Below are 72,089 nucleotides of genomic sequence, written 5' to 3'. Positions count from 1 at the left end.
TAGGGTGATATATGTTGCAGGTATATCACCTGCACGGCTATTCCAACTTCCATTGCTGACATACATCATGCCATTTCTATCTAATCTATGAGCTGATGTCATGTTGAAAATTGAGTATTACATCATTCTGTGCATCAGACTCTCACTTTTAGATTAGTAAAATTCAAGGAGATAAAAACAGTGGAGGAAGGGAGAGCTCTAACCCCATTGTCACACTAACGTCACAGAAGCACTGCAAAGTCTTAGTTAAACTGAGTACATATACCAATTAGGTTTCAGTGGTTTATACGCAGTATGCCACCTCAAAGGAATGAATGTCATATGTAATGAATAAGTCATAGATTCTGTGATATATGCAATATTTGAAAACACTTTATTAAAACAAGACCATTTCTCAATTTAAAATAAGCCACAGATGAACTCAACAGTTGACTATAGGACACTAATATGACAAAAGAACTAATTCAGCAGCAAAATCGGAAAGAATGGTATTCTCATCAATATTCTGATTTACTTAATTATCATGCAGTGATAAAAGATATGAAAATCACATTCTACTTGAGATAAAAAAAAAATAACACCCAATGCACTTATGATATAATTCTGCATGCATACCAGAGATCTATTAAAGTTATTAATGCTTTTAGGTGTATGTTATTATAAAATCTATTTAGGAAGCAATAAAACGTGTGAGTAATGTTGGATATTTCAGAATACATGCAAGCAACATTCAAAGTATAAATGACACTTAATTATGACTTTCAAACCAAGTATCAGTGCCTAGTGCGCTATCAGTAGATCTAAATATTAATATTTCCCATATCAATCAGGTGGTCAAAAAGCCTTCTTTAATTTCCCAATCTGGAAAACTGTTTCTTGAACGCATTCTCCTTATACAATATGCCTTTATTCACTGATACCCTTATCCCTTTACATTTGAAATAAACCAAAGATCTGCTTCTTTAAAATTCTGGACAGCACTTTAGAAAAGAATGCAGGCCCACACAAACCCTCACCTTCTTATTTCACTACTATATTTTCCTATGCTCAGTGTACTTCATTGCTTGATTTAGTGGTATCTATGCACTGTGGCCAAACAGTTATAAAGGTAGGCAAAACACATTGAGGACATTTGGCTTTTTTCTGTATCGGCTTTCCCTTTTACTGACACTTTCCCAAACACTTTTTTCTTGTTTGTTATCTCCCTATCGAATAGGATTCTAAAACTATTTCACCCTTGATTACTTTATTGTATAAGATTCTATACTCTGAACAGTGAAGTACTACAAAAAAGTGATGACTTCAATGTTCCACTCATTGTTAGTTAATTTATGGAATAGTGCAGGCTTAATAATATTTGCTAAATATGAATCTTATTCTCCTTTGAATATACAATTACAAAAATTCATGTTTTTCTCATTGTATATGGTAGGCTATGCCACTATGCAAGCATTTCTTACGGTTGTAATCGACTACAAGCCCTTCTATGGCTCTGAATCTGGCCAAAAACTTAGGGATTCTGCATCTCCCCCTCAAATTTATTATAGCCGCTTTTCATGAGATTGAAGGTCACCCTACCTCCACTGTCACATATCACTGGGATTATCCTAGAGGTCCTGGAAGATGACCCATGGGGCGTGCACCGCTGTGGTCGATCTTGGAGACGACAATGTTCTGACGAGCTTGATTTGCTTGTTTTTAGGCAGATATGGTGTGGTGACTGTCAGCAATGGAAATTCATAATGGCTTTATTACATATCCTGTTTAACAGGAAGCCAAGGGAAATTGAGGCCCAAAGCATCACTCTCAGCATTTTGAAGCAGGAGCTGGTGGGGCATAACACGCAAGGTGAAAACACAAGTAAAGTGATCCTCCGGACATACAAAGCAGGACTACACCACCAGCTTCTCTCTTGTAGACCTTCTGAATTACATAATTTTTTTTTTATTCAATCCTGGATTAAAATTCGAAAGTCATGCTCATTCAGTAATTTAAATAGTTATGAAAGAGTGTTGACCCCAGAGACACATGACAAAACTATTTATTATTGAAGCCATCGATTGGAATGGACAATACCGCCCATAAGGGGCAATTCCTGATGATGCTGGTGGCGGAGTCGCTTTTGTGTTCAGAGTTTCCGATTTATTGTTGAGGAACAATTAAAGAAAGCGCCTCACTTGGATGTGCCTGAAGACTTGGAGCTTGACTACCATCAGTTGCATCTGCAACTAGCTAATGAGACTTGTTTGGAGGTTCTAGAAGGGAGCGCAGTAATTATAATACCCTGGAGACAGACTGGAGCAAATACTTCTTTTCTAGAAGAGCCACCCAAAATGATCAAGAACACAGCTTGATTAAGGGTGCCCATGGAGCAATTAGGGACAAAGAAGGCTTAAATGTGTTAAGCTTTATATCAAAAGGAATGATTTAACCCAATAGGGTGATATATGTTGCAGGTATATCACCTGCACGGCTATTCCAACTTCCATTGCTGACATACATCATGCCATTTCTATCTAATCTATGAGCTGCTGTCATGTTAAAAATTGAGTATTACATCATTCTGTGCATCAGACTCTCACTTTTAGATTAGTAAAATTCAAGGAGATAAAAACAGTGGAGTAAGGGAGAGCTCCAACCCCATTGTCACACTAACGTCACAGAAGCACTGCAATGTCTTAGTTAAACTGAGTACATATACCAATTAGGTTTCAGTGGTTTATACGCAGTATGCCACCTCAAAGGAATGAATGTCATATGTAATGAATAAGTCATAGGTTCTGTGATATATGCAATATTTGAAAACACTTTATTAAAACGACCATTTCTAAATTTAAAATAAGCCACAGCTGAACTCAACAGTTGACTATAGGACACTAATATGACAAAAGAACTAATTCAGCAGCAAAATCGGAAAGAATGGTATTCTCATCAATATTCTGATTTACTTAATTATCATGCAGTGATAAAAGATATGAAAATCACATTCTACTTGAGATAAAAAAAATAACACCCAATGCACTTATGATATAATTCTGCATGCATACCAGAGATCTATTAAAGTTATTAATGCTTTTAGGTGCATGTTATTATGAAATCTTTTTAGGAAGCAATAAAACGTGTGAGTAATGTTGGATATTTCAGAATACATGCAAGCAACATTCAAAGTATAAATGACACTTAATTATGACTTTCAAACCAAGTATCAGTGCCTAGTGCGCTACCAGTAGATCTAAATATTAATATTTTCCATATCAATCAGGTGGTCAAAAAGTCTTCTTTAATTTCCCAATCTGGAAAACTGTTTCTTGAACGCATTCTCCTTACACAATATGCCTTTATTCACTGATACCCTCATCCCTTTACATTTGAAATAAACCAAAGATCTGCTTCTTTAAAATTCTGGAAAGCACTTTAAAAAAGAATGCAGGCCCACACAAACCCTCACCTTCATATTTCACTACTATATTTTCCTATGCTCAGTGTACTTCATTGCTTGATTTAGTGGTATCTATGCACCGTGGCCAAACAGTTATAAAGGTAGGCAAAACACATTGAGGACATTTGGCTTTTTTCTGTATCGGCTTTCCCTTTTACTGACACTTTCCCAAACACTTTTTTCTTGTTTGTTATCTCCTTATCGAATAGGATTCTAAAACAATTTCACCCTTGATTACTTTATTGTATAAGATCCTATGCTCTGAAAAGTGAAGTATTACAAAAAAGTGGTGAATTCAATGTTCCAGTCATTGTTAATTTATGGAAAAGTGCAGGCTTAATAATATTTGCTAAATATGATTCTTATTCTCCTTTGAATATACAATTACAAAAATTCATGTTTTAATCATTGTATATGGTAGGCTATGCCACTATGCAAGCATTTCTTACGGTTGTAATCGACAACAAGCCCTTCTATGGCTCAGAATCTGGCCAAAAACTTAGTGATTCTGCATCTCCACCTCAAATTTATTATAGCCGCAATTCATGAGATTGAAGGTCACCCTACCTCCACTGTCACATATCACTGGGATTATCCTAGAGGTCCTGGAAGATGACCCATGGGGCATGCACCGCTGTGGTCGATCTTGGAGACGACAATGTTCTGACGAGCTTGATTTGCTTGTTTTTAGGCAGATATGGTGTGGTGACTGTCAGCAATGGAAATTCATAATGGCTTTATTACATATCCTGTTTAACAGGAAGCCAAGGAAAATTGAGGCCCAAAGCATCACTCTCAGCATTTTGAAGCAGGAGCTGGTGGGGCATAACACGCAAGGTGAAAACCCAAGTAAAGAGATCCTCCGAACATACAAAGCAGGACTACACCACCAGCTTCTCTCTTGTAGACCTTTTGAATTACATCAATTTTTTTTTATTCAATCCTGGATGAAAATTCGAAAGTCATGCTCATTCAGTAATTTAAATAGTTATGAAAGAGTGTTGACCCCAGAGACACATGACAAAACTATTTATTATTGAAGCCATCGATTGGAATGGACAATACCGCCCATAAGGGGCAATTCCTGATGATGCTGGTGGCGGAGTCGCTTTTGTGTTCAGAGTTTCCGATTTATTGTTGAGGAACAATTAAAGAAAGCACCTCACTTGGATGTGCCTGAAGACTTGGAGCTGGACTACCATCAGTTGCATCTGCAACTAGCTAATGAGACTTGTTTGGAGGTTCTAGAAGGGAGCGCAGCAATTATAATACCCTGGAGACAGACTGCCGCAAATACTTCTTTTCTAGAAGAGCCACCCAAAATGATCAAGAACACAGCTTGATTAAGGGTGCACATGGAGCAATTAGGGACAAAGAAGGCTTAAATGTGTTAAGCTTTATATCCAAAGGAATGATTTAACCCAATAGGGTGATATATGTTGCATGTATATCACCTGCACGGCTATTCCAACTTCCATTGCTGACATACATCATGCCATTTCTACCTAATCTATGAGCTGCTGTCATGTTGAAAATTGAGTATTACATCGTTCTGTGCATCAGACTCTCACTTTTAGATTAATAAATTTCAAGGAGATAAAAACAGTGGAGGAAGGGAGAGCTCCAACCCCATTGTCACACTAACGTCACAGAAGCACTGCAAAGTCTTAGTTAAACTGAGTACATATACCAATTAGGTTTCAGTGGTTTATACGCAGTATGCCACCTCAAAGGAATGAATGTCATCTGTAATGAATAAGTCGTAGATTTTGTGATAAATGCAATATTTGAAAACACTTTATTAAAACAAGACCATTTCTCAATTTAAAATAAGCCAGAGATGAACTCAACAGTTGACTATAGGACACTAATATGACAAAATAACTAATTCAGCAGCAAAATCAGAAAGAATGGTATTCTCATCAATGTTCTGATTTACTTAATTATCATGCAGTGATAAAAGATATGAAAATCACATTCTACTTGAGATAAAAAAAAATAACACCCAATGCACTTATGATATAATTCTGCATGCATACCAGAGATCTATTAAAGTTATTAATGCTTTTAGGTGTATGTTATTATGAAATCTATATAGGAAGCAATAAAACGTGTGAGTAATGTTGGATATATCAGAATACATGCAAGCAACATTCAAAGTATAAACGACACTTAATTATGACTTTCAAACCAAGTATCAGTGCCTAGTGCGCTACCATGGGATCTAAATATTAATATTTCCCATATCAATCAGGTGGTCAAAAAGCCTTCTTTAATTTCCCAATCTGGAAAACTGTTTCTTGAACGCATTCTCCTTACACAATATGCCTTTATTCACTGATACCCTCATCCCTTTACATTTGAAATAAACCAAAGATCTGCTTCTTTAAAATTCTGGAAAGAACTTTAGAAAAGAATGCATGCCCACACAAACCCTCACCTTCATATTTCACTAATATATTTTCCTATGCTCAGTGTACTTCATTGCTTGATTTAGTGGTATCTATGCACCGTGGCCAAACAGTTATAAAGGTAGGCAAAACACATTGAGGATATTTTGCTTTTTTCTGTATCGGCTTTCCCTTTTACTGACACTTTCCCAAACACTTTTTTCTTGTTTGTTATCTCCTTATCGAATAGGATTCTAAAACAATTTCACCGTTGATTACTTTATCGTATAAGATCCTATACTCTGAAAAGTGACGTATTACAAAAAAGTGGTGAATTCAATGTTCCAGTCATTGTTAATTTATGGAATAGTGCAGGCTTAATAATATTTGCTAAATATGATTCTTTTTCTCCTTTGAATATACAATTACAAAAATTCATGTTTTTCTCATTGTATATGGTAGGCTATGCCACTATGCAAGCATTTCTTACGGTTGTAATCGACAACAAGCCCTTCTATGGCTCAGAATCTGCCCAAAAACTTAGTGATTCTGCATCTCCCCCTCAAATTTATTATAGCCGCAATTCATGAGATTGAAGGTCACCCTACCTCCACTGTCACATATCACTGGGATTATCCTAGAGGTCCTGGAAGATGACCCATGGGGCGTGCACCGCTGTGGTCGATCTTGGAGACGACAATGTTCTGACGAGCTTGATTTGCTTGTTTTTAGGCAGATATGGTGTGGTGACTGTCAGCAATGGAAATTCATAATGGCTTTATTACATATCCTGTATAACAGGAAGCCAATGGAAATTGAGGCCCATAGCATCACTCCCAGCATTTTGAAGCAGGAGCTGGTGGGGCATAACACGCAAGGTGAAAACCCAAGTAAAGAGATCCTCCTGACATACAAAGCAGGACTACACCACCAGCTTCTCTCTTGTAGACCTTTTGAATTACATCAATTTTTTTTATTCAATCCTGGATGAAAATTCAAAAGTCATGCTCATTCAGTAATTTAAATAGTTATGAAAGAGTGTTGACCCCAGAGACACATGACAAAACTATTTATTATTGAAGCCATCGATTGGAATGGACAATACCGCCCATAAGGCGCAATTCCTGATGATGCTGGTGGCGGAGTCGCTTTTGTGTTCAGAGTTTTCGATTTATTGTTGAGGAACAATTAAAGAAAGCGCCTCACTTGGATGTGCCTGAAGACTTGGAGCTTGACTACCATCAGTTGCATCTGCAACTAGCTAATGAGACTTGTTTGGAGGTTCTAGAAGGGAGCGCAGCAATTATAATACCCTGGAGACAGACTGGAGCAAATACTTCTTTTCTAGAAGAGCCACCCAAAATGATCAAGAACACAGCTTGATTAAGGGTGCACATGGAGCAATTAGGGACAAAGAAGGCTTAAATGTGTTAAGCTTTATATCCAAAGGAATGATTTAACCCAATAGGTTGATATATGTTGCAGGTATATCACCTGTACGGTTATTTCAACTTCCATTGCTGACATACATCATGCCATTTCTATCTAATCTATGAGCTGCTCTCATGTTGAAAATTGAGTATTACATCGTTCTGTGCATCAGACTCTCACTTTTAGATTAGTAAAATTCAAGGAGATAAAAACAGTGGAGGAAGGGAGAGCTCCAACCCCATTGTCACACTAACGTCACAGAAGCACTGCAAAGTCTTAGTTAAACTGAGTACATATACCAATTATGTTTCAGTGGTTTATACACAGTATGCCACCTCAAAGGAATGAATGTCATATGTAATGAATAAGTCGTAGATTCTGTAAAAAATGCAATAATTGAAAACACTTTATTAAAAAAAGACAATTTCTCAATTTAAAATAAGTCACAGATGAACTCAACAGTTGACTATAGGACACTAATATGACAAAAGAACTAATTCAGCAGCAAAATCGGAAAGAATGGTATTCTCATCAATATTCTGATTTACTTAATTATCATGCAGTGATAAAAGATATGAAAATCACATTCTACTTGAGATAAAAAAAAATAACACCCAATGCACTTATGATATAATTCTGCATGCATACCAGAGATCTATTAAAGTTATTAATGCTTTTAGGTGTATGTTATTATGAAATCTATTTAGGAAGCAATAAAACGTGTGAGTAATGTGGGATATTTCAGAATACATGCAAGCAACATTCAAAGTATAAATGACACTTAATTATGACTTTCAAACCAAGTATCAGTGCCTAGTGCGCTACCAGTAGATCTAAATATTAATATTTCCCATATCAATCAGGTGGTCAAAAAGCCTTCTTTAATTTCCCAATCTGGAAAACTGTTTCTTGAACGCATTCTCCTTACACATTATGCCTTTATTCACTGATACCCTCATCCCTTTACATTTGAAATAAACCAAAGATCTGCTTCTTTAAAATTCTGGAAAGCACTTTAGAAAAGAATAAAGGCCCACACAAACCCTCACCTTCATATTTCACTACTATATTTTCCTATGCTCAGTGTACTTCATTGCTTGATTTAGTGGTATGTATGCACCGTGGCCAAACAGTTATAAAGGTAGGCAAAACACATTGAGGACATTTGGCTTTTTTCTGTATCGGCTTTCCCTTTTACTGACACTTTCCCAAACACTTTTTTCTTGTTTGTTATCTCTTTATCGAATAGGATTCTAAAACAATTTAACCCTTGATTACTTTATTGTATAAGATCCTATACTCTGAAAAGTGAAGTATTACAAAAAAGTGGTGAATTCAATGTTCCAGTCATTGTTAATTTATGGAATAGTGCAGGCTTAATAATATTTGCTAAATATGATTCTTATTCTCCTTTGAATATACAATTACAAAAATTCATGTTTTTCTCATTGTATATGGTAGGCTATGCCACTATGCAAGCATTTCTTACGGTTGTAATCGACAACAAGCCCTTCTATGGCTCAGAATCTGGCCAAAAACTTAGTGATTCTGCATCTCCCCCACAAATTTATTATAGCCGTAATTCATGAGATTGAAGGTCACCCTGCCTCCAATGTCACATATCACTGGGATTATCCTAGAGGTCATGGAAGATGACCCATGGGACGTGCACCGCTGTGGTCGATCTTGGAGACGACATTGTTCTGACGAGCTTGATTTGCTTGTTTTTAGGCAGATATGGTGTGGTGACTGTCAGCAATGGAAATTCATAATGGCTTTATTACATATCCTGTTTAACAGGAAGCCAAGGGAAATTGAGGCCCAAAGCATCACTCTCAGCATTTTGAAGCAGGAGCTGGTGGGGCATAACACGCAAGGTGAAAACCCAAGTAAAGAGATCTTCAGGACATACAAAGCAGGACTACACCACCAGCTTCTCTCTTGTAGACCTTTTGAATTACATCCATTTTTTTTTATTCAATCCTGGATGAAAATTCGAAAGTCATGCTCATTCAGTAATTTAAATAGTTATGAAAGAGTGTTGACCCCAGAGACACATGACAAAACTATTTATTATTGAAGCCATCGATTGGAATGGACAATAACGCCCATAAGGGGCAATTTTGATGCTGGTGGCGGAGTCGCTTTTGTGTTCAGAGTTTCCGATTTATTGTTGAGGAACAATTAAAGAAAGCGCCTCACTTGGATGTGCCTGAAGACTTGGAGCTTGACTACCATCAGTTGCATCTGCAACTAGCTAATGAGACTTGTTTGGAGGTTCTAGAAGGGAGCGCAGCAATTATAATACCCTGGAGACAGACTGGAGCAAATACTTCTTTTCTAGAAGAGCCACCCAAAATGATCAAGAACACAGCTTGATTAAGGGTGCACATGGAGCAATTAGGGACAAAGAAGGCTTAAATGTGTTAAGCTTTATATCCAAAGGAATGATTTAACCCAATAGGGTGATATATGTTGCAGGTATATCACTGCACGGCTACTCCAACTTCCATTGCTGACATACATCATGCCATTTCTATCTAATCTATGAGCTGCTCTCATGTTGAAAATTAAGTATTACATCGTTCTGTGCATCAGACTCTCACTTTTAGATTAGTAAAATTCAAGGAGATAAAAACAGTGGAGGAAGGGAGAGCTCCAACCCCATTGTTACACTAACGTCACAGAAGCACTGCAAAGTCTTAGTTAAACTGAGTACCTATACCTATTAGGTTTCAGTGGTTTATACACAGTATGCCACCTCAAAGGAATGAATGTCATATGTAATGAATAAGTCGTAGATTCTGTGATAAATGCAATATTTGAAAACACTTTATTAAAACAAGACCATTTCTCAATTTAAAATAGGTCACAGATGAACTCAACAGTTGACTATAGGACACTAATATGACAAAAGAACTAATTCAGCAGCAAAATCGGAAAGAATGGTATTCTCATCAATATTCTGATTTACTTAATTATCATGCAGTGATAAAAGATATGAAAATCACATTCTACTTGAGATTAAAAAAAATAACACCCAATGCACTTATGATATAATTCTGCATGCATACCAGAGATCTATTAAAGTTATTAATGCTTTTAGGTGTATGTTATTATGAAATCTATTTAGGAAGCAATAAAACGTGTGAGTAATGTTGAATATTTCAGAATACATGCAAGCAACATTCAAAGTATAAATGACACTTAATTATGACTTTCAAACCAAGTATCAGTGCCTAGTGCGCTACCAGTAGATCTAAATATTAATATTTCCCATATCAATCAGGTGGTCAAAAAGCCTTCGTTAATTTCCCAATCTGGAAAACTGTTTCTTGAACGCATTCCCCTTACACAATATGCCTTTATTCACTGATACCCTCATCCCTTTACATTTGAAATAAACCAAAGATCTGCTTCTTTAAAATTCTGGAAAGCACTTTAGAAAAGAATGCAGGCCCACACAAACCCTCACCTTCATATTTCACTACTATATTTTCCTATGCTCAGTGTACTTCATTGCTTGCTTTAGTGGTATCTATGCACCGTGGCCAAACAGTTTTAAAGGTAGGCAAAACACATTGAGGACATTTGGCTTTTTTTTGTATCGCTTTCCCTTTTACTGACACTTTTGCAAACACTTTTTTCTTGTTTGTTATCTCCTTATCGAGTGGATTCTAAAACAATTTCACCCTTGATTACTTTATTGTATAAGATCCTATACTCTGAGAGGTGAAGTATTACAAAAAAGGGGTGAATTCAATGTTCCAGTCATAGGTAATTTATGGAATAGTACAGGCTTAATAATATTTTCTAAATATGATTCTTATTCTCCTTTGAATATACAATTACAAAAATTCATGTTTTTCTCATTGTATATGGTAGGCTATGCCACTATGCAAGCATTTCTTACGGTTGTAATCAACAACAAGCCCTTCTATGGCTCTGAATCTGGCCAAAAACTTAGTGATTCTGCATCTCCCCCTCAAATTTATTATAGCCGCACTTCATGAGATTGAAGGTCACCCTACCTCCACTGTCACATATCACTGGGATAGAGGTCCACCCATGGGGCGTGCACCGCTGTGGTCGATCTTGGAGACGACAATGTTCTGACAAGCTTGATTTGCTTGTTTTTAGGCAGATATGGTGTGGTGACTGTCATCAATGGAAATTCATAATGGCTTTATTACATATCCTGTATAACAGGAAGCCAAGGGAAATTGAGGCCCATAGCATCACTCCCAGCATTTTGAAGCAGGAGCTGGTGGGGCATAACACCCAAGGTGAAAACCCTAGTAAAGAGATCCTCCGGACAGACAAAGCAGGACTACACCACTAGCTTCTCTCTTGTAGACCTTTTGAATTACATCAATTTTGTAAAATTCAATCCTAGATGATAATTCGAAAGTCATGCTCATTCAGTAATTTAAATAGTTATGAAAAAGTTTTGACCCCAGAGACACATGACAAAACTATTTATTATTGAAGCCATCGATTGGAATGGACAATACCGCCCATAAGGGGCAATTCCTGGTGATGCTGGTGGCGGAGTCGCTTTTGTGTTCAGAGTTTCCGATTTATTGTTGAGGAACAATTAAAGAAAGTGCCTCACTTGGATGTGCCTGAAGACTTGGAGCTTGACTACCATCAGTTGCATCTGCAACTAGCTAATGAGACTTGTTTGGAGGTTCTAGAAGGGAGCGCAGCAATTATGATACCCTGGAGACAGACTGGAGCAAATACTTCTTTTCTAGAAGAGCCACCCAAAATGATCAAGAACACAGTTTGATTAAGGGTGCACATGGAGCACTTAGGGACAAAGAAGGCTTAAATGTGTTAAGATTTATATCCAAAGGAATGATTTAACCCAATAGGGTGATATATGGTGCAGGTATATCACCTGTACGGTTATTTCAACTTCCATTGCTGACATACATCATGCCATTTCTATCTAATCTATGAGCTGCTCTCATGTTGAAAATTAAGTATTACATCGTCCTGTGCATCAGACTCTCACTTTTAGATTAGTAAAATTCAAGGAGATAAAAACAGTGGAGGAAGGGAGAGCTCCAACCCCATTGTCACACTAACGTCACAGAAGCACTGCAAAGTCTTAGTTAAACTGAGTACATATACCAATTAGGTTTCAGTGGTTTATACACAGTATGCCACCTCAAAGGAATGAATGTCATATGTAATGAATAAGTCGTAGATTCTGTGATAAATGCAATAATTGAAAACACTTTATTAAAACAAGACCATTTCTCAATTTAAAATAAGTCACAGATGAACTCAACAGTTGACTATAGGACACTAATATGACAAAAGAACTAATTCAGCAGCAAAATCGGAAAGAATGGTATTCTCATCAATATTCTGATTTACTTAATTATCATGCAGTGATAAAAGATATGAAAATCACATTCTACTTGAGATAAAAAAAATAACACCCAATGCACTTATGATATAATTCTGTATGCATACCAGAGATCTATTAAAGTTATTAATGCTTTTAGGTGTATGTTATTATGAAATCTTTTTAGGAAGCAATAAAACGTGTGAGTAATGTTGAATATTTCAGAATACATGCAAGCAACATTCAAAGTATAAATGACACTTAATTATGACTTTCAAACCAAGTATCAGTGCCTAGTGCGCTACCAGTAGATCTAAATATTAATATTTCCCATATCAATCAGGTGCTCAAAAAGCCTTCTTTAATTTCCCAATCTGGAAAACTGTTTCTTGAACGCATTCTCCTTACACAATATGCCTTTATTCACTGATACCCTCATCCCTTTACATTTGAAATAAACCAAAGATCTGCTTCTTTAAAATTCTGGAAAGCACTTTAGAAAAGAATGCAGGCCCACACAAACCCTCACCTTCATATTTCACTACTATATTTTCCTATGCTCAGTGTACTTCATTGCTTGATTTAGTGGTATCTATGCACCGTGGCCAAACAGTTATAAAGGTAGGCAAAACACATTGAGGACATTTGGCTTTTTTCTGTATCGGCTTTCCCTTTTACAGACACTTTCCCAAACACTTTTTTCTTGTTTGTTATCTCCTTATCGAATAGGATTCTAAAACAATTTCACCCTTGATTACTTTATTGTATAAGATCCTATACTCTGAAAAGTGAAGTATTACAAAAAAGTGGTGAATTCAATGTTCCAGTCTTAGTTAATTTATGGAATAGTACAGGCTTAATAATATTTGCTAAATATGATTCTTATTCTCCTTTGAATATACAATTACAAAAATTCATGTTTTTCTCATTGTATATGGTAGGCTATGCCACTATGCAAGCATTTCTTACGGTTGTAATCGACAACAAGCCCTTCTATGGCTCTGAATCTGGCCAAAAAGTTAGTGATTCTGCATCTCCCCCTCAAATTTATTATAGCCGCAATTCATGAGATTGAAGGTCACCCTACCTCCACTGTCACATATCACTGGGATAGAGGTCCTGGAAGATGACCCATGGGGCGTGCACCGCTGTGGTCGATCTTGGAGACGACAATGTTCTGACGAGCTTGATTTGCTTGTTTTTAGGCAGATATGGTGTGGTGACTGTCATCAATGGAAATTCATAATGGCTTTATTACATATCCTGTATAACAGGAAGCCAAGGAAAATTGAGGCCCATAGCATCACTCCCACCATTTTGAAGCAGGAGCTGGTGGGGCATAACACGCAAGGTGAAAACCCTAGTAAAGAGATCCTCCGGACATACAAAGCAGGACTACACCACTAGCTTCTCTCTTGTAGACCTTTTGAATTACATCAATTTTTTTAAATTCAATCCTAGATGATAATTCGAAAGTCATGCTCATTCAGTAATTTAAATAGTTATGAAAAAGTGTTGACCCCAGAGACACATGACAAAACTATTTATTATTGAAGCCATCGATTGGAATGGACAATACCGCCCATAAGGGGCAATTCCTGATGATGCTGGTGGCGGAGTCGCTTTTGTGTTCAGAGTTTCCAATTTATTGTTGAGGAACAATTAAAGAAAGCGCCTCACTTGGATGTGCCTGAAGACTTGGAGCTTGACTACCATCAGTTGCATCTGCAACTAGCTAATGAGACTTGTTTGGAGGTTCTAGAAGGGAGCGCAGCAATTATAATACCCTGGAGACAGACTGGAGCAAATACTTCTTTTCTAGAAGAGCCACCCAAAATGATCAAGAACACAGTTTGATTAAGGGTGCACATGGAGCAATAAGGGACAAAGAAGGCTTAAATGTGTTAAGCTTTATATCCAAAGGAATGATTTAACCTAATAGGGTGATATAAGTTGCAGGTATATCACCTGCACGGCTATTCCAACTTCCATTGCTGACATACATCATGCCATTTCTATCTAATCTATGAGCTGCTCTCATGTTGAAAATTGAGTATTACATCGTTCTGTGCATCAGACTCTCACTTTTAGATTAGTAAAATTCAAGGAGATAAAAACAGTGGAGGAAGGGAGAGCTCCAACCCCATTGTCACACTAACGTCACAGAAGCACTGCAAAGTATTAGTTAAACTGAGTACATATACCAATTAGGTTTCAGTGGTTTATACGCAGTATGCCACCTCAAAGGAATGAATGTCATATGTAATGAATAAGTCGTAGATTCTGTGATAAATGCAATATTTGAAAACACCTCAATAAAACAAGACCATTTCTCAATTTAAAATAAGCCACAGATGAACTCAACAGTTGACTATAGGACACTAATATGACAAAAGAACTAATTCAGCAGCAAAATCGGAAAGAATGGTATTCTCATCAATATTCTGATTTACTTAATTATCATGCAGTGATAAAAGATATGAAAATCACACTCTACTTGAGATAAAAAAAATAACACCCAATGCACTTATGATATAATTTTGCATGCATACCAGAGATCTATTAAAGTTATTAATGCTTTTAGGTGTATGTTATTATGAAATCTATTTAGGAAGCAATAAAACGTGTGAGTAATGTTGGATATTTCAGAATACATGCAAGCAACATTCAAAGTATAAATGACACTTAATTATGACTTTCAAACCAAGTATCAGTGCCTCGTGCGCTACCAGTAGATCTAAATATAAATATTTCCCAGATCAATCAGGTGGTCAAAAAGCCTTGTTTAATTTCCCAATCTGGAAAACTGTTTCTTGAACGCATTCCCCTTACACAATATGCCTTTATTCACTGATACCCTCATCCCTTTACATTTGAAATAAACCAAAGATCTGCTTCTTTAAAATTCTGGAAAGCACTTTAGAAAATAATGCAGGCCCACACAAACCCTCACCTTCATATTTCACTACTATATTTTCCTATGCTCAGTGTACTTCATTGCTTGATTTAGTGGTATCTATGCACCGTGGCCAAACAGTTATAAAGGTAGGCAAAACACATTGAGGACATTTGGCTTTTTTCTGTATCGGCTTTCCCTTTTACTGACACTTTCCCAAACACTTTTTTCTTGTTTGTTATCTCCTTATCGAATAGGATTCTAAAACAATTTCACCCTTGATTACTTTATTGTATAAGATCCTATACTCTGAAAAGTGAAGTATTACAAAAAAGTGGTGAATTCAATGTTCCAGTCATAGTTAATTTATGGAATAGTGCAGGCTTAATAATATTTGCTAAATATGATTCTTATTCTCCTTTGAATATACAATTACAAAAATTCATATTTTTCTCAATATATATGGTAGGCTATGCCACTATGCAAGCATTTCTTACGGTTGTAATCGACAACAAGCCCTTCTATGGCTCAGAATCTGGCCAAAAACTTAGTGATTCTGCATCTCCCCCTCAAATTTATTATAGCCGCAATTCATAAGATTGAAGGTCACCCTACCTCCACTGTCACATATCACTGGGATTATCCTAGAGGTCCTGGAAGATGACCCATGGGGCGTGCACCGCTGTGGTCGATCTTGGAGACGACAATGTTCTCACGAGCTTGATTTGCTTGTTTTTAGGCAGATATGGTGTGGTGACTGTCAGCAATGGAAATTCATAATGGCTTTATTACATATCCTGTTTAACAGGAAGCCAAGGGAAATTGAGGCCCAAAGCATCACTCTCAGCATTTTGAAGCAGGAGCTGGTGGGGCATAACACGCAAGGTGAAAACCCAAGTAAAGAGAACCTCCGGACATACAAAGCAGGACTACACCACCAGCTTCTCTCTTGTAGACCTTTTGAATTACATAATTTTTTTTTATTCAATCCTGGATTAAAATTCGAAAGTCATGCTCATTCAGTAATTTAAATAGTTATGAAAGAGTGTTGACCCCAGAGACACATGACAAAACTATTTATTATTGAAGCCATCGATTGGAATGGACAATACCGCCCATAAGGGGCAATTCCTGATGATGCTGGTGGCGGAGTCGCTTTTGTGTTCAGAGTTTCCGATTTATTGTTGAGGAACAATTAAAGAAAGCGCCTCACTTGGATGTGCCTGAAGACTTGGAGCTTGACTACCATCAGTTGCATCTGCAACTAGCTAATGAGACTTGTTTGGAGGTTCTAGAAGGGAGCGCAGCAATTATAATACCCTGGAGACAGACTGGAGCAAATACTTCTTTTCTAGAAGAGCCACCCAAAATGATCAAGAACACAGCTTGATTAAGGGTGCACATGGAGCAATTAGGGACAAAGAAGGCTTAAATGTGTTAAGCTTTATATACAAAGGAATGATTTAACCCAATAGGGTGAAATATGTTGCAGGTATATCACCTGCACGGCTATTCCAACTTCCATTGCTGACATACATCATGCCATTTCTATCTAATCTATGAGCTGCTGTCATGTTGAAAATTGAGTATTACATCGTTCTGTGCATCAGACTCTCACTTTTAGATTAATAAATTTCAAGGAGATAAAAACAGTGGAGGAAGGGAGAGCTCCAACCCCATTGTCACACTAACGTCACAGAAGCACTGCAAAGTCTTAGTTAAACTGAGTACATATACCAATTAGGTTTCAGTGGTTTATACGCAGTATGCCACCTCAAAGGAATGAATGTCATATGTAATGAATAAGTCGTAGATTCTGTGATAAATGCAATATTTGAAAACACTTTATTAAAACAAGACCATTTCTCAATTTAAAATAAGCCACAGATGAACTCAACAGTTGACTATAGGACACTAATATGACAAAAGAACTAATTCAGCAGCAAAATCGGAAAGAATGGTATTCTCATCAATATTCTGATTTACTTAATTATCATGCAGTGATAAAAGATATGAAAATCACATTCTACTTGAGATAAATAAAAGTAACACCCAATGCACTTATGATATAATTCTGCATGCATACCAGAGATCTATTAAAGTTATTAATGTTTTTAGGTGTATGTTATTATGAAATCTATTTAGGAAGCAATAAAACGTGTGAGTAATGTTGGATATTTCAGAATACATGCAAGCAACATTCAAAGTATAAATGACACTTAATTATGACTTTCAAACCAAGTATCAGTGCCTAGTGCGCTATCAGTAGATCTAAATATTAATATTTCCCATATCAATCAGGTGGTTAAAAAGCCTTCTTTAATTTCCCAATCTGGAAAACTGTTTCTTGAACGCATTCTCCTTATACAATATGCCTTTATTCACTGATACCCTCATCCCTTTACATTTGAAATAAACCAAAGATCTGCTTCTTTAAAATTCTGGAAAGCACTTTAGAAAAGAATGCAGGCCCACACAAACCCTCACCTTCATATTTCACTACTATATTTTCCTATGCTCAGTGTACTTCATTGCTTGATTTAGTTTTATCTATGCACCGTGGCCACACACAGTTATAAAGGTAGGCAAAACACATTGAGGACATTTGGCTTTTTTCTGTATCGGCTTTCCCTTTTACTGACACTTTCTCAAACACCTTTTTCTTGTTTGTTATCTCCTTATCGAATAGGATTCTAAAACAATTTCACCCTTGATTACTTTATTGTATAAGATCCTATACTCTGAAAAGTGAAGTATTACAAAAAAGTGGTGAATTCAATGTTCCAGTCATTGTTAATTTATGGAATAGTGCAGGCTTAATAATATTTGCTAAATATGATTCTTATTCTCCTTTGAATATACAGTTACAAAAATTCATGTTTTAATCATTGTATATGGTAGGCTATGCCACTATGCAAGCATTTCTTACGGTTGTAATCGACAACAAGCCCTTCTATGGCTCAGAATCTGGCCCAAAACTTAGTGATTCTGCATCTCCCCCTCAAATTTATTATAGCCGCAATTCATGAGATTGAAGGTCACCCTACCTCCACTGTCACATGTCACTGGGATAGAGGTCCTGGAAGATGACCCATGGGGCGTGCACCGCTGTGGTCGATCTTGGAGACGACAATGTTCTGACAAGCTTGATTTGCTTGTTTTTAGGCAGATATGGTGTGGTGACTGTCAGCAATGGAAATTCATAATGGCTTTATTACATATCCTGTTTAACAGGAAGCCAAGGGAAATTGAGGCCCAAAGCATCACTCTCAGCATTTTGAAGCAGGAGCTGGTGGGGCATAACACGCAAGGTGAAAACCCAAGTAAAGAGATCCTCCGGACATACAAAGCAGGACTACACCACCAGCTTCTCTCTTGTAGACCTTTTGAATTACATCAATTTTTTTTATTCAATCCTGGATGAAAATTCGAAAGTCATGCTCATTCAGTAATTTAAATAGTTATGAAAGAGTGTTGACCCCAGAGACACATGACAAAACTATTTATTATTGCAGCCATCGATTGGAATGGACAATACCGCCCATAAGGGGCAATTCCTGATGATGCTGGTGGCGGAGTCGCTTTTGTGTTCAGAGTTTCCGATTTATTGTTGAGGAACAATTAAAGAAAGCACCTCACTTGGATGTGCCTGAAGACTTGGAGCTTGACTACCATCAGTTGCATCTGCAACTAGCTAATGAGACTTGTTTGGAGGTTCTAGAAGGGAGCGCAGCAATTATAATACCCTGGAGACAGACGGGAGCAAATACTTCTTTTCTAGAAGAGCCACCCAAAATGATCAAGAACACAGCTTGATTAAGGGTGCACATGGAGCAATTAGGGACAAAGAAGGCTTAAATGTGTTAAGCTTTATATCAAAAGGAATGATTTAACCCAATAGGGTGATATATATTGCAGGTATATCACCTGCACGGCTATTCCAACTTCCATTGCTGACATACATCATGCCATTTCTATCTAATCTATGAGCTGCTGTCATGTTGAAAATTGAGTATTACATCATTCTGTGCATCAGACTCTCACTTTTAGATTAGTAAAATTCAAGGAGATAAAAACAGTGGAGGAAGGGAGAGCTCCAACCCCATTGTCACACTAACGTCACAGAAGCACTGCAAAGTCTTAGTTAAACTGAGTACATATACCAATTAGGTTTCAGTGGTTTATACGCAGTATGCCACCTCAAAGGAATGAATGTCATATGTAATGAATAAGTCATAGATTCTGTGATATATGCAATATTTGAAAACACTTTATTAAAACAAGATCATTTCTCAATTTAAAATAAGCCACAGATGAACTCAACAGTTGACTATAGGACACTTATATGACAAAAGAACTAATTCAGCAGCAAAATCGGAAAGAATGGTATTCTCATCAATATTCTGATTTACTTAATTATCATGCAGTGATAAAAGATATGAAAATCACATTCTACTTGAGATAAAAAAAAATAACACCCGATGCACTTATGATATAATTCTGCATGCATACCATAGATCTATTAAAGTTATTAATGCTTTTAGGTGTATGTTATTATGAAATCTATTTAGGAAGCAATAAAACGTGTGAGTAATGTTGGATATTTCAGAATACATGCAAGCAACATTCAAAGTATAAATGACACTTAATTATGACTTTCAAACCAAGTATCATTGCCTAGTGCGCTACCAGTAGATCTAAATATTGATATTTCCCATATCAATCAGGTGGTCAAAAAGCCTTCTTTAATATCCCAATCTGGAAAACTGTTTCTTGAACGCATTCTCCTTACACAATATGCCTTTATTCACTGATACCCTCATCCCTTTACATTTGAAATAAACCAAAGATCTGCTTCTTTAAAATTCTGGAAAGCACTTTAGAAAAGAATGCAGGCCCACACAAACCCTCACCTTCTTATTTCACTACTATATTTTCCTATGCTCAGTGTACTTCATTGCTTGATTTAGTGGTATCTATGCACTGTGGCCAAACAGTTATAAAGCTAGGCAAAACACATTGAGGACATTTGGCTTTTTTCTGTATCGGCTTTCCCTTTTACTGACACTTTCCCAAACACTTTTTTCTTGTTTGTTATCTCCTTATCGAATAGGATTCTAAAACAATTTCACCCTTGATTACTTTATTGTATAAGATTCTATACTCTGAAAAGTGAAGTACTACAAAAAAGTGGTGACTTCAATGTTCCACTCATTGTTAGTTAATTTATGGAATAGTGCAGGCTTAATAATATTTGCTAAATATGAATCTTATTCTCCTTTGAATATACAATTACAAAAATTCATGTTTTTCTCATTGTATATGGTAGGCTATGCCACTATGCAAGCATTTCTTACGGTTATAATCGACAACAATCCCTTCTATGGCTCTGAATCTGGCCAAAAACTTAGGGATTCTGCATCTCCCCCTCAAATTTATTATAGCCGCAATTCATGAGATTGAAGGTCACCCTACCTCCACTGTCACATATCACTGGGATTATCCTAGAGGTCCTGGAAGATGACCCATGGGGCGTGCACCGCTGTGGTCGATCTTGGAGACGACACTGTTCTGACGAGCTTGATTTGCTTGTTTTTAGGCAGATATGGTGTGGTGACTGTCAGCAATGGAAATTCATAATGGCTTTATTACATATCCTGTTTAACAGGAAGCCAAGGGAAATTGAGGCCCAAAGCATCACTCTCAGCATTTTGAAGCAGGAGCTGGTGGGCATAACACGCAAGGTGAAAACCCAAGTAAAGAGATCCTCCGGACATACAAAGCAGGACTACACCACCAGCTTCTCTCTTGTAGACCTTTTGAATTACATACATTTTTTTTTATTCAATCCTGGATTAAAATTCGAAAGTCATGCTCATTCAGTAATTTAAATAGTTATGAAAGAGTGTTGACCCCAGAGACACATGACAAAACTATTTATTATTGAAGCCATCGATTGGAATGGACAATACCGCCCATAAGGGGCAATTCCTAATGATGCTGGTGGCGGAGTCACTTTTGTGTTCAGAGTTTCCAATTTATTGTTGAGGAACAATTAAAGAAAGCGCCTCACTTGGATGTGCCTGAAGACTTGGAGCTTGACTACCATCAGTTGCATCTGCAACTAGCTAATGAGACTTGTTTGGAGGTTCTAGAAGGGAGCGCAGCAATTATAATACCCTGGAGACAGACTGGAGCAAATACTTCTTTTCTAGAAGAGCCACCCAAAATGATCAAGAAAACAGCTTGATTAAGGGTGCACATGGAGCAATTAGGGACAAAGAAGGCTTAAATGTGTTAAGCTTTATATCAAAAGGAATGATTTAACCCAATAGGGTGATATATGTTGCAGGTATATCACCTGCACGGCTATTCCAACTTCCATTGCTGATATACATCATGCCATTTCTATCTAATCTATGAGCTGCTGTCATGTTGAAAATTGAGTATTACATCATTCTGTGCATCAGACTCTCACCTTTAGATTAGTAAAATTCAAGGAGATAAAAACAGTGGAGGAAGGGAGAGCTCCAACCCCATTGTCACACTAACGTCACAGAAGCACTGCAAAGTCTTAGTTAAACTGAGTACATATACCAAATAGGTTTCAGTGGTTTATACGCAGTATGCCACCTCAAAGGAATGAATGTCATATGTAATGAATAAGTCATAGATTCTGTGATATATGCAATATTTGAAAACACTTTATTAAAACAAGACCATTTCTCAATTTAAAATAAGCCACAGATGAACTCAACAGTTGACTATAGGACACTAATATGACAAAAGAACTAATTCAGCAGCAAAATCGGAAAGAATGGTATTCTCATCAATGTTCTAATTTACTTAATTATCATGCAGTGATAAAAGATATGAAAATCACATTCTACTTGAGATAAAAAAAAATAACACCCAATGCACTTATGATTAATTCTGCATGCATACCAGAGATCTATTAAAGTTATTAATGCTTTTAGGTGTATGTTATTATGAAATCTATTTAGGAAGCAATAAAACGTGTGAGTAATGTTGGATATTTCAGAATACATGCAAGCAACATTCAAAGTATAAATGACACTTAATTATGACTTTCAAACCAAGTATCAGTGCCTAGTGCGCTACCAGTAGATCTAAATATTGATATTTCCCATATCAATCAGGTGGTCAAAAAGCCTTCTTTAATTTCCCAATCTGGAAAACTGTTTCTTGAACGCATTCTCCTTATACAATATGCCTTTATTCACTGATACCCTCATCCCTTTACATTTGAAATAAACCAAAGATCTGCTTCTTTAAAATTCTGGAAAGCACTTTAGAAAAGAATGCAGGCCCACACAAACCCTCACCTTCATGTTTCACTACTATATTTTCCTATGCTCAGTGTACTTCATTGCTTGATTTAGTTTTATCTATGCACCGTGGCCACACACAGTTATAGAGGTAGGCAAAACACATTGAGGACATTTGGCTTTTTTCTGTATCGGCTTTCCCTTTTACTGACACTTTCCCAAACACTTTTTTCTTGTTTGTTATCTCCTTATCGAATAGGATTCTAAAACAATTTCACCCTTGATTACTTTATTGTATAAGATTCTATACTCTGAAAAGTGAAGTACTACAAAAAAGTGGTGACTTCAATGTTCCACTCATTGTTAGTTAATTTATGGAATAGTGCAGGCTTAATAATATTTGCTAAATATGAATCTTATTCTCCTTTGAATATACAATTACAAAAATTCATGTTTTTCTCATTGTATATGGTAGGCTATGCCACTATGCAAGCATTTCTTACGGTTATAATCGACAACAATCCCTTCTATGGCTCTGAATCTGGCCAAAAACTTAGGGATTCTGCATCTCCCCCTCAAATTTATTATAGCCGCAATTCATGAGATTGAAGGTCACCCTACCTCCACTGTCACATATCACTGGGATTATCCTAGAGGTCCTGGAAGATGACCCATGGGGCGTGCACCGCTGTGGTCGATCTTGGAGGCGACACTGTTCTGACGAGCTTGATTTGCTTGTTTTTAGGCAGATATGGTGTGGTGAATGTCAGCAATGGAAATTCATAATGGCTTTATTACATATCCTGTTTAACAGGAAGCCAAGGGAAATTGAGGCCCAAAGCATCACTCTCAGCATTTTGAAGCAGGAGCTGGTGGGCATAACACGCAAGGTGAAAACCCAAGTAAAGAGATCCTCCGGACATACAAAGCAGGACTACACCACCAGCTTCTCTCTTGTAGACCTTTTGAATTACATACATTTTTTTTTATTCAATCCTGGATTAAAATTCGAAAGTCATGCTCATTCAGTAATTTAAATAGTTATGAAAGAGTGTTGACCCCAGAGACACATGACAAAACTATTTATTATTGAAGCCATCGATTGGAATGGACAATACCGCCCATAAGGGGCAATTCCTGATGATGCTGGTGGCGGAGTCACTTTTGTGTTCAGAGTTTCCAATTTATTGTTGAGGAACAATTAAAGAAAGCGCCTCACTTGGATGTGCCTGAAGACTTGGAGCTTGACTACCATCAGTTGCATCTGCAACTAGCTAATGAGACTTGTTTGGAGGTTCTAGAAGGGAGCGCAGCAATTATAATACCCTGGAGACAGACTGGAGCAAATACTTCTTTTCTAGAGGAGCCACCCAAAATGATCAAGAAAACAGCTTGATTAAGGGTGCACATGGAGCAATTAGGGACAAAGAAGGCTTAAATGTGTTAAGCTTTATATCAAAAGGAATGATTTAACCCAATAGGGTGATATATGTTGCAGGTATATCACCTGCACGGCTATTCCAACTTCCATTGCTGATATACATCATGCCATTTCTATCTAATCTATGAGCTGCTGTCATGTTGAAAATTGAGTATTACATCATTCTGTGCATTAGACTCTCACCTTTAGATTAGTAAAATTCAAGGAGATAAAAACAGTGGAGGAAGGGAGAGCTCCAACCCCATTGTCACACTAACGTCACAGAAGCACTGCAAAGTCTTAGTTAAACTGAGTACATATACCAAATAGGTTTCAGTGGTTTATACGCAGTATGCCACCTCAAAGGAATGAATGTCATATGTAATGAATAAGTCATAGATTCTGTGATATATGCAATATTTGAAAACACTTTATTAAAACAAGACCATTTCTCAATTTAAAATAAGCCACAGATGAACTCAACAGTTGACTATAGGACACTAATATGACAAAAGAACTAATTCAGCAGCAAAATCGGAAAGAATGGTATTCTCATCAATGTTCTAATTTACTTAATTATCATGCAGTGAAAAAAGATATGAAAATCACATTCTACTTGAGATAAAAAAAAAATAACACCCAATGCACTTATGATATAATTCTGCATGCATACCAGAGATCTATTAAAGTTATTAATGCTTTTAGGTGTATGTTATTATGAAATCTATTTAGGAAGCAATAAAACGTGTGAGTAATGTTGGATATTTCAGAATACATGCAAGCAACATTCAAAGTATAAATGACACTTAATTATGACTTTCAAACCAAGTATCAGTGCCTAGTGCGCTACCAGTAGATCTAAATATTGATATTTCCCATATCAATCAGGTGGTCAAAAAGCCTTCTTTAATTTCCCAATCTGGAAAACTGTTTCTTGAACGCATTCTCCTTATACAATATGCCTTTATTCACTGATACCCTCATCCCTTTACATTTGAAATAAACCAAAGATCTGCTTCTTTAAAATTCTGGAAAGCACTTTAGAAAAGAATGCAGGCCCACACAAACCCTCACCTTCATGTTTCACTACTATATTTTCCTATGCTCAGTGTACTTCATTGCTTGATTTAGTTTTATCTATGCACCGTGGCCACACACAGTTATAAAGGTAGGCAAAACACATTGAGGACATTTGGCTTTTTTCTGTATCGGCTTTCCCTTTTACTGACACTTTCCCAAACACCTTTTTCTTGTTTGTTATCTCCTTATCGAATAGGATTCTAAAACAATTTCACCCTTGATTACTTTATTGGATAAGATCCTATACTCTGAAAAGTGAAGTATTACAAAAAAGTGGTGAATTCAATGTTCCAGACATTGTTAATTTATGGAATACTGCAGGCTTAATAATATTTGCTAAATATGATTCTTATTCTCCTTTGAATATACAATTACAAAAATTCATGTTTTAATCATTGTATATGGTAGGCTATGCCACTATGCAAGCATTTCTTACGGTTGTAATCGACAACAAGCCCTTCTGTGGCTCAGAATCTGGCCCAAAACTTAGTGATTCTGCATCTCCCCCTCAAATTTATTATAGCCGCAATTCATGAGATTGAAGGTCACCCTACCTCCACTGTCACATATCACTGGGATTATCCTAGAGGTCCTGGAAGATGACCCATGGGGCGTGCACCGCTGTGGTCGATCTTGGAGACGACAATGTTCTGACAAGCTTGATTTGCTTGTTTTTAGGCAGATATGGTGTGGTGACTGTCAGCAATGGAAATTCATAATGGCTTTATTACATATCCTGTTTAACAGGAAGCCAAGGGAAATTGAGGCCCAAAGCATCACTCTCAGCATTTTGAAGCAGGAGCTGGTGGGGCATAACACGCAAGGTGAAAACCCAAGTAAAGAGATCCTCCGGACATACAAAGCAGGACTACACCACCAGCTTCTCTCTTGTAGACCTTTTGAATTACATCAATTTTTTTTATTCAATCCTGGATGAAAATTCGAAAGTCATGCTCATTCAGTAATTTAAATAGTTATGAAAGAGTGTTGACCCCAGAGACACATGACAAAACTATTTATTATTGAAGCCATCGATTGGAATGGACAATACCGCCCATAAGGGGCAATTCCTGATGATGCTGGTGGCGGAGTCGCTTTTGTGTTCAGAGTTTCCGATTTATTGTTGAGGAACAATTAAAGAAAGCGCCTCACTTGGATGTGCCTGAAGACTTGGAGCTTGACTACCATCAGTTGCATCTGCAACTAGCTAATGAGACTTGTTTGGAGGTTCTAGAAGGGAGCGCAGCAATTATAATACCCTGGAGACAGACTGGAGCAAATACTTCTTTTCTAGAAGAGCCACCCAAAATGATCAAGAACACAGCTTGATTAAGGGTGCACATGGAGCAATTAGGGACAAAGAAGGCTTAAATGTGTTAAGCTTTATATCAAAAGGAATGATTTAACCCAATAGGGTGATATATATTGCAGGTATATCACCTGCACGGCTATTCCAACTTCCATTGCTGACATACGTCATGCCATTTCTATCTAATCTATGAGCTGCTGTCATGTTGAAAATTGAGTATTACATCATTCTGTGCATCAGACTCTCACTTTTAGATTAGTAAAATTCAAGGAGATAAAAACAGTGGAGGAAGGGAGAGCTCCAACCCCATTGTCACACTAACGTCACAGAAGCACTGCAAAGTCTTAGTTAAACTGAGTACATATACCAATTAGGTTTCAGTGGTTTATACGCAGTATGCCACCTCAAAGGAATGAATGTCATATGTAATGAGTAAGTCGTAGATTCTGTGATAAATGCAATATTTGAAAACACTTTATTAAAACAAGACCATTTCTCAATTTAAAATAAGCCACAGATGAACTCAACAGTTGACTATAGGACACTTATATGACAAAAGAACTAATTCAGCAGCAAAATCGGAAAGAATGGTATTCTCATCAATATTCTGATTTACTTAATTATCATGCAGTGATAAAAGATATGAAAATCACATTCTACTTGAGATAAAAAAAAATAACACCCAATGCACTTATGATATAATTCTGCATGCATACCATAGATCTATTAAAGTTATTAATGCTTTTAGGTGTATGTTATTATGAAATCTATTTAGGAAGCAATAAAACGTGTGAGTAATGTTGGATATTTCAGAATACATGCAAGCAACATTCAAAGTATAAATGACACTTAATTATGACTTTCAAACCAAGTATCATTGCCTAGTGCGCTACCAGTAGATCTAAATATTGATATTTCCCATATCAATCAGGTGGTCAAAAAGCCTTCTTTAATATCCCAATCTGGAAAACTGTTTCTTGAACGCATTCTCCTTACACAATATGCCTTTATTCACTGATACCCTCATCCCTTTACATTTGAAATAAACCAAAGATCTGCTTCTTTAAAATTCTGGAAAGCACTTTAGAAAAGAATGCAGGCCCACACAAACCCTCACCTTCTTATTTCACTACTATATTTTCCTATGCTCAGTGTACTTCATTGCTTGATTTAGTGGTATCTATGCACTGTGGCCAAACAGTTATAAAGGTAGGCAAAACACATTGAGGACATTTGGCTTTTTTCTGTATCGGCTTTCCCTTTTACTGACACTTTCCCAAACACTTTTTTCTTGTTTGTTATCTCCTTATCGAATAGGATTCTAAAACAATTTCACCCTTGATTACTTTATTGTATAAGATTCTATACTCTGAAAAGTGAAGTACTACAAAAAAGTGGTGACTTCAATGTTCCACTCATTGTTAGTTAATTTATGGAATAGTGCAGGCTTAATAATATTTGCTAAATATGAATCTTATTCTCCTTTGAATATACAATTACAAAAATTCATGTTTTTCTCATTGTATATGGTAGGCTATGCCACTATGCAAGCATTTCTTACGGTTATAATCGACAACAATCCCTTCTATGGCTCTGAATCTGGCCAAAAACTTAGGGATTCTGCATCTCCCCCTCAAATTTATTATAGCCGCAATTCATGAGATTGAAGGTCACCCTACCTCCACTGTCACATATCACTGGGATTATCCTAGAGGTCCTGGAAGATGACCCATGGGGCGTGCACCGCTGTGGTCGATCTTGGAGACGACACTGTTCTGACGAGCTTGATTTGCTTGTTTTTAGGCAGATATGGTGTGGTGACTGTCAGCAATGGAAATTCATAATGGCTTTATTACATATCCTGTTTAACAGGAAGCCAAGGGAAATTGAGGCCCAAAGCATCACTCTCAGCATTTTGAAGCAGGAGCTGGTGGGCATAACACGCAAGGTGAAAACTTAAGTAAAGAGATCCTCCGGACATACAAAGCAGGACTACACCACCAGCTTCTCTCTTGTAGACCTTTTGAATTACATACATTTTTTTTTATTCAATCCTGGATTAAAATTCGAAAGTCATGCTCATTCAGTAATTTAAATAGTTATGAAAGAGTGTTGACCCCAGAGACACATGACAAAACTATTTATTATTGAAGCCATCGATTGGAATGGACAATACCGCCCATAAGGGGCAATTCCTGATGATGCTGGTGGCGGAGTCACTTTTGTGTTCAGAGTTTCCAATTTATTGTTGAGGAACAATTAAAGAAAGCGCCTCACTTGGATGTGCCTGAAGACTTGGAGCTTGACTACCATCAGTTGCATCTGCAACTAGCTAATGAGACTTGTTTGGAGGTTCTAGAAGGGAGCGCAGCAATTATAATACCCTGGAGACAGACTGGAGCAAATACTTCTTTTCTAGAAGAGCCACCCAAAATGATCAAGAAAACAGCTTGATTAAGGGTGCACATGGAGCAATTAGGGACAAAGAAGGCTTAAATGTGTTAAGCTTTATATCAAAAGGAATGATTTAACCCAATAGGGTGATATATGTTGCAGGTATATCACCTGCACGGCTATTCCAACTTCCATTGCTGATATACATCATGCCATTTCTATCTAATCTATGAGCTGCTGTCATGTTGAAAATTGAGTATTACATCATTCTGTGCATCAGACTCTCACCTTTAGATTAGTAAAATTCAAGGAGATAAAAACAGTGGAGGAAGGGAGAGCTCCAACCCCATTGTCACACTAACGTCACAGAAGCACTGCAAAGTCTTAGTTAAACTGAGTACATATACCAAATAGGTTTCAGTGGTTTATACGCAGTATGCCACCTCAAAGGAATGAATGTCATATGTAATGAATAAGTCATAGATTCTGTGATATATGCAATATTTGAAAACACTTTATTAAAACAAGACCATTTCTCAATTTAAAATAAGCCACAGATGAACTCAACAGTTGACTATAGGACACTAATATGACAAAAGAACTAATTCAGCAGCAAAATCGGAAAGAATGGTATTCTCATCAATGTTCTAATTTACTTAATTATCATGCAGTGATAAAAGATATGAAAATCACATTCTACTTGAGATAAAAAAAAAATAACACCCAATGCACTTATGATATAATTCTGCATGCATACCAGAGATCTATTAAAGTTATTAATGCTTTTAGGTGTATGTTATTATGAAATCTATTTAGGAAGCAATAAAACGTGTGAGTAATGTTGGATATTTCAGAATACATGCAAGCAACATTCAAAGTATAAATGACACTTAATTATGACTTTCAAACCAAGTATCAGTGCCTAGTGCGCTACCAGTAGATCTAAATATTGATATTTCCCATATCAATCAGGTGGTCAAAAAGCCTTCTTTAATTTCCCAATCTGGAAAACTGTTTCTTGAACGCATTCTCCTTATACAATATGCCTTTATTCACTGATACCCTCATCCCTTTACATTTGAAATAAACCAAAGATCTGCTTCTTTAAAATTCTGGAAAGCACTTTAGAAAAGAATGCAGGCCCACACAAACCCTCACCTTCATGTTTCACTACTATATTTTCCTATGCTCAGTGTACTTCATTGCTTGATTTAGTTTTATCTATGCACCGTGGCCACACACAGTTATAAAGGTAGGCAAAACACATTGAGGACATTTGGCTTTTTTCTGTATCGGCTTTCCCTTTTACTGACACTTTCCCAAACACTTTTTTCTTGTTTGTTATCTCCTTATCGAATAGGATTCTAAAACAATTTCACCCTTGATTACTTTATTGTATAAGATTCTATACTCTGAAAAGTGAAGTACTACAAAAAAGTGGTGACTTCAATGTTCCACTCATTGTTAGTTAATTTATGGAATAGTGCAGGCTTAATAATATTTGCTAAATATGAATCTTATTCTCCTTTGAATATACAATTACAAAAATTCATGTTTTTCTCATTGTATATGGTAGGCTATGCCACTATGCAAGCATTTCTTACGGTTATAATCGACAAAAATCCCTTCTATGGCTCTGAATCTGGCCAAAAACTTAGGGATTCTGCATCTCCCCCTCAAATTTATTATAGCCGCAATTCATGAGATTGAAGGTCACCCTACCTCCACTGTCACATATCACTGGGATTATCCTAGAGGTCCTGGAAGATGACCCATGGGGCGTGCACCGCTGTGGTCGATCTTGGAGACGACACTGTTCTGACGAGCTTGATTTGCTTGTTTTTAGGCAGATATGGTGTGGTGACTGTCAGCAATGGAAATTCATAATGGCTTTATTACATATCCTGTTTAACAGGAAGCCAAGGGAAATTGAGGCCCAAAGCATCACTCTCAGCATTTTGAAGCAGGAGCTGGTGGGCATAACACACAAGGTGAAAACCCAAGTAAAGAGATCCTCCGGACATACAAAGCAGGACTACACCACCAGCTTCTCTCTTGTAGACCTTTTGAATTACATACATTTTTTTTTATTCAATCCTGGATTAAAATTCGAAAGTCATGCTCATTCAGTAATTTAAATAGTTATGAAAGAGTGTTGACCCCAGAGACACATGACAAAACTATTTATTATTGAAGCCATCGATTGGAATGGACAATACCGCCCATAAGGGGCAATTCCTGATGATGCTGGTGGCGGAGTCACTTTTGTGTTCAGAGTTTCCAATTTATTGTTGAGGAACAATTAAAGAAAGCGCCTCACTTGGATGTGCCTGAAGACTTGGAGCTTGACTACCATCAGTTGCATCTGCAACTAGCTAATGAGACTTGTTTGGAGGTTCTAGAAGGGAGCGCAGCAATTATAATACCCTGGAGACAGACTGGAGCAAATACTTCTTTTCTAGAAGAGCCACCCAAAATGATCAAGAAAACAGCTTGATTAAGGGTGCACATGGAGCAATTAGGGACAAAGAAGGCTTAAATGTGTTAAGCTTTATATCAAAAGGAATGATTTAACCCAATAGGGTGATATATGTTGCAGGTATATCACCTGCACGGCTATTCCAACTTCCATTGCTGATATACATCATGCCATTTCTATCTAATCTATGAGCTGCTGTCATGTTGAAAATTGAGTATTACATCATTCTGTGCATCAGACTCTCACCTTTAGATTAGTAAAATTCAAGGAGATAAAAACAGTGGAGGAAGGGAGAGCTCCAACCCCATTGTCACACTAACGTCACAGAAGCACTGCAAAGTCTTAGTTAAACTGAGTACATATACCAAATAGGTTTCAGTGGTTTATACGCAGTATGCCACCTCAAAGGAATGAATGTCATATGTAATGAATAAGTCATAGATTCTGTGATATATGCAATATTTGAAAACACTTTATTAAAACAAGACCATTTCTCAATTTAAAATAAGCCACAGATGAACTCAACAGTTGACTATAGGACACTAATATGACAAAAGAACTAATTCAGCAGCAAAATCGGAAAGAATGGTATTCTCATCAATGTTCTAATTTACTTAATTATCATGCAGTGATAAAAGATATGAAAATCACATTCTACTTGAGATAAAAAAAAAATAACACCCAATGCACTTATGATATAATTCTGCATGCATACCAGAGATCTATTAAAGTTATTAATGCTTTTAGGTGTATGTTATTATGAAATCTATTTAGGAAGCAATAAAACGTGTGAGTAATGTTGGATATTTCAGAATACATGCAAGCAACATTCAAAGTATAAATGACACTTAATTATGACTTTCAAACCAAGTATCAGTGCCTAGTGCGCTACCAGTAGATCTAAATATTGATATTTCCCATATCAATCAGGTGGTCAAAAAGCCTTCTTTAATTTCCCAATCTGGAAAACTGTTTCTTGAACGCATTCTCCTTATACAATATGCCTTTATTCACTGATACCCTCATCCCTTTACATTTGAAATAAACCAAAGATCTGCTTCTTTAAAATTCTGGAAAGCACTTTAGAAAAGAATGCAGGCCCACACAAACCCTCACCTTCATGTTTCACTACTATATTTTCCTATGCTCAGTGTACTTCATTGCTTGATTTAGTTTTATCTATGCACAGTGGCCACACACAGTTATAAAGGTAGGCAAAACACATTGAGGACATTTGGCTTTTTTCTGTATCGGCTTTCCCTTTTACTGACACTTTCCCAAACACCTTTTTCTTGTTTGTTATCTCCTTATCGAATAGGATTCTAAAACAATTTCACCCTTAATTACTTTATTGGATAAGATCCTATACTCTGAAAAGTGAAGTATTACAAAAAAGTGGTGAATTCAATGTTCCAGACATTGTTAATTTATGGAATACTGCAGGCTTAATAATATTTGCTAAATATGATTCTTATTCTCCTTTGAATATACAATTACAAAAATTCATGTTTTAATCATTGTATATGGTAGGCTATGCCACTATGCAAGCATTTCTTACGGTTGTAATCGACAACAAGCCCTTCTGTGGCTCAGAATCTGGCCCAAAACTTAGTGATTCTGCATCTCCCCCTCAAATTTATTATAGCCGCAATTCATGAGATTGAAGGTCACCCTACCTCCACTGTCACATATCACTGGGATTATCCTAGAGGTCCTGGAAGATGACCCATGGGGCGTGCACCGCTGTGGTCGATCTTGGAGACGACAATGTTCTGACAAGCTTGATTTGCTTGTTTTTAGGCAGATATGGTGTGGTGACTGTCAGCAATGGAAATTCATAATGGCTTTATTACATATCCTGTTTAACAGGAAGCCAAGGGAAATTGAGGCCCAAAGCATCACTCTCAGCATTTTGAAGCAGGAGCTGGTGGGGCATAACACGCAAGGTGAAAACCCAAGTAAAGAGATCCTCCGGACATACAAAGCAGGACTACACCACCAGCTTCTCTCTTGTAGACCTTTTGAATTACATCAATTTTTTTTATTCAATCCTGGATGAAAATTCGAAAGTCATGCTCATTCAGTAATTTAAATAGTTATGAAAGAGTGTTGACCCCAGAGACACATGACAAAACTATTTATTATTGAAGCCATCGATTGGAATGGACAATACCGCCCATAAGGGGCAATTCCTGATGATGCTGGTGGCGGAGTCGCTTTTGTGTTCAGAGTTTCCGATTTATTGTTGAGGAACAATTAAAGAAAGCGCCTCACTTGGATGTGCCTGAAGACTTGGAGCTTGACTACCATCAGTTGCATCTGCAACTAGCTAATGAGACTTGTTTGGAGGTTCTAGAAGGGAGCGCAGCAATTATAATACCCTGGAGACAGACTGGAGCAAATACTTCTTTTCTAGAAGAGCCACCCAAAATGATCAAGAACACAGCTTGATTAAGGGTGCACATGGAGCAATTAGGGACAAAGAAGGCTTAAATGTGTTAAGCTTTATATCAAAAGGAATGATTTAACCCAATAGGGTGATATATATTGCAGGTATATCACCTGCACGGCTATTCCAACTTCCATTGCTGACATACATCATGCCATTTCTATCTAATCTATGAGCTGCTGTCATGTTGAAAATTGAGTATTACATCATTCTGTGCATCAGACTCTCACTTTTAGATTAGTAAAATTCAAGGAGATAAAAACAGTGGAGGAAGGGAGAGCTCCAACCCCATTGTCACACTAACGTCACAGAAGCACTGCAAAGTCTTAGTTAAACTGAGTACATATACCAATTAGGTTTCAGTGGTTTATACGCAGTATGCCACCTCAAAGGAATGAATGTCATATGTAATGAGTAAGTCGTAGATTCTGTGATAAATGCAATATTTGAAAACACTTTATTAAAACAAGACCATTTCTCAATTTAAAATAAGCCACAGATGAACTCAACAGTTGACTATAGGACACTTATATGACAAAAGAACTAATTCAGCAGCAAAATCGGAAAGAATGGTATTCTCATCAATATTCTGATTTACTTAATTATCATGCAGTGATGAAAGATATGAAAATCACATTCTACTTGAGATAAAAAAAAATAACACCCAATGCACTTATGATATAATTCTGCATGCATACCGGAGATCTATTAAAGTTATTAATGCTTTTAGGTGTATGTTATTATGAAATCTATTTAGGAAGCAATAAAACGTGTGAGTAATGTTGGATATTTCAGAATACATGCAAGCAACATTCAAAGTATAAATGACACTTAATTATGACTTTCAAACCAAGTCTCAGTGCCTAGTGCGCTACCAGTAGATCTAAATATTGATATTTCCCATATCAATCAGGTGGTCAAAAAGCCTTCTTTAATATCCCAATCTGGAAAACTGTTTCTTGAACGCATTCTCCTTACACAATATGCCTTTATTCACTGATACCCTCATCCCTTTACATTTGAAATAAACCAAAGATCTGCTTCTTTAAAATTCTGGAAAGCACTTTAGAAAAGAAAGCAGGCCCTCACAAACCCTCACCTTCTTATTTCACTACTATATTTTCCTATGCTCAGTGTACTTCATTGCTTGATTTAGTGGTATCTATGCACTGTGGCCAAACAGTTATAAAGGTAGGCAAAACACATTGAGGACATTTGGCTTTTTTCTGTATCGGCTTTCCCTTTTACTGACACTTTCCCAAACACTTTTTTCTTGTTTGTTATCTCCTTATCGAATAGGATTCTAAAACAATTTCACCCTTGATTACTTTATTGTATAAGATCCTATACTCTGAAAAGTGAAGTACTACAAAAAAGTGGTGACTTCAATGTTCCACTCATTGTTAGTTAATTTATGGAATAGTGCAGGCTTAATAATATTTGCTAAATATGAATCTTATTCTCCTTTGAATATACAATTACAAAAATTCATGTTTTTTTCATTGTATATGGTAGGCTATGCCACTATGCAAGCATTTCTTACGGTTGTAATCGACAACAAGCCCTTCTATGGCTCTGAATCTGGCCAAAAACTTAGTGATTCTGCATCTCCCCCTCAAATATATTATAGCCGCAATTCATGAGATTGAAGGTCACCCTACCTCCACTGTCACATATCACTGGGATTATCCTAGAGGTCCTGGAAGATGACCCATGGGGCGTGCACCGCTGTGGTCGATCTTGGAGACGACACTGTTCTGACGAGCTTGATTTTCTTGTTTTTAGGCAGATATGGTGTGGTGACTGTCAGCAATGGAAATTCATAATGGCTTTATTACATATCCTGTTTAACAGGAAGCCAAGGGAAATTGAGGCCCAAAGCATCACTCTCAGCATTTTGAAGCAGGAGCTGGTGGGGCATAACACGCAAGGTGAAAACCCAAGTAAAGAGATCCTCCGGACATACAAAGCAGGACTACACCACCAGCTTCTCTCTTGTAGACCTTTTGAATTACATAATTTTTTGTTTATTCAATCCTGGATTAAAATTCGAAAGTCATGCTCATTCAGTAATTTAAATAGTTATGAAAGAGTGTTGACCCCAGAGACACATGACAAAACTATTTATTATTGATGCCATCGATTGGAATGGACAATACCGCCCATAAGGGGCAATTCCTGATGATGCTGGTGGCGGAGTCGCTTTTGTGTTCAGAGCTTCCGATTTATTGTTGAGGAACAATTAAAGAAAGCGCCTCACTTGGATGTGCCTGAAGACTTGGAGCTTGACTACCATCAGTTGCATCTGCAACTAGCTAATGAGACTTGTTTGGAGGTTCTAGAAGGGAGCGCAGCAATTATAATACCCTGGAGACAGACTGGAGCAAATACTTCTTTTCTAGAAGAGCCACCCAAAATGATCAAGAACACAGCTTGATTAAGGGTGCACATGGAGCAATTAGGGACAAAGAAGGCTTAAATGTGTTAAGCTTTATATCCAAAGGAATGATTTAACCCAATAGGGTGAAATATGTTGCAGGTATATCACCTGCACGGCTATTCCAACTTCCATTGCTGACATACATCATGCCATTTCTATCTAATCTATGAGCTGCTGTCATGTTGAAAATTGAGTATTACATCGTTCTGTGCATCAGACTCTCACTTTTAGATTAATAAATTTCAAGGAGATAAAAACAGTGGAGGAAGGGAGAGCTCCAACCCCATTGTCACACTAACGTCACAGAAGCACTGCAAAGTCTTAGTTAAACTGAGTACATATACCAATTAGGTTTCAGTGGTTTATACGCAGCATGCCACCTCAAAGGAATGAATGTCATATGTAATGAATAAGTCGTAGATTCTGTGATAAATGCAATATTTGAAAACACTTTATTAAAACAAGACCATTTCTCAATTTAAAATAAGCCACAGATGAACTCAACAGTTGACTATAGGACACTTATATGACAAAAGAACTAATTCAGCAGCAAAATCGGAAAGAATGGTATTCTCATCAATATTCTGATTTACTTAATTATCATGCAGTGATGAAAGATATGAAAATCACATTCTACTTGAGATAAAAAAAAATAACACCCAATGCACTTATGATATAATTCTGCATGCATACCGGAGATCTATTAAAGTTATTAATGCTTTTAGGTGTATGTTATTATGAAATCTATTTAGGAAGCAATAAAACGTGTGAGTAATGTTGGATATTTCAGAATACATGCAAGCAACATTCAAAGTATAAATGACACTTAATTATGACTTTCAAACCAAGTCTCAGTGCCTAGTGCGCTACCAGTAGATCTAAATATTGATATTTCCCATATCAATCAGGTGGTCAAAAAGCCTTCTTTAATATCCCAATCTGGAAAACTGTTTCTTGAACGCATTCTCCTTACACAATATGCCTTTATTCACTGATACCCTCATCCCTTTACATTTGAAATAAACCAAAGATCTGCTTCTTTAAAATTCTGGAAAGCACTTTAGAAAAGAATGCAGGCCCACACAAACCCTCACCTTCTTATTTCACTACTATATTTTCCTATGCTCAGTGTACTTCATTGCTTGATTTAGTGGTATCTATGCACTGTGGCCAAACAGTTATAAAGGTAGGCAAAACACATTGAGGACATTTGGCTTTTTTCTGTATCGGCTTTCCCTTTTACTGACACTTTCCCAAACACTTTTTTCTTGTTTGTTATCTCCTTATCGAATAGGATTCTAAAACAATTTCACCCTTGATTACTTTATTGTATAAGATCCTATACTCTGAAAAGTGAAGTACTACAAAAAAGTGGTGACTTCAATGTTCCACTCATTGTTAGTTAATTTATGGAATAGTGCAGGCTTAATAATATTTGCTAAATATGAATCTTATTCTCCTTTGAATATACAGTTACAAAAATTCATGTTTTTCTCATTGTATATGGTAGGCTATGCCACTATGCAAGCATTTCTTACGGTTGTAATCGACAACAAGCCCTTCTATGGCTCTGAATCTGGCCAAAAACTTAGTGATTCTGCATCTCCCCCTCAAATTTATTATAGCCGCAATTCATGAGATTGAAGGTCACCCTACCTCCACTGTCACATATCACTGGGCTTATCCTAGAGGTCCTGGAAGATGACCCATGGGGCGTGCACCGCTGTGGTCGATCTTGGAGACGACACTGTTCTGACGAGCTTGATTTGCTTGTTTTTAGGCAGATATGGTGTGGTGACTGTCAGCAATGGAAATTCATAATGGCTTTATTACATATCCTGTTTAAAAGGAAGCCAAGGGAAATTGAGGCCCAAAGCATCACTCTCAGCATTTTGAAGCAGGAGCTGGTGGGGCATAACACGCAAGGTGAAAACCCAAGTAAAGAGATCCTCCGGACATACAAAGCAGGACTACACAACCAGCTTCTCTCTTGTAGACCTTTTGAATTACATATATTTTTTTTATTCAATCCTGGATTAAAATTCGAAAGTCATGCTCATTCAGTAATTTAAATAGTTATGAAAGAGTGTTGACCCCAGAGACACATGATAAAACTATTTATTATTGAAGCCATCGATTGGAATGGACAATACCGCCCATAAGGGGCAATTCCTGATGATGCTGGTGGCGGAGTCGCTTTTGTGTTCAGAGTTTCCAATTTATTGTTGAGGAACAATTAAAGAAAGCGCCTCACTTGGATGTGCCTGAAGACTTGGAGCTAGACTACCATCAGTTGCATCTGCAACTAGCTAATGAGACTTGTTTGGAGGTTCTAGAAGGAAGCGCAGCAATTATAATACCCTGGAGACAGACTGGAGCAAATACTTCTTTTCTAGAAGAGCCACCCAAAATGATCAAGAACACAGCTTGATTAAGGGTGCACATGGAGCAATTAGGGACAAAGAAGGCTTAAATGTGTTAAGCTTTATATCAAAAGGAATGATTTAACCCAATAGGGTGATATATGTTGCAGGTATATCACCTGCACGGCTATTCCAACTTCCATTGCTGACATACATCATGCCATTTCTATCTAATCTATGAGCTGCTGTCATGTTGAAAATTGAGTATTACATCATTCTGTGCATCAGAGTCTCACTTTTAGATTAGTAAAATTCAAGGAGATAAAAACAGTGGAGGAAGGGAGAGCTCCAACCCCATTGTCACACTAATGTCACAGAAGCACTGCAAAGTCTTAGTTAAACTGAGTACATATACCAAATAGGTTTCAGTGGTTTATACGCAGTATGCCACCTCAAAGGAATGAATGTCATATGTAATGAATAAGTCATAGATTCTGTGATATATGCAATATTTGAAAACACTTTATTAAAACAAGACCATTTCTCAATTTAAAATAAGCCACAGATGAACTCAACAGTTGACTATAGGACACTAATATGACAAAAGAACTAATTCAGCAGCAAAATCGGAAAGAATGGTATTCTCATCAATATTCTGATTTACTTAATTATCATGCAGTGATAAAAGATATGAAAATCACATTCTACTTGAGATAAAAAAATAACACCAAATGCACTTATGATATAATTCTGCATGCATACCAGAGATCTATTAAAGTTATTAATGCTTTTAGGTGTATGTTATTATGAAATCTATTTAGGAAGCAATAAAACGTGTGAGTAATGTTGGATATTTCAGAATACATGCAAGCAACATTCAAAGTATAAATGACACTTAATTATGACTTTCAAACCAAGTATCAGTGCCTAGTGCGCTACCAGTAGATCTTAATATTGATATTTCCCATATCAATCAGGTGGTCAAAAAGCCTTCTTTAATTTCCCAATCTGGAAAACTGTTTCTTGAACGCATTCTCCTTACACAATATGCCTTTATTCACTGATACCCTCATCCCTTTACATTTGAAATAAACCAAAGATCTGCTTCTTTAAAATTCTGGAAAGCACTTTAGAAAAGAATGCAGGCCCACACAAACCCTCACCTTCTTATTTCACTACTATATTTTCCTATGCTCAGTGTACTTCATTGCTTGATTTAGTGGTATCTATGCACTGTGGCCAAACAGTTATAAAGGTAGGCAAAACACATTGAGGACATTTGGCTTTTTTCTGTATCGGCTTTCCCTTTTACTGACACTTTCCCAAACACTTTTTTCTTGTTTGTTATCTCCTTATCGAATAGGATTCTAAAACAATTTCACCCTTGATTACTTTATTGTATAAGATTCTACACTCTGTAAAGTGAAGTACTACAAAAAAGTGGTGACTTCAATGTTCCACTCATTGTTAGTTAATTTATGGAATAGTGCAGGCTTAATAATATTTGCTAAATATGAATCTTATTCTCCTTTGAATATACAATTACAAAAATTCATGTTTTTCTCATTGTATATGGTAGGCTATGCCACTATGCAAGCATTTCTTACGGTTGTAATCGACAACAAGCCCTTCTATGGCTCTGAATCTGGCCAAAAACTTAGTGATTCTGCATCTCCCCCTCAAATTTATTATAGCCGCAATTCATGAGATTGAAGGTCACCCTACCTCCACTGTCACATATCACTGGGCTTATCCTAGAGGTCCTGGAAGATGACCCATGGGGCGTGCACCGCTGTGGTCGATCTTGGAGACGACACTGTTCTGACGAGCTTGATTTTCTTGTTTTTAGGCAGATATGGTGTGGTGACTGTCAGCAATGGAAATTCATAATGGCTTTATTACATATCCTGTTTAACAGGAAGCCAAGGGAAATTGAGGCCCAAAGCATCACTCTCAGCATTTTGAAGCAGGAGCTGGTGGGGCATAACACGCAAGGTGAAAACCCAAGTAAAGAGATCCTCCGGACATACAAAGCAGGACTACACCACCAGCTTCTCTCTTGTAGACCTTTTGAATTACATAATTTTTTGTTTATTCAATCCTGGATTAAAATTCGAAAGTCATGCTCATTCAGTAATTTAAATAGTTATGAAAGAGTGTTGACCCCAGAGACACATGACAAAACTATTTATTATTGATGCCATCGATTGGAATGGACAATACCGCCCATAAGGGGCAATTCCTGATGATGCTGGTGGCGGAGTCGCTTTTGTGTTCAGAGCTTCCGATTTATTGTTGAGGAACAATTAAAGAAAGCGCCTCACTTGGATGTGCCTGAAGACTTGGAGCTTGACTACCATCAGTTGCATCTGCAACTAGCTAATGAGACTTGTTTGGAGGTTCTAGAAGGGAGCGCAGCAATTATAATACCCTGGAGACAGACTGGAGCAAATACTTCTTTTCTAGAAGAGCCACCCAAAATGATCAAGAACACAGCTTGATTAAGGGTGCACATGGAGCAATTAGGGACAAAGAAGGCTTAAATGTGTTAAGCTTTATATCCAAAGGAATGATTTAACCCAATAGGGTGAAATATGTTGCAGGTATATCACCTGCACGGCTATTCCAACTTCCATTGCTGACATACATCATGCCATTTCTATCTAATCTATGAGCTGCTGTCATGTTGAAAATTGAGTATTACATCGTTCTGTGCATCAGACTCTCACTTTTAGATTAATAAATTTCAAGGAGATAAAAACAGTGGAGGAAGGGAGAGCTCCAACCCCATTGTCACACTAACGTCACAGAAGCACTGCAAAGTCTTAGTTAAACTGAGTACATATACCAATTAGGTTTCAGTGGTTTATACGCAGCATGCCACCTCAAAGGAATGAATGTCATATGTAATGAATAAGTCGTAGATTCTGTGATAAATGCAATATTTGAAAACACTTTATTAAAACAAGACCATTTCTCAATTTAAAATAAGCCACAGATGAACTCAACAGTTGACTATAGGACACTTATATGACAAAAGAACTAATTCAGCAGCAAAATCGGAAAGAATGGTATTCTCATCAATATTCTGATTTACTTAATTATCATGCAGTGATGAAAGATATGAAAATCACATTCTACTTGAGATAAAAAAAAATAACACCCAATGCACTTATGATATAATTCTGCATGCATACCGGAGATCTATTAAAGTTATTAATGCTTTTAGGTGTATGTTATTATGAAATCTATTTAGGAAGCAATAAAACGTGTGAGTAATGTTGGATATTTCAGAATACATGCAAGCAACATTCAAAGTATAAATGACACTTAATTATGACTTTCAAACCAAGTCTCAGTGCCTAGTGCGCTACCAGTAGATCTAAATATTGATATTTCCCATATCAATCAGGTGGTCAAAAAGCCTTCTTTAATATCCCAATCTGGAAAACTGTTTCTTGAACGCATTCTCCTTACACAATATGCCTTTATTCACTGATACCCTCATCCCTTTACATTTGAAATAAACCAAAGATCTGCTTCTTTAAAATTCTGGAAAGCACTTTAGAAAAGAATGCAGGCCCACACAAACCCTCACCTTCTTATTTCACTACTATATTTTCCTATGCTCAGTGTACTTCATTGCTTGATTTAGTGGTATCTATGCACTGTGGCCAAACAGTTATAAAGGTAGGCAAAACACATTGAGGACATTTGGCTTTTTTCTGTATCGGCTTTCCCTTTTACTGACACTTTCCCAAACACTTTTTTCTTGTTTGTTATCTCCTTATCGAATAGGATTCTAAAACAATTTCACCCTTGATTACTTTATTGTATAAGATCCTATACTCTGAAAAGTGAAGTACTACAAAAAAGTGGTGACTTCAATGTTCCACTCATTGTTAGTTAATTTATGGAATAGTGCAGGCTTAATAATATTTGCTAAATATGAATCTTATTCTCCTTTGAATATACAGTTACAAAAATTCATGTTTTTCTCATTGTATATGGTAGGCTATGCCACTATGCAAGCATTTCTTACGGTTGTAATCGACAACAAGCCCTTCTATGGCTCTGAATCTGGCCAAAAACTTAGTGATTCTGCATCTCCCCCTCAAATTTATTATAGCCGCAATTCATGAGATTGAAGGTCACCCTACCTCCACTGTCACATATCACTGGGCTTATCCTAGAGGTCCTGGAAGATGACCCATGGGGCGTGCACCGCTGTGGTCGATCTTGGAGACGACACTGTTCTGACGAGCTTGATTTGCTTGTTTTTAGGCAGATATGGTGTGGTGACTGTCAGCAATGGAAATTCATAATGGCTTTATTACATATCCTGTTTAAAAGGAAGCCAAGGGAAATTGAGGCCCAAAGCATCACTCTCAGCATTTTGAAGCAGGAGCTGGTGGGGCATAACACGCAAGGTGAAAACCCAAGTAAAGAGATCCTCCGGACATACAAAGCAGGACTACACAACCAGCTTCTCTCTTGTAGACCTTTTGAATTACATATATTTTTTTTATTCAATCCTGGATTAAAATTCGAAAGTCATGCTCATTCAGTAATTTAAATAGTTATGAAAGAGTGTTGACCCCAGAGACACATGATAAAACTATTTATTATTGAAGCCATCGATTGGAATGGACAATACCGCCCATAAGGGGCAATTCCTGATGATGCTGGTGGCGGAGTCGCTTTTGTGTTCAGAGTTTCCAATTTATTGTTGAGGAACAATTAAAGAAAGCGCCTCACTTGGATGTGCCTGAAGACTTGGAGCTAGACTACCATCAGTTGCATCTGCAACTAGCTAATGAGACTTGTTTGGAGGTTCTAGAAGGAAGCGCAGCAATTATAATACCCTGGAGACAGACTGGAGCAAATACTTCTTTTCTAGAAGAGCCACCCAAAATGATCAAGAACACAGCTTGATTAAGGGTGCACATGGAGCAATTAGGGACAAAGAAGGCTTAAATGTGTTAAGCTTTATATCAAAAGGAATGATTTAACCCAATAGGGTGATATATGTTGCAGGTATATCACCTGCACGGCTATTCCAACTTCCATTGCTGACATACATCATGCCATTTCTATCTAATCTATGAGCTGCTGTCATGTTGAAAATTGAGTATTACATCATTCTGTGCATCAGAGTCTCACTTTTAGATTAGTAAAATTCAAGGAGATAAAAACAGTGGAGGAAGGGAGAGCTCCAACCCCATTGTCACACTAATGTCACAGAAGCACTGCAAAGTCTTAGTTAAACTGAGTACATATACCAAATAGGTTTCAGTGGTTTATACGCAGTATGCCACCTCAAAGGAATGAATGTCATATGTAATGAATAAGTCATAGATTCTGTGATATATGCAATATTTGAAAACACTTTATTAAAACAAGACCATTTCTCAATTTAAAATAAGCCACAGATGAACTCAACAGTTGACTATAGGACACTAATATGACAAAAGAACTAATTCAGCAGCAAAATCGGAAAGAATGGTATTCTCATCAATATTCTGATTTACTTAATTATCATGCAGTGATAAAAGATATGAAAATCACATTCTACTTGAGATAAAAAAATAACACCAAATGCACTTATGATATAATTCTGCATGCATACCAGAGATCTATTAAAGTTATTAATGCTTTTAGGTGTATGTTATTATGAAATCTATTTAGGAAGCAATAAAACGTGTGAGTAATGTTGGATATTTCAGAATACATGCAAGCAACATTCAAAGTATAAATGACACTTAATTATGACTTTCAAACCAAGTATCAGTGCCTAGTGCGCTACCAGTAGATCTTAATATTGATATTTCCCATATCAATCAGGTGGTCAAAAAGCCTTCTTTAATTTCCCAATCTGGAAAACTGTTTCTTGAACGCATTCTCCTTACACAATATGCCTTTATTCACTGATACCCTCATCCCTTTACATTTGAAATAAACCAAAGATCTGCTTCTTTAAAATTCTGGAAAGCACTTTAGAAAAGAATGCAGGCCCACACAAACCCTCACCTTCTTATTTCACTACTATATTTTCCTATGCTCAGTGTACTTCATTGCTTGATTTAGTGGTATCTATGCACTGTGGCCAAACAGTTATAAAGGTAGGCAAAACACATTGAGGACATTTGGCTTTTTTCTGTATCGGCTTTCCCTTTTACTGACACTTTCCCAAACACTTTTTTCTTGTTTGTTATCTCCTTATCGAATAGGATTCTAAAACAATTTCACCCTTGATTACTTTATTGTATAAGATTCTACACTCTGTAAAGTGAAGTACTACAAAAAAGTGGTGACTTCAATGTTCCACTCATTGTTAGTTAATTTATGGAATAGTGCAGGCTTAATAATATTTGCTAAATATGAATCTTATTCTCCTTTGAATATACAATTACAAAAATTCATGTTTTTCTCATTGTATATGGTAGGCTATGCCACTATGCAAGCATTTCTTACGGTTGTAATCGACAACAAGCCCTTCTATGGCTCTGAATCTGGCCAAAAACTTAGTGATTCTGCATCTCCCCCTCAAATTTATTATAGCCGCAATTCATGAGATTGAAGGTCACCCTACCTCCACTGTCACATATCACTGGGCTTATCCTAGAGGTCCTGGAAGATGACCCATGGGGCGTGCACCGCTGTGGTCGATCTTGGAGACGACACTGTTCTGACGAGCTTGATTTGCTTGTTTTTAGGCAGATATGGTGTGGTGACTGTCAGCAATGGAAATTCATAATGGCTTTATTACATATCCTGTTTAAAAGGAAGCCAAGGGAAATTGAGGCCCAAAGCATCACTCTCAGCATTTTGAAGCAGGAGCTGGTGGGGCATAACACGCAAGGTGAAAACCCAAGTAAAGAGATCCTCCGGACATACAAAGCAGGACTACACAACCAGCTTCTCTCTTGTAGACCTTTTGAATTACATATTTTTTTTTATTCAATCCTGGATTAAAATTCGAAAGTCATGCTCATTCAGTAATTTAAATAGTTATGAAAGAGTGTTGACCCCAGAGACACATGATAAAACTATTTATTATTGAAGCCATCGATTGGAATGGACAATACCGCCCATAAGGGGCAATTCCTGATGATGCTGGTGGCGGAGTCGCTTTTGTGTTCAGAGTTTCCAATTTATTGTTGAGGAACAATTAAAGAAAGCGCCTCACTTGGATGTGCCTGAAGACTTGGAGCTTGACTACCATCAGTTGCATCTGCAACTAGCTAATGAGACTTGTTTGGAGGTTCTAGAAGGAAGCGCAGCAATTATAATACCCTGGAGACAGACTGGAGCAAATACTTCTTTTCTAGAAGAGCCACCCAAAATGATCAAGAACACAGCTTGATTAAGGGTGCACATGGAGCAATTAGGGACAAAGAAGGCTTAAATGTGTTAAGCTTTATATCAAAAGGAATGATTTAACCCAATAGGGTGATATATGTTGCAGGTATATCACCTGCACGGCTATTCCAACTTCCATTGCTGACATACATCATGCCATTTCTATCTAATCTATGAGCTGCTGTCATGTTGAACATTGAGTATTACATCATTCTGTGCATCAGAGTCTCACTTTTAGATTAGTAAAATTCAAGGAGATAAAAACAGTGGAGGAAGGGAGAGCTCCAACCCCATTGTCACACTAATGTCACAGAAGCACTGCAAAGTCTTAGTTAAACTGAGTACATATACCAAATAGGTTTCAGTGGTTTATACGCAGTATGCCACCTCAAAGGAATGAATGTCATATGTAATGAATAAGTCATAGATTCTGTGATATATGCAATATTTGAAAACACTTTATTAAAACAAGTCCATTTCTCAATTTAAAATAAGCCACAGATGAACTCAACAGTTGACTATAGGACACTAATATGACAAAAGAACTAATTCAGCAGCAAAATCGGAAAGAATGGTATTCTCATCAATATTCTGATTTACTTAATTATCATGCAGTGATAAAAGATATGAAAATCACATTCTACTTGAGATAAAAAAATAACACCGAATGCACTTATGATATAATTCTGCATGCATACCAGAGATCTATTAAAGTTATTAATGCATTTAGGTGTATGTTATTATGAAATCTATTTAGGAAGCAATAAAACGTGTGAGTAATGTTGGATATTTCAGAATACTTGCAAGCAACATTCAAAGTATAAATGACACTTAATTATGACTTTCAAACCAAGTATCAGTGCCTAGTCCGCTATCAGTAGATCTAAATATTGATATTTCCCATATCAATCAGGTGGTCAAAAAGCCTTCTTTAATATCCCAATCTGGAAAACTGTTTCTTGAACGCATTCTCCTTACACAATATGCCTTTATTCACTGATACCCTCATCCCTTTACATTTGAAATAAACCAAAGATCTGCTTCTTTAAAATTCTGGAAAGCACTTTAGAAGAGAATGCAGGCCCACACAAACCCTCACCTTCAAATTTCACTACTATATTTTCCTATGCTCAGTGTACTTCATTGCTTGATTTAGTGGTATCTATGCACTGTGGCCAAACAGTTATAAAGGTAGGCAAAACACATTGAGGACATTTGGCTTTTTTCTGTATCGGCTTTCCCTTTTACTGACACTTTCCCAAACACTTTTTTCTTGTTTGTTATCTCCTTATCGAATAGGATTCTAAAACAATTTCACCCTTGATTACTTTATTGTATAAGATTCTATACTCTGAAAAGTGAAGTACTACAAAAAAGTGGTGACTTCAATGTTCCACTCATTGTTAGTTAATTTATGGAATAGTGCAGGCTTAATAATATTTGCTAAATATGAATCTTATTCTCCTTTGAATATACAATTACAAAAATTCATGTTTTTCTCATTGTATATGGTAGGCTATGCCACTATGCAAGCATTTCTTACCGTTGTAATCGACAACAAGCCCTTCTATGGCTCTGAATCTGGCCAAAAACTTAGTGATTCTGCATCTCCCCCTCAAATATATTATAGCCGCAATTCATGAGATTGAAGGTCACCCTACCTCCACTGTCACATATCACTGGGATTATCCTAGAGGTCCTGGAAGATGACCCATGGGGCGTGCACCGCTGTGGTCGATCTTGGAGACGACACTGTTCTGACGAGCTTGATTTGCTTGTTTTTAGGCAGATATGGTGTGGTGACTGTCAGCAATGGAAATTCATAATGGCTTTATTACATATCCTGTTTAACAGGAAGCCAAGGGAAATTGAGGCCCAAAGCATCACTCTCAGCATTTTGAAGCAGGAGCTGGTGGGGCATAACACGCAAGGTGAAAACCCAAGTAAAGAGATCCTCCGGACATACAAAGCAGGACTACACCACCAGCTTCTCTCTTGTAGACCTTTTGAATTACATATTTTTTTTTTATTCAATCCTGGATTAAAATTCGAAAGTCATGCTCATTCAGTAATTTAAATAGTTATGAAAGAGTGTTGACCCCAGAGACACATGACAAAACTATTTATTATTGAAGCCATCGATTGGAATGGACAATACCGCCCATAAGGGGCAATTCCTGATGATGCTGGTGGCGGAGTCGCTTTTGTGTTCAGAGTTTCCGATTTATTGTTGAGGAACAATTAAAGAAAGCGCCTCACTTGGATGTGCCTGAAGACTTGGAGCTTGACTACCATCAGTTGCATCTGCAACTAGCTAAGGAGACTTGTTTGGAGGTTCTAGAAGGGAGCGCAGCAATTATAATACCCTGGAGACAGACTGGAGCAAATACTTCTTTTCTAGAAGAGCCACCCAAAATGATCAAGAACACAGCTTGATTAAGGGTGCACATGGAGCAATTAGGGACAAAGAAGGCTTAAATGTGTTAAGCTTTATATCCAAAGGAATGATTTAACCCAATAGGGTGAAATATGTTGCAGGTATATCACCTGCACGGCTATTCCAACTTCCATTGCTGACATACATCATGCCATTTCTATCTAATCTATGAGCTGCTGTCATGCTGAAAATTGAGTATTACATCGTTCTGTGCATCAGACTCTCACTTTTAGATTAATAAATTTCAAGGAGATAAAAACAGTGGAGGAAGGGAGAGCTCCAACCCCATTGTCACACTAACGTCACAGAAGCACTGCAAAGTCTTAGTTAAACTGAGTACATATACCAATTAGGTTTCAGTGGTTTATACGCAGTATGCCACCTCAAAGGAATGAATGTCATATGTAATGAATAAGTCGTAGATTCTGTGATAAATGCAATATTTGAAAACACTTTATTAAAACAAGACCATTTCTCAATTTAAAATAAGCCACAGATGAACTCAACAGTTGACTATAGGACACTAATATGACAAAAGAACTAATTCAGCAGCAAAATCGGAAAGAATGGTATTCTCATCAATATTCTGATTTACTTAATTATCATGCAGTGATAAAAGATATGAAAATCACATTCTACTTGAGATAAAAAAAAATAACACCCAATGCACTTATGATATAATTCTGCATGCATACCAGAGATCTATTAAAGTTATTAATGCTTTTAGGTGTATGTTATTATGAAATCTATTTAGGAAGCAATAAAACGTGTGAGTAATGTTGGATATTTCAGAATACATGCAAGCAACATTCAAAGTATAAATGACACTTAATTATGACTTTCAAACCAAGTATCATTGCCTAGTGTGCTACCAGTAGATCTAAATATTGATATTTCCCATATCAATCAGGTGGTCAAAAAGCCTTCTTTAATATCCCAATCTGGAAAACTGTTTCTTGAACGCATTCTCCTTACACAATATGCCTTTATTCACTGATACCCTCATCCCTTTACATTTGAAATAAACCAAAGATCTGCTTCTTTAAAATTCTGGAAAGCACTTTAGAAAAGAATGCAGGCCCACACAAACCCTCACCTTCTTATTTCACTACTATATTTTCCTATGCTCAGTGTACTTCATTGCTTGATTTAGTGGTATCTATGCACTGTGGCCAAACAGTTATAAAGGTAGGCAAAACACATTGAGGACATTTGGCTTTTTTCTGTATTGGCTTTCCCTTTTACTGACACTTTCCCAAACACTTTTTTCTTGTTTGTTATCTCCTTATCGAATAGGATTCTAAAACAATTTCACCCTTGATTACTTTATTGTATAAGATGCTACACTCTGTAAAGTGAAGTACTACAAAAAAGTGGTGACTTCAATGTTCCACTCATTGTTAGTTAATTTATGGAATAGTGCAGGCTTAATAATATTTGCTAAATATGAATCTTATTCTCCTTTGAATATACAATTAAAAAAATTCATGTTTTTCTCATTGTATATGGTAGGCTATGCCACTATGCAAGCATTTCTTACGGTTGTAATCGACAACAAGCCCTTCTATGGCTCTGAATCTGGCCAAAAACTTAGTGATTCTGCATCTCCCCCTCAAATTTATTATAGCCGCAATTCATGAGATTGAAGGTCACCCTACCTCCACTGTCACATATCACTGGGATTATCCTAGAGGTCCTGGAAGATGACCCATGGGGCGTGCACCGCTGTGGTCGATCTTGGAGACGACACTGTTCTGACGAGCTTGATTTGCTTGTTTTTAGGCAGATATGGTGTGGTGACTGTCAGCAATGGAAATTCATAATAGCTTTATTACATATCCTGTTTAAAAGGAAGCCAAGGGAAATTGAGGCCCAAAGCATCACTCTCAGCATTTTGAAGCAGGAGCTGGTGGGGCATAACACACAAGGTGAAAACCTAAGTAAAGAGATCCTCCGGACATACAAAGCAGGACTACACCACCAGCTTCTCTCTTGTAGACCTTTTGAATTACATATATTTTTTTTATTCAATCCTGGATTAAAATTCGAAAGTCATGCTCATTCAGTAATTTAAATAGTTATGAAAGAGTGTTGACCCCAGAGACACATGACAAAACTATTTATTATTGAAGCCATCGATTGGAATGGACAATACCGCCCATAAGGGGCAATTCCTGATGATGCTGGTGGCGGAGTCGCTTTTGTGTTCAGAGTTTCCGATTTATTGTTGAGGAACAATTAAAGAAAGCGCCTCACTTGGATGTGCCTGAAGACTTGGAGCTTGACTACCATCAGTTGCATCTGCAACTAGCTAATGAGACTTGTTTGGAGGTTCTAGAAGGGAGCGCAGCAATTATAATACCCTGTAGACAGACTGGAGCAAATACTTCTTTTCTAGAAGAGCCACCCAAAATGATCAAGAACACAGCTTGATTAAGGGTGCACATGGAGCAATTAGGGACAAAGAAGGCTTAAATGTGTTAAACTTTAGATCAAAAGGAATGATTTAACCCAATAGGGTGATATATGTTGCAGGTATATCACCTGCACGGCTATTCCAACTTCCATTGCTGACATACATCATGCCATTTCTATCTAATCTATGAGCTGCTGTCATGTTGAAAATTGAGTATTACATCATTCTGTGCATCAGACTCTCACTTTTAGATTAGTAAAATTCAAGGAGATAAAAACAGTGGAGGAAGGGAGAGCTCCAACCCCATTGTCACACTAACGTCACAGAAGCACTGCAAAGTCTTAGTTAAACTGAGTACATATACCAATTAGGTTTCAGTGGTTTATACGCAGTATGGCACCTCAAAGGAATGAATGTCATATGTAATGAATAAGTCATAGATTCTGTGATATATGCAATATTTGAAAACACTTTATTAAAACAAGACCATTTCTCAATTTAAAATAAGCCACAGATGAACTCAACAGTTGACTATAGGACACTAATATGACAAAAGAACTAATTCAGCAGCAAAATCGGAAAGAATGGTATTCTCATCAATGTTCTAATTTACTTAATTATCATGCAGTGATAAAAGATATGAAAATCACAATCACTTGAGATAAAAAAAAATAACACCCAATGCACTTATGATATGATTCTGCATGCATACCAGAGATCTATTAAAGTTATTAATGTTTTTAGGTGTATGTTATTATGAAATCTATTTAGGAAGCAATAAAACGTGTGAGTAATGTTGGATATTTCAGAATACTTGCAAGCAACATTCAAAGTATAAATGACACTTAATTATGACTTTCAAACCAAGTATCAGTGCCTAGTGCGCTATCAGTAGATCTAAATATTAATATTTCCCATATCAATCAGGTGGTCAAAAAGCCTTCTTTAATTTCCCAATCTGGAAAACTGTTTCTTGAACGCATTCTCCTTATACAATATGCCTTTATTCACTGATACCCTCATCCCTTTACATTTGAAATAAACCAAAGATCTGCTTCTTTAAAATTCTGGAAAGCACTTTAGAAAAGAATGCAGGCCCACACAAACCCTCACCTTCATATTTCACTACTATATTTTCCTATGCTCAGTGTACTTCATTGCTTGATTTAGTTTTATCTATGCACCGTGGCCACACACAGTTATAAAGGTAGGCAAAACACATTGAGGACATTTGGCTTTTTTCTGTATCGGCTTTCCCTTTTACTGACACTTTCTCAAACACCTTTTTCTTGTTTGTTATCTCCTTATCGAATAGGATTCTAAAACAATTTCACCCTTGATTACTTTATTGTATAAGATCCTATACTCTGAAAAGTGAAGTATTACAAAAAAGTGGTGAATTCAATGTTCCAGTCATTGTTAATTTATGGAATAGTGCAGGCTTAATAATATTTGCTAAATATGATTCTTATTCTCCTTTGAATATACAGTTACAAAAATTCATGTTTTAATCATTGTATATGGTAGGCTATGCCACTATGCAAGCATTTCTTACGGTTGTAATCGACAACAAGCCCTTCTATGGCTCAGAATCTGGCCCAAAACTTAGTGATTCTGCATCTCCCCCTCAAATTTATTATAGCCGCAATTCATGAGATTGAAGGTCACCCTACCTCCACTGTCACATATCACTGGGATTATCCTAGAGGTCCTGGAAGATGACCCATGGGGCGTGCACCGCTGTGGTCGATCTTGGAGACGACAATGTTCTGACAAGCTTGATTTGCTTGTTTTTAGGCAGATATGGTGTGGTGACTGTCAGCAATGGAAATTCATAATGGCTTTATTACATATCCTGTTTAACAGGAAGCCAAGGGAAATTGAGGCCCAAAGCATCACTCTCAGCATTTTGAAGCAGGAGCTGGTGGGGCATAACACGCAAGGTGAAAACCCAAGTAAAGAGATCCTCCGGACATACAAAGCAGGACTACACCACCAGCTTCTCTCTTGTAGACCTTTTGAATTACATCAATTTTTTTTATTCAATCCTGGATGAAAATTCGAAAGTCATGCTCATTCAGTAATTTAAATAGTTATGAAAGAGTGTTGACCCCAGAGACACATGACAAAACTATTTATTATTGCAGCCATCGATTGGAATGGACAATACCGCCCATAAGGGGCAATTCCTGATGATGCTGGTGGCGGAGTCGCTTTTGTGTTCAGAGTTTCCGATTTATTGTTGAGGAACAATTAAAGAAAGCACCTCACTTGGATGTGCCTGAAGACTTGGAGCTTGACTACCATCAGTTGCATCTGCAACTAGCTAATGAGACTTGTTTGGAGGTTCTAGAAGGGAGCGCAGCAATTATAATACCCTGGAGACAGACTGGAGCAAATACTTCTTTTCTAGAAGAGCCACCCAAAATGATCAAGAACACAGCTTGATTAAGGGTGCACATGGAGCAATTAGGGACAAAGAAGGCTTAAATGTGTTAAGCTTTATATCAAAAGGAATGATTTAACCCAATAGGGTGATATATATTGCAGGTATATCACCTGCACGGCTATTCCAACTTCCATTGCTGACATACATCATGCCATTTCTATCTAATCTATGAGCTGCTGTCATGTTGAAAATTGAGTATTACATCATTCTGTGCATCAGACTCTCACTTTTAGATTAGTAAAATTCAAGGAGATAAAAACAGTGGAGGAAGGGAGAGCTCCAACCCCATTGTCACACTAACGTCACAGAAGCACTGCAAAGTCTTAGTTAAACTGAGTACATATACCAATTAGGTTTCAGTGGTTTATACGCAGTATGCCAGCTCAAAGGAATGAATGTCATATGTAATGAATAAGTCATAGATTCTGTGATATATGCAATATTTGAAAACACTTTATTAAAACAAGATCATTTCTCAATTTAAAATAAGCCACAGATGAACTCAACAGTTGACTATAGGACACTTATATGACAAAAGAACTAATTCAGCAGCAAAATCGGAAAGAATGGTATTCTCATCAATATTCTGATTTACTTAATTATCATGCAGTGATGAAAGATATGAAAATCACATTCTACTTGAGATAAAAAAAATAACACCCAATGCACTTATGATATAATTCTGCATGCATACCAGAGATCTATTAAAGTTATTAATGCTTTTAGGTGTATGTTATTATGAAATCTATTTAGGAAGCAATAAAACGTGTGAGTAATGTTGGATATTTCAGAATACATGCAAGCAACATTCAAAGTATAAATGACACTTAATTATGACTTTCAAACCAAGTATCAGTGCCTAGTGCGCTACCAGTAGATCTAAATATTGATATTTCCCATATCAATCAGGTGGTCAAAAAGCCTTCTTTAATATCCCAATCTGGAAAACTGTTTCTTGAACGCATTCTCCTTACACAATATGCCTTTATTCACTGATACCCTCATCCCTTTACATTTGAAATAAACCAAAGATCTGCTTCTTTAAAATTCTGGAAAGCACTTTAGAAAAGAATGCAGGCCCACACAAACCCTCACCTTCTTATTTCACTACTATATTTTCCTATGCTCAGTGTACTTCATTGCTTGATTTAGTGGTATCTATGCACTGTGGCCAAACAGTTATAAAGGTAGGCAAAACACATTGAGGACATTTGGCTTTTTTCTGTATCGGCTTTCCCTTTTACTGACACTTTCCCAAACACTTTTTTCTTGTTTGTTATCTCCTTATCGAATAGGATTCTAAAACAATTTCACCCTTGATTACTTTATTGTATAAGATTCTATACTCTGAAAAGTGAAGTACTACAAAAAAGTGGTGACTTCAATGTTCCACTCATTGTTAGTTAATTTATGGAATAGTGCAGGCTTAATAATATTTGCTAAATATGAATCTTATTCTCCTTTGAATATACAATTACAAAAATTCATGTTTTTCTCATTGTATATGGTAGGCTATGCCACTATGCAAGCATTTCTTACCGTTGTAATCGACAACAAGCCCTTCTATGGCTCTGAATCTGGCCAAAAACTTAGTGATTCTGCATCTCCCCCTCAAATATATTATAGCCGCAATTCATGAGATTGAAGGTCACCCTACCTCCACTGTCACATATCACTGGGATTATCCTAGAGGTCCTGAAAGATGACCCATGGGGCGTGCACCGCTGTGGTCGATCTTGGAGACGACACTATTCTGACGAGCTTGATTTGCTTGTTTTTAGGCAGATATGGTGTGGTGACTGTTAGCAATGGAAATTCATAATGGCTTTATTACATATCCTGTTTAACAGGAAGCCAAGGGAAATTGAGGCCCAAAGCATCACTCTCAGCATTTTGAAGCAGGAGCTGGTGGGGCATAACACGCAAGGTGAAAACCCAAGTAAAGAGATCCTCCGGACATACAAAGCAGGACTACACCACCAGCTTCTCTCTTGTAGACCTTTTGAATTACATAATTTTTTTTTATTCAATCCTGGATTAAAATTCGAAAGTCATGCTCATTCAGTAATTTAAATAGTTATGAAAGAGTGTTGACCCCAGAGACACATGACAAAACTATTTATTATTGAAGCCATCGATTGGAATGGACAATACCGCCCATAAGGGGCAATTCCTGATGATGCTGGTGGCGGAGTCGCTTTTGTGTTCAGAGCTTCCGATTTATTGTTGAGGAACAATTAAAGAAAGCGCCTCACTTGGATGTGCCTGAAGACTTGGAGCTTGACTACCATCAGTTGCATCTGCAACTAGCTAATGAGACTTGTTTGGAGGTTCTAGAAGGGAGCGCAGCAATTATAATACCCTGGAGACAGACTGGAGCAAATACTTCTTTTCTAGAAGAGCCACCCAAAATGATCAAGAACACAGCTTGATTAAGGGTGCACATGGAGCAATTAGGGACAAAGAAGGCTTAAATGTGTTAAGCTTTATATCCAAAGGAATGATTTAACCCAATAGGGTGAAATATGTTGCAGGTATATCACCTGCACGGCTATTCCAACTTCCATTGCTGACATACATCATGCCATTTCTATCTAATCTATGAGCTGCTGTCATGTTGAAAATTGAATATTACATCGTTCTGTGCATCAGACTCTCACTTTTAGATTAATAAATTTCAAGGAAATAAAAACAGTGGAGGAAGGGAGAGCTCCAACCCCATTGTCACACTAACGTCACAGAAGCACTGCAAAGTCTTAGTTAAACTGAGTACATATACCAATTAGGTTTCAGTGGTTTATACGCAGTATGCCACCTCAAAGGAATGAATGTCATATGTAATGAGTAAGTCGTAGATTCTGTGATAAATGCAATATTTGAAAACACTTTATTAAAACAAGACCATTTCTTAATTTAAAATAAGCCACAGATGAACTCAACAGTTGACTATAGGACACTAATATGACAAAAGAACTAATTCAGCAGCAAAATCGGAAAGAATGGTATTCTCATCAATATTCTGATTTACTTAATTATCATGCAGTGATAAAAGATATGAAAATCACATTCTACTTGAGATAAATAAAAATAACACCCAGTGCACTTATGATATAATTCTGCATGCATACCAGAGATCTATTAAAGTTATTAATGCTTTTAGGTGTATGTTATTAAGAAATCTATTTAGGAAGCAATAAAACGTGTGAGTAATGTTGGATATTTCAGAATACATGCAAGCAACATTCAAAGTATAAATGACACTTAATTATGACTTTCAAACCAAGTATCAGTGCCTAGTGCGCTACCAGTAGATCTAAATATTGATATTTCCCATATCAATCAGGTGGTCAAAAAGCCTTCTTTAATATCCCAATCTGGAAAACTGTTTCTTGAACGCATTCTCCTTACACAATATGCCTTTATTCACTGATACCCTCATCCCTTTACATTTGAAATAAACCAAAGATCTGCTTCTTTAAAATTCTGGAAAGCACTTTAGAAAAGAATGCAGGCCCACACAAACCCTCACCTTCTTATTTCACTACTATATTTTCCTATGCTCAGTGTACTTCATTGCTTGATTTAGTGGTATCTATGCACTGTGGCCAAACAGTTATAAAGGTAGGCAAAACACATTGAGGACATTTGGCTTTTTTCTGTATCGGCTTTCCCTTTTACTGACACTTTCCCAAATACTTTTTTCTTGTTTGTTATCTCCTTATCGAATAGGATTCTAAAACAATTTCACCCTTGATTACTTTATTGTATAAGATTCTACACTCTGTAAAGTGAAGTACTACAAAAAAGTGGTGACTTCAATGTTCCACTCATTGTTAGTTAATTTATGGAATAGTGCAGGCTTAATAATATTTGCTAAATATGAATCTTATTCTCCTTTGAATATACAATTACAAAAATTCATGTTTTTCTCATTGTATATGGTAGGCTATGCCACTATGCAAGCATTTCTTACGGTTGTAATCGACAACAAGCCCTTCTATGGCTCTGAATCTGGCCAAAAACTTAGTGATTCTGCATCTCCCCCTCAAATTTATTATAGCTGCAATTCATGAGATTGAAGGTCACCCTTCCTCCACTGTCACCTATCACTGGGCTTATCCTAGAGGTCCTGGAAGATGACCCATGGGGCGTGCACCGCTGTGGTCGAACTTGGAGACGACACTGTTCTGACGAGCTTGATTTGCTTGTTTTTAGGCAGATATGGTGTGGTGACTGTCAGCAATAGAAATTCATAATGGCTTTATTACAAATCCTGTTTAAAAGGAAGCCAAGGGAAATTGAGGCCCAAAGCATCACTCTCAGCATTTTGAAGCAGGAGCTGGTGGGGCATAACACGCAAGGTGAAAACCCAAGTAAAGAGATCCTCCGGACATACAAAGCAGGACTACACCACCAGCTTCTCTCTTGTAGACCTTTTGAATTACATATATTTTTTTTATTCAATCCTGGATTAAAATTCGAAAGTCATGCTCATTCAGTAATTTAAATAGTTATGAAAGAGTGTTGACCCCAGAGACACATGACAAAACTATTTATTATTGAAGCCATCGATTGGAATGGACAATACCGCCCATAAGGGGCAATTCCTGATGATGCTGGTGGCGGAGTCGCTTTTGTGTTCAGAGTTTCCAATTTATTGTTGAGGAACAATTAAAGAAAGCGCCTCACTTGGATGTGCCTGAAGACTTGGAGCTTGACTACCATCAGTTGCATCTGCAACTAGCTAATGAGACTTGTTTGGAGGGTCTAGAAGGGAGCGCAGCAATTATAATACCCTGGAGACAGACTGGAGCAAATACTTCTTTTCTAGAAGAGCCACCCAAAATGATCAAGAATACAGCTTGATTAAGGGTGCACATGGAGCAATTAGGGACAAAGAAGGCTTAAATGTGTTAAGCTTTATATCAAAAGGAATGATTTAACCCAATAGGGTGATATATGTTGCAGGTATATCACCTGCACGGCTATTCCAACTTCCATTGCTGACATACATCATGCCATTTCTATCTAATCTATGAGCTGCTGTCATGTTGAAAATTGAGTATTACATCATTCTGTGCATCAGACTCTCACTTTTAGATTAGTAAAATTCAAGGAGATAAAAACAGTGGAGGAAGGGAGAGCTCCAACCCCATTGTCACACTAACGTCACAGAAGCACTGCAAAGTCTTAGTTAAACTGAGTACATATACCAAATAGGTTTCAGTGGTTTATACGCAGTATGCCACCTCAAAGGAATGAATGTCATATGTAATGAATAAGTCGTAGATTCTGTGATAAATGCAATATTTGAAAACACTTTATTAAAACAAGACCATTTCTTAATTTAAAATAAGCCACAGATGAACTCAACAGTTGACTATAGGACACTAATATGACAAAAGAACTAATTCAGCAGCAAAATCGGAAAGAATGGTATTCTCATCAATATTCTGATTTACTTAATTATCATGCAGTGATAAAAGATATGAAAATCACATTCTACTTGAGATAAATAAAAGTAACACCCAATGCACTTATGATATAATTCTGCATGCATACCAGAGATCTATTAAAGTTATTAATGCTTTTAGGTGTATGTTAATATGAAATCTATTTAGGAAGCAATAAAACGCGTGAGTAATGTTGGATATTTCAGAATACATGCAAGCAACATTCAAAGTATAAATGACACTTAATTATGACTTTCAAACTAAGTATCAGTGCCTAGTGCGCTACCAGTAGATCTAAATATTGATATTTCCCATATCAATCAGGTGGTCAAAAAGCCTTCTTTAATATTCCAATCTGGAAAACTGTTTCTTGAACGCATTCTCCTTACACAATATGCCTTTACTCACTGATACCCTCATCCCTTTACATTTGAAATAAACCAAAGATCTGCTTCTTTAAAATTCTGGAAAGCACTTTAGAAAAGAATGCAGGCCCACACAAACCCTCACCTTCTTATTTCACTACTATATTTTCCTATGCTCAGTGTACTTCATTGCTTGATTTAGTGGTATCTATGCACTGTGGCCAAACAGTTATAAAGGTAGGCAAAACACATTGAGGACATTTGGCTTTTTTCTGTATCGGCTTTCCCTTTTACTGACACTTTCCCAAACACTTTTTTCTTGTTTGTTATCTCCTTATCGAATAGGATTCTAAAACAATTTCACCCTTGATTACTTTATTGTATAAGATTCTACACTCTGTAAAGTGAAGTACTACAAAAAAGTGGTGACTTCAATGTTCCACTCATTGTTAGTTAATTTATGGAATAGTGCAGGCTTAATAATATTTGCTAAATATGAATCTTATTCTCCTTTGAATATACAATTACAAAAATTCATGTTTTTCTCATTGTATATGGTAGGCTATGCCACTATGCAAGCATTTCTTACGGTTGTAATCGACAACAAGCCCTTCTATGGCTCTGAATCTGGCCAAAAACTTAGTGATTCTGCATCTCCCCCTCAAATTTATTATAGCCGCAATTCATGAGATTGAAGGTCACCCTACCTCCACTGTCACATATCACTGGGATTATCCTAGAGGTCCTGGAAGATGACCCATGGGGCGTGCACCGCTGTGGTCGATCTTGGAGACGACACTGTTCTGACGAGCTTGATTTGCTTGTTTTTAGGCAGATATGGTGTGGTGACTGTCAGCAATGGAAATTCATAATGGCTTTATTACATATCCTGTTTAAAAGGAAGCCAAGGGAAATTGAGGCCCAAAGCATCACTCTCAGCATTTTGAAGCAGGAGCTGGTGGGGCATAACACGCAAGGTGAAAACCCAAGTAAAGAGATCCTCCGGACATACAAAGCAGGACTACACCACCAGCTTCTCTCTTGTAGATCTTTTGAATTACATATATTTTTTTTATTCAATCCTGGATTAAAATTCGAAAGTCATGCTCATTCAGTAATTTAAATAGTTATGAAAGAGTGTTGACCCCAGAGACACATGACAAAACTATTTATTATTGAAGCCATCGATTGGAATGGACAATACCGCCCATAAGGGGCAATTCCTGATGATGCTGGTGGCGGAGTCGCTTTTGTGTTCAGAGTTTCCAATTTATTGTTGAGGAACAATTAAAGAAAGCGCCTCACTTGGATGTGCCTGAAGACTTGGAGCTTGACTACCATCAGTTGCATCTACAACTAGCTAATGAGACTTGTTTGAAGGTTCTAGAAGGTAGCGCAGCAATTATAATACCCTGGAGACAGACTGGAGCAAATACTTCTTTTCTAGAAGAGCCACCCAAAATGATCAAGAACACAGCTTGATTAAGGGTGCACATGGAGCAATTAGGGACAAAGAAGGCTTAAATGTGTTAAGCTTTATATCAAAAGGAATGATTTAACCCAATAGGGTGATATATGTTGCAGGTATATCACCTGCACGGCTATTCCAACTTCCATTGCTGACATACATCATGCCATTTCTATCTAATCTATGAGCTGCTGTCATGTTGAAAATTGAGTATTACATCATTCTGTGCATCAGACTCTCACTTTTAGATTAGTAAAATTCAAGGAGATAAAAACAGTGGAGGAAGGGAGAGCTCCAACCCCATTGTCACACTAACGTCACAGAAGCACTGCAAAGTCTTAGTTAAACTGAGTACATATACCAAATAGATTTCAGTGGTTTATACGCAGTATGCCACCTCAAAGGAATGAATGTCATATGTAATGAATAAGTCATAGATTCTGTGATATATGCAATATTTGAAAACACTTTATTAAAACAAGACCATTTCTCAATTTAAAATAAGCCACAGATGAACTCAACAGTTGACTATAGGACACTTATATGACAAAAGAACTAATTCAGCAGCAAAATCGAAAAGAATGGTATTCTCATCAATATTCTGATTTACTTAATTATCATGCAGTGATGAAAGATATGAAAATCACATTCTACTTGAGATAAAAAAAAATAACACCCAATGCACTTATGATATAATTCTGCATGCATACCAGAGATCTATTAAAGTTATTAATGCTTTTAGGTGTATGTTATTATGAAATCTATTTAGGAAGCAATAAAACGTGTGAGTAATGTTGGATATTTCAGAATACATGCAAGCAACATTCAAAGTATAAATGACACTTAATTATGACTTTCAAACCAAGTATCAGTGCCTAGTGCGCTACCAGTAGATCTAAATATTGATATTTCCCATATCAATCAGGTGGTCAAAAAGCCTTCTTTAATATCCCAATCTGGAAAACTGTTTCTTGAACGCATTCTCCTTACACAATATGCCTTTATTCACTGATACCCTCATCCCTTTACATTTGAAATAAACCAAAGATCTGCTTCTTTAAAATTCTGGAAAGCACTTTAGAAAAGAATGCAGGCCCACACAAACCCTCACCTTCTTATTTCACTACTATATTTTCCTATGCTCAGTGTACTTCATTGCTTGATTTAGTGGTATCTATGCACTGTGGCCAAACAGTTATAAAGGTAGGCAAAACACATTGAGGACATTTGGCTTTTTTCTGTATCGGCTTTCCCTTTTACTGACACTTTCCCAAACACTTTTGAATTACATATATTTTTTTTATTCAATCCTGGATTAAAATTCGAAAGTCATGCTCATTCAGTAATTTAAATAGTTATGAAAGAGTGTTGACCCCAGAGACACATGACATAACTATTTATTATTGAAGCCATCGATTGGAATGGACAATACCGCCCATAAGGGGCAAATCCTGATGATGCTGGTGGTGGAGTCGCTTTTGTGTTCAGAGTTTCCAATTTATTGTTGAGGAACAATTAAAGAAAGCGCCTCACTTGGATGTGCCTGAAGACTTGGAGCTTGACTACCATCAGTTGCATCTGCAACTAGCTAATGAGACTTGTTTGGAGGTTCTAGAAGGGAGCGCAGCAATTATAATACCCTGGAGACAGACTGGAGCAAATACTTCTTTTCTAGAAGAGCCACCCAAAATGATCAAGAACACAGCTTGATTAAGGGTGCACATGGAGCAATTAGGGACAAAGAAGGCTTAAATGTGTTAAGCTTTATATCAAAAGGAATGATTTAACCCAATAGGGTTATATATGTTGCAGGTATATCACCTGCACGGCTATTCCAACTTCCATTGCTGACATACATCATGCCATTTCTATCTAATCTATGAGCTGCTGTCATGTTGAAAATTGAGTATTACATCATTCTGTGCATCAGACTCTCACTTTTAGATTAGTAAAATTCAAGGAGATAAAAACAGTGGAGGAAGGGAGAGCTCCAACCCCATTGTCACACTAACGTCACAGAAGCACTGCAAAGTCTTAGTTAAACTGAGTACATATACCAAATAGGTTTCAGTGGTTTATACGCAGTATGCCACCTCAAAGGAATGAATGTCATATGTAATGAATAAGTCATAGATTCTGTGATATATGCAATATTTGAAAACACTTTATTAAAACAAGACCATTTCTCAATTTAAAATAAGCCACAGATGAACTCAACAGTTGACTATAGGACACTAATATGACAAAAGAACTAATTCAGCAGCAAAATCGGAAAGAATGGTATTCTCATCAATATTCTGATTTACTTAATTATCATGCAGTGATAAAAGATATGAAAATCACATTCTACTTGAGATAAAAAAATAACACCCAATGCACTTATGATATAATTCTGCATGCATACCAGAGATCTATTAAAGTTATTAATGCATTTAGGTGTATGTTATTATGAAATCTATTTAGGAAGCAATAAAACGTGTGAGTAATGTTGGATATTTCAGAATACATGCAAGCAACATTCAAAGTATAAATGACACTTAATTATGACTTTCAAACCAAGTATCAGTGCCTAGTGCGCTATCAGTAGATCTAAATATTAATATTTCCCATATCAATCAGGTGGTCAAAAAGCCTTCTTTAATTTCCCAATCTGGAAAACTTTTTCTTGAACGCATTCTCCTTATACAATATGCCTTTATTCACTGATACCCTCATCCCTTTACATTTGAAATAAACCAAAGACCTGCTTCTTTAAAATTCTGGAAAGCACTTTAGAAAAGAATGCAGGCCCACACAAACCCTCACCTTCATATTTCACTACTATATTTTCCTATGCTCAGTGTACTTCATTGCTTGATTTAGTTTTATCTATGCACCGTGGCCACACACAGTTATAAAGGTAGGCAAAACACATTAAGGACATTTGGCTTTTTTCTGTATCGGCTTTCCCTTTTACTGACACTTTCCCAAACACCTTTTTCTTGTTTGTTATCTCCTTATCGAATAGGATTCTAAAACAATTTCACCCTTGATTACTTTATTGTATAAGATCCTATACTCTGAAAAGTGAAGTATTACAAAAAAGTGGTGAATTCAATGTTCCAGTCATTGTTAATTTATGGAATAGTGCAGGCTTAATAATATTTGCTAAATATGATTCTTATTCTCCTTTGAATATACAATTACAAAAATTCATGTTTTAATCATTGTATATGGTAGGCTATGCCACTATGCAAGCATTTCTTACGGTTGTAATCGACAACAAGCCCTTCTATGGCTCAGAATCTGGCCCAAAACTTAGTGATTCTGCATCTCCCCCTCATATTTATTATAGCCGCAATTCATGAGATTGAAGGTCACCCTACCTCCACTGTCACATATCACTGGGATTATCCTAGAGGTCCTGGAAGATGACCCATGGGGCGTGCACCGCTGTGGTCGATCTTGGAGACGACAATGTTCTGACAAGCTTGATTTGCTTGTTTTTAGGCAGATATGGTGTGGTGACTGTCAGCAATGGAAATTCATAATGGCTTTATTACATATCCTGTTTAACAGGAAGCCAAGGGAAATTGAGGCCCAAAGCATCACTCTCAGCATTTTGAAGCAGGAGCTGGTGGGGCATAACACGCAAGGTGAAAACCCAAGTAAAGAGATCCTCCGGACATACAAAGCAGGACTACACCACCAGCTTCTCTCTTGTAGACCTTTTGAATTACATCAATTTTTTTTATTCAATCCTGGATGAAAATTCGAAAGTCATGCTCATTCAGTAATTTAAATAGTTATGAAAGAGTGTTGACCCCAGAGACACATGACAAAACTATTTATTATTGAAGCCATCGATTGGAATGGACAATACCGCCCATAAGGGGCAATTCCTGATGATGCTGGTGGCGGAGTCGCTTTTGTGTTCAGAGTTTCCGATTTATTGTTGAGGAACAATTAAAGAAAGCGCCTCACTTGGATGTGCCTGAAGACTTGGAGCTTGACTACCATCAGTTGCATCTGCAACTAGCTAATGAGACTTGTTTGGAGGTTCTAGAAGGTAGCGCAGCAATTATAATACCCTGGAGACAGACTGGAGCAAATACTTCTTTTCTAGAAGAGCCACCCAAAATGATCAAGAACACAGCTTGATTAAGGGTGCACATGGAGCAATTAGGGACAAAGAAGGCTTAAATGTGTTAAGCTTTATATCAAAAGGAATGATTTAACCCAATAGGGTGATATATATTGCAGGTATATCACCTGCACGGCTATTCCAACTTCCATTGCTGACATACATCATGCCATTTCTATCTAATCTATGAGCTGCTGTCATGTTGAAAATTGAGTATTACATCATTCTGTGCATCAGACTCTCACTTTTAGATTAGTAAAATTCAAGGAGATAAAAACAGTGGAGGAAGGGAGAGCTCCAACCCCATTGTCACACTAACGTCACAGAAGCACTGCAAAGTCTTAGTTAAACTGAGTACATATACCAATTAGGTTTCAGTGGTTTATACGCAGTATGCCACCTCAAAGGAATGAATGTCATATGTAATGAATAAGTCATAGATTCTGTGATATATGCAATATTTGAAAACACTTTATTAAAACAAGATCATTTCTCAATTTAAAATAAGCCACAGATGAACTCAACAGTTGACTATAGGACGCTCTTATGACAAAAGAACTAATTCAGCAGCAAAATCGGAAAGAATGGTATTCTCATCAATATTCTGATTTACTTAATTATCATGCAGTGATGAAAGATATGAAAATCACATTCTACTTGAGATAAAAAAAAATAACACCCAATGCACTTATGATATAATTCTGCATGCATACCAGAGATCTATTAAAGTTATTAATGCTTTTAGGTGTATGTTATTATGAAATCTATTTAGGAAGCAATAAAACGTGTGAGTAATGTTGGATATTTCAGAATACATGCAAGCAACATTCAAAGTATAAATGACACTTAATTATGACTTTCAAACCAAGTATCAGTGCCTAGTGCGCTACCAGTAGATCTAAATATTGATATTTCCCATATCAATCAGGTGGTCAAAAAGCCTTCTTTAATATCCCAATCTGGAAAACTGTTTCTTGAACGCATTCTCCTTACACAATATGCCTTTATTCACTGATACCCTCATCCCTTTACATTTGAAATAAACCAAAGATCTGCTTCTTTAAAATTCTGGAAAGCAATTTAGAAAAGAATGCAGGCCCACACAAACCCTCACCTTCTTATTTCACTACTATATTTTCCTATGCTCAGTGTACTTCATTGCTTGATTTAGTGGTATCTATGCACTGTGGCCAAACAGTTATAAAGGTAGGCAAAACACATTGAGGACATTTGGCTTTTTTCTGTATCGGCTTTCCCTTTTACTGACACTTTCCCAAACACTTTTTTCTTGTTTGTTATCTCCTTATCGAATAGGATTCTAAAACAATTTCACCCTTGATTACTTTATTGTATAAGATTCTATACTCTGAAAAGTGAAGTACTACAAAAAAGTGGTGACTTCAATGTTCCACTCATTGTTAGTTAATTTATGGAATAGTGCAGGCTTAATAATATTTGCTAAATATGAATCTTATTCTCCTTTGAATATACAATTACAAAAATTCATGTTTTTCTCATTGTATATGGTAGGCTATGCCACTATGCAAGCATTTCTTACGGTTGTAATCGACAACAAGCCCTTCTATGGCTCTGAATCTGGCCAAAAACTTAGTGATTCTGCATCTCCCCCACAAATATATTATAGCTGCAATTCATGAGATTGAAGGTCACCCTACCTCCACTGTCACATATCACTGGGATTAACCTAGAGGTCCTGGAAGATGACCCATGGGGCGTGCACCGCTGTGGTCGATCTTGGAGACGACACTGTTCTGACGAGCTTGATTTGCTTGTTTTTAGGCAGATATGGTGTGGTGACTGTCAGCAATGGAAATTCATAATGGCTTTATTACATATCCTGTTTAACAGGAAGCCAAGGGAAATTGAGGCCCAAAGCATCACTCTCAGCATTTTGAAGCAGGAGCTGGTGGGGCATAACACGCAAGGTGAAAACCCAAGTAAAGAGATCCTCCGGACATACAAAGCAGGACTACACCACCAGCTTCTCTCTTGTAGACCTTTTGAATTACATAATTTTTTTTTTATTCAATCCTGGATTAAAATTCGAAAGTCATGCTCATTCAGTAATTTAAATAGTTATGAAAGAGTGTTGACCCCAGAGACACATGACAAAACTATTTATTATTGAAGCCATCGATTGGAATGGACAATACCGCCCATAAGGGGCAATTCCTGATGATGCTGGTGGCGGAGTCGCTTTTGTGTTCAGAGTTTCCGATTTATTGTTGAGGAACAATTAAAGAAAGCGCCTCACTTGGATGTGCCTGAAGACTTGGAGCTTGACTACCATCAGTTGCATCTGCAACTAGCTAATGAGACTTGTTTGGAGGTTCTAGAAGGGAGCGCAGCAATTATAATACCCTGGAGACAGACTGGAGCAAATACTTCTTTTCTAGAAGAGCCACCCAAAATGATCAAGAACACAGCTTGATTAAGGGTGCACATGGAGCAATTAGGTACAAAGAAGGCTTAAATGTGTTAAGCTTTATATCCAAAGGAATGATTTAACCCAATAGGGTGAAATATGTTGCAGGTATATCACCTGCACGGCTATTCCAACTTCCATTGCTGACATACATCATGCCATTTCTATCTAATCTATGAGCTGCTGTCATGTTGAAAATTGAGTATTACATCGTTCTGTGCATCAGACTCTCACTTTTAGATGAATACATTTCAAGGAGATAAAAACAGTGGAGGAAGGAAGAGCTCCAACCCCATTGTCACACTAACGTCACAGAAGCACTGGAAAGTCTTAGTTAAACTGAGTACATATACCAATTAGGTTTCAGTGGTTTATACGCAGTATGCCACCTCAAAGGAATGAATGTCATATGTAATGAATAAGTCGTAGATTCTGTGATAAATGCAATATTTGAAAACACTTTATTAAAACAAGACCATTTCTTAATTTAAAATAAGCCACAGATGAACTCAATAGTTGACTATAGGACACTAATATGACAAAAGAACTAATTCAGCAGCAAAATCGGAAAGAATGGTATTCTCATCAATATTCTGATTTACTTAATTATCATGCAGTGATAAAAGATATGAAAATCACATTCTACTTGAGATAAATAAAAATAACACCCAATGCACTTATGATATAATTCTGCATGCATACGAGAGATCTATTAAAGTTATTAATGCTTTTAGGTGTATGTTATTATGAAATCTATTTAGGAAGCAATAAAACGTGTGAGTAATGTTGGATATTTCAGAATACATGCAAGCAACATTCAAAGTATAAATGACACTTAATTATGACTTTCAAACCAAGTATCAGTGCCTAGTGCGCTACCAGTAGATCTAAATATTGATATTTCCCATATCAATCAGGTGGTAAAAAAGCCTTCTTTAATATCCCAATCTGGAAAACTGTTTCTTGAACGCATTCTCCTTACACAATATGCCTATACTCACTGATACCCTCATCCCTTTACATTTGAAATAAACCAAAGATCTGCTTCTTTAAAATTCTGGAAAGCAATTTAGAAAAGAATGCAGGCCCACACAAACCCTCACCTTCTTATTTCACTACTATATTTTCCTATGCTCAGTGTACTTCATTGCTTGATTTAGTGGTATCTATGCACTGTGGCCAAACAGTTATAAAGGTAGGCAAAACACATTGAGGACATTTGGCTTTTTTCTGTATCGGCTTTCCCTTTTACTGACACTTTCCCAAACACTTTTTTCTTGTTTGTTATCTCCTTATCGAATAGGATTCTAAAACAATTTCACCCTTGATTACTTTATTGTATAAGATTCTATACTCTGAAAAGTGAAGTACTACAAAAAAGTGGTGACTTCAATGTTCCACTCATTGTTAGTTAATTTATGGAATAGTGCAGGCTTAATAATATTTGCTAAATATGAATCTTATTCTCCTTTGAATATACAATTACAAAAATTCATGTTTTTCTCATTGTATATGGTAGGCTATGCCACTATGCAAGCATTTCTTACGGTTGTAATCGACAACAAGCCCTTCTATGGCTCTGAATCTGGCCAAAAACTTAGTGATTCTGCATCTCCCCCACAAATATATTATAGCTGCAATTCATGAGATTGAAGGTCACCCTACCTCCACTGTCACATATCACTGGGATTAACCTCGAGGTCCTGGAAGATGACCCATGGGGCGTGCACCGCTGTGGTCGATCTTGGAGACGACACTGTTCTGACGAGCTTGATTTGCTTGTTTTTAGGCAGATATGGTGTGGTGACTGTCAGCAATGGAAATTCATAATGGCTTTATTACATATCCTGTTTAACAGGAAGCCAAGGGAAATTGAGGCCCAAAGCATCACTCTCAGCATTTTGAAGCAGGAGCTGGTGGGGCATAACACGCAAGGTGAAAACCCAAGTAAAGAGATCCTCCGGACATACAAAGCAGGACTACACCACCAGCTTCTCTCTTGTAGACCTTTTGAATTACATAATTTTTTTTTTATTCAATCCTGGATTAAAATTCGAAAGTCATGCTCATTCAGTAATTTAAATAGTTATGAAAGAGTGTTGACCCCAGAGACACATGACAAAACTATTTATTATTGAAGCCATCGATTGGAATGGACAATACCGCCCATAAGGGGCAATTCCTGATGATGCTGGTGGCGGAGTCGCTTTTGTGTTCAGAGTTTCCGATTTATTGTTGAGGAACAATTAAAGAAAGCGCCTCACTTGGATGTGCCTGAAGACTTGGAGCTTGACTACCATCAGTTGCATCTGCAACTAGCTAATGAGACTTGTTTGGAGGTTCTAGAAGGGAGCGCAGCAATTATAATACCCTGGAGACAGACTGGAGCAAATACTTCTTTTCTAGAAGAGCCACCCAAAATGATCAAGAACACAGCTTGATTAAGGGTGCACATGGAGCAATTAGGTACAAAGAAGGCTTAAATGTGTTAAGCTTTATATCCAAAGGAATGATTTAACCCAATAGGGTGAAATATGTTGCAGGTATATCACCTGCACGGCTATTCCAACTTCCATTGCTGACATACATCATGCCATTTCTATCTAATCTATGAGCTGCTGTCATGTTGAAAATTGAGTATTACATCGTTCTGTGCATCAGACTCTCACTTTTAGATTAATACATTTCAAGGAGATAAAAACAGTGGAGGAAGGAAGAGCTCCAACCCCATTGTCACACTAACGTCACAGAAGCACTGGAAAGTCTTAGTTAAACTGAGTACATATACCAATTAGGTTTCAGTGGTTTATACGCAGTATGCCACCTCAAAGGAATGAATGTCATATGTAATGAATAAGTCGTAGATTCTGTGATAAATGCAATATTTGAAAACACTTTATTAAAACAAGACCATTTCTTAATTTAAAATAAGCCACAGATGAACTCAATAGTTGACTATAGGACACTAATATGACAAAAGAACTAATTCAGCAGCAAAATCGGAAAGAATGGTATTCTCATCAATATTCTGATTTACTTAATTATCATGCAGTGATAAAAGATATGAAAATCACATTCTACTTGAGATAAATAAAAATAACACCCAATGCACTTATGATATAATTCTGCATGCATACGAGAGATCTATTAAAGTTATTAATGCTTTTAGGTGTATGTTATTATGAAATCTATTTAGGAAGCAATAAAACGTGTGAGTAATGTTGGATATTTCAGAATACATGCAAGCAACATTCAAAGTATAAATGACACTTAATTATGACTTTCAAACCAAGTATCAGTGCCTAGTGCGCTACCAGTAGATCTAAATATTGATATTTCCCATATCAATCAGGTGGTAAAAAAGCCTTCTTTAATATCCCAATCTGGAAAACTGTTTCTTGAACGCATTCTCCTTACACAATATGCCTATACTCACTGATACCCTCATCCCTTTACATTTGAAATAAACCAAAGATCTGCTTCTTTAAAATTCTGGAAAGCACTTTAGAAAAGAATGCAGGCCCACACAAACCCTCACCTTCTTATTTCACTACTATATTTTCCTATGCGCAGTGTACTTCATTGCTTGATTTAGTGGTATCTATGCACTGTGGCCAAACAGTTATAAAGGTAGGCAAAACACATTGAGGACATTTGGCTTTTTTCTGTATCGGCTTTCCCTTTTACTGACACTTTCCCAAACACTTTTTTCTTGTTTGTTATCTCCTTATCGAATAGGATTCTAAAACAATTTCACCCTTGATTACTTTATTGTATAAGATTCTACACTCTGTAAAGTGAAGTACTACAAAAAAGTGGTGACTTCAATGTTCCACTCATTGTTAGTTAATTTATGGAATAGTGCAGGCTTAATAATATTTGCTAAATATGAATCTTATTCTCCTTTGAATATACAATTACAAAAATTCATGTTTTTCTCATTGTATATGGTAGGCTATGCCACTATGCAAGCATTTCTTACGGTTGTAATCGACAACAAGCCCTTCTATGGCTCTGAATCTGGCCAAAAACTTAGTGATTCTGTATCTCCCCCTCAAATTTATTATAGCCGCAATTCATGAGATTGAAGGTCACCCTACCTCCACTGTCACATATCACTGGGATTATCATAGAGGTCCTGGAAGATGACCCATGGGGCGTGCACCGCTGTGGTCGATCTTGGAGTCGACACTGTTCTGACGAGCTTGATTTGCTTGTTTTTAGGCAGATATGGTGTGGTGACTGTCAGCAATGGAAATTCATAATGGCTTTATTACATATCCTGTTTAAAAGGAAGCCAAGGGAAATTGAGGCCCAAAGCATCACTCTCAGCATTTTGAAGCAGGAGCTGGTGGGGCATAACACGCAAGGTGAAAACCCAAGTAAAGAGATCCTCCGGACATACAAAGCAGGACTACACCACTAGCTTCTCTCTTGTAGACCTTTTGAATTACATATATTTTTTTTATTCAATCCTGGATTAAAAATCGAAAGTCATGCTCATTCAGTAATTTAAATAGTTATGAAAGAGTGTTGACCCCAGAGACACATGACAAAACTATTTATTATTGAAGCCATCGATTGGAATGGACAATACCGCCCATAAGGGGCAATTCCTGATGATGCTGGTGGCGGAGTCGCTTTTGTGTTCAGAGTTTCCAATTTATTGTTGAGGAACAATTAAAGAAAGCGCCTCACTTGGATGTGCCTGAAGACTTGGAGCTTGACTACCATCAGTTGCATCTGCAACTAGCTAATGAGACTTGTTTGGAGGTTCTAGAAGGGAGCGCAGCAATTATAATACCCTGGAGACAGACTGGAGCAAATACTTC

This window comes from Triturus cristatus, chromosome 2_1 (assembly GCF_964204655.1).
Source record: "Triturus cristatus chromosome 2_1, aTriCri1.1, whole genome shotgun sequence".
NCBI lineage: Eukaryota > Metazoa > Chordata > Amphibia > Caudata > Salamandridae > Triturus > Triturus cristatus.
This window is presented reverse-complemented; position numbering follows the sequence as displayed.